Consider the following 71,760-nt stretch of genomic DNA (forward strand, 5'->3'; position numbering starts at 1 on the left):
CCATATGGATGGAAGGCTGTAATCTCCCGGTGCCCTCTTTCTCGTGCGCTCTCTAAGCCCTCGCCCTCTCTCCGTCCATCCCCTTCAGCCGCACCACTTACAACCTGTTTACATCTGCATGCAGCCAGGGGTGGGAACGTGGACGGCTGGAATTCCCCAGCACATATGGACCGTGTGATTAAACGTGTGCAGGTTTAAGCAGAGGGTTTCAATCAAAGGCTGGAGATTACCTGATGCTTTTAAAATGCCGGGAAATTGTGAAAATCCCATTTAAATAGAAAGGTAACTTCTTCCCAAGTGGGTACAAGCTAAAGGAAGTGATTTTCTTTTTTCTTGCAGGGCAAAATAAATGAGATTGAAATGATTTAATTGTCTTATTGTTGCGTCTCAATTGAGGGGCTGCATCCGAGGCTAGGAGGCTACGAAGGAGGCGGTCTTCGAGGACTGTGTAGAACCGCGAGGCCGAACCAAAATTAGACGATCTGGTCCGCAGAGGATTGACCAGCGTCACCAGCTCGTCCTGCTCTAATTGCTGTCACCTAGAAACAAAGTTTGACACAACGAGAATGTTCTAATGCCGTTGGCTGTCGGGTTTAGCTGAAGCCTGACTCTCAAGCATTCGGACGTCTCTTTGCTTGCTGGCGTCATTATCTCCGCCACCAAAGTGCAATGAATCCTGGGATAGGTTGGGCCTCTGTGTCTCGAAGATGAAGGGACAGATTTGATGGCCACATTCGAAGGACCCTTCATAGTGGGGCAGTCCAGTTGACGCAACTGGTGTCAAATGCAGCCTCTGAAGGATGCAGCCGATGAACTGAGACAAGGCCGATATGATTCTGCAAAACACCTAAATATCAGTCCTTGTCTCAGAGTGTTATTTGTATTTACAGCCTGCATTTGTCACGGTGAAGTCAGAAGCACGAGACACATCATGCTGCTGCCGCAACATCTGCCCAACCAGGAATTCTCCACTCGTTCCCCCGATGATCTTCTGCTTCTGCTGTGGAGTGAAAGTGTCGTGACCGTCCACGTACGAGGCCGACACCATTAGGCAGCAGATCCACAGTAAAATGGAGCGAGCCAGTGGTCCGGCTCTGTTCTGCGGTAGCATATAAACATGAGGATTAATCCTTAAGCCCTCCGGCTGAGGTTCACTACCATCATTCAGTCCTTATCGGGCCGCGTGCGGTGCGTGTAGCCAAGAGAGGAGATAACCGCCGGCGTGGCTCAGCGCTCCACAATAAACCTTAATGGCAAGCGTGCGCGCAATCAACTGATCTGTGAAGTGCAATGGATGAATGGATTATACGCGGCTAAGCATTTACACACGTGCCGGCGCAAAAAAAAAGAAACACACAAGCGCTCGTGATTGTTGGATTGAGAATGCAAAACCGCAGGGCTGCCGATGCGAGGTGTGTTACTGTGATTCACCACTGACTCTTTATATAGTGGGTGATAAATTATTACACAGCGAGTTGGAGGGGACGCAGGAGCCCGGTGTTATTCTGATTTATGAGATACGCTACATGGCCAAAACTATGTAGACACACTATTCGTGTTGTGTGTTTTTATGATTTCTTCTTTTTATGATTCCCTCTTGGGCTCATATTTTGAAGAATGCATGTTTATTACATTTTAGCATAAAACGATATTTTGGACGACGCTTAGCCTCCAGCTTTAAGGCAGGAGTTTACAAAAAGGGCAGCGTGACAATTCCTTCCTGCACAAAGCCAGAGCCACAGAGACTGGGCTGCAGTGCAGGTCGTTAACCCCTCCTCCTCCATGTTAGTGGACGGGACACAGACCAAACTCAAAAGTCAAAGTACAATCATTATAGGTAGTTAGGCAGGTTGAGTTTGGTTTTAATTAGTTATCTGATGCTTTAAGAACTGTGTAGATGTCATGATTGACAGCTGAGGCTGGCTCCTGATTGGTCGATGTGTCGGTTGATACCACAGCTCCGTCTCTACCCTACAGGTTTGTCTGTGAGATATTTTGTGCTTATTATGATTATTACTATTATTATTATTATACTGAGCAGAGCTTTGCCTTATTATTCATCGATCCCCTCAGTGACTCACAAAGGAATAAAACATTTTCCCACTTGTCATAATATAATATAATATACTTGTGTCCATTGCAAATTAATTTAACGTCATGTCATGAAGGTGTCTGTATCTTTTATGGGGCTGGATTCTAATGAGATATTATGAGGATGGAAGAATAAGAGAGAGAGAGTAGTCTCTCTCTCACTCTCTCTCTCCCTCCCTCTCTCTCTGTGATGCTGTAATCTCTCTCTCTCTCCCTCTCTCCCTCCATCCCTCCATCCCTCCCTCTCTCTGTGATGCTGTATTCTCTCTCTCTCTCTCTCCTTCCATCTCTCTCTGTGATGCTGTAGCCTCTCTCTCTCTCTCTCCCTCCCTCCCTCTCCCTCTGTGATGCTGTAGCCTATCCCTCTCTCTCTCTCCCTCCCTCCCTCTCTCTCTGTGATGCTGTAGTGCCTCTCTCTCTCTCTCTCCCTCCCTCTCTCCCTCCCTCCCTCTCTCTCTGTGATGCTGTAGTGCCTCTCTCTCTCTCTTACTCTCTCTCTCTCTCTCTCTCCCTCTCCCTCCCTCCCTCTCTCTGTGATGCTGGAGCCTCTCTCTCTCTCTCTCTCTCTCTCTCTCTCTCTCTCTCTCTCTCTCTCTCTCTCTCTCTCCCTCCCTCCCTCTCTCTCTGTGATGCTGTAGTGGCTCTCTCTCTCACTCACTCCCTCCCTCCCTCCCTCCCTCCCTCTCTCTGTGATGCTGGAGCCTCTCTCTCTCTCTCTCTCTCTCTCTCTCTCTCCCTCCCTCCCTCCCTCTCTCTGTGATGCTGTAGTGCCTCTCTCTCTCTCTCTCTCTCTCTCTCTCTCTCTCTCTCTCTCTCTCTCTCTCTCTCTCTCTCTCTCCCTCCCTCCCTCCCTCTCTCTGTGATGCTGTAGTGCCTCTCTCTCTCTCTCTCTCTCTCTCTCTCTCTCTCTCTCTCCCTCCCTCCCTCCCTCTCTCTGTGATGCTGTAGCCTCTCTCTCTCCAGTCTCCAGTAAACAGCAGTCATGGCGACAGTGGTCCAACCGCTCACCCTGGATCGAGGTAAGACGGAGCTTCGCACATTTTCTTCCTGTTTAATTTCCCCGTGCTCGTGATTTAGAAAACTTGGGAACATGCACATCGCTTCTTCCAGGTGTCGGTTCCGCTGCTCGGATCTTTCCCACAACGGTTCGTTATTTCCGAGGCGATCTGAGCCAAATAAAAACCAGTCAGTCGGGTGCGTGCGCGTATTTCTGTTTTTTTGCAGAAGCAGAGAACTGGTTTCCTCTGTAAACCCTGTGGATGCGCGCGTTGAATCAACATCATTCATCCGTTATCTGCTCATCTTTTATTCCCCTTCTTCATTATGTAACCTCCTCGGTGGGATTATTCCATTATAGTGCGTCGCTTCTTTCTCCTCTCACGTGTAAACAAAACGCCCCTGACAGGCATTGGAAATCTACTTTTGGAGACAACTTTCGTGTTTGCATTGGACAGGTGCACGGCACACGGACGTGGACGTGTTGTGGTCTTACCGTTGTGCACATGCAACTTGCAAGAATATGCAATTAAAGGCTGTGGTGATTTCTGCAGATGGCAGCCTGTTGTGTTGTGTTGTGTTGAGCTCACTCTGGTCATTGCAATTGCAGCCCATGTGACTGAAACGCATTATTTGGGTGTCCTCTGACCTCCTGTGCCTCCAGCATGGATCCTCACGTAATTAATAATGTCACCCCTGTGCAAGCAGCTTTAATCCCTCAGTGCATTTCAGAGAAGACAGCACAAATGCTCCTGCAATCTTACAAGTCCCCGAACAACACTGCCAGCAGATTTTCTTTTTTTTTAAATACAAAGCGTCCTATACACACCCATGAGAAGCACTTTAAATCCCCATACTTTCTGGATAAAAGTGTCTATTTTTAGATTAGCAACTGAAAAGATTCCCCAGTCTTAACATGGAGATCAAATGCATATCCGCCGGTGAAACACAATATTGCACAAGCCTTGCATAGGAAATGGATTCTGTCAAATATAAAGAAAAAGGAGAAGGCATCGCTGCTTCCTCTGTGCCAAGTCAGGCTGGCATCGAGCTCCACAAGAAGACACTATAAATACACTGAATCTGGTGGGAGCGTGAATTATGGTGCAGGAGGTAATCTGACAGGTGTCACAATTAGCCACAATTGATCATTTTCCGAAATGAGGAATTAGATTTTTTTTTTGTCCGCTCGCTCAATTGCAATTTGTTCTGCACTAAAGTTTATTGCTCCTGGGCAGTCGAGCTTTACTGATGAACAATCTGTTGCGTGCATTTGCACGAGTTAATATAATGAATACGTTTGCAGCAGGCAAACAGATTAGATCATTTCCCCATCATCCACCAACACAGCAGATGGAATTAAACAAAGGGCCTAAGGTGTTCTGACGATGTTAAATGCTCGACTATGAGAAATGTCCTTGTCTGTCAAAGTTGTATTTGATCGTAGTCGCTGGCTTTGGGTTAGTGACTCAGACGTGACCTCCGCCTGTTTGCAGCAGATCCATATTCACGTGCCGTGGCATGAATTTGACCAGTCAGCGGCTGGCAGCTGTAATGGCCCCGAGGAGTTTAGTAATGATAGTTTCACACAGGAGCCGTTGAGAGGGAGAGGCAGCGTTACAGGATCCCTCTCTCAGCTGCTCCGGGATAATTGCTAATGAAAAGCTAGTTTTTCGTCTCGTGTTGGGAGCGGCTCCGGTGCCTGAGTTTGTCAAACACACACACACACACACACACACACACACACACACACACACACACACACACACACACACACACACACACACACACACACACACACAGGGGAGGAAACAGACAGAGATGTTCATTTTCACAGCTCCCACTTGTCTTGTCGGGTCACAGCAGGATGAATGGATCTGACATCACTGTTTCTTCCTGTTATTGTCAGGGGGGAAATGACGATGATAAGAAAACACCATTGCCAAGGACAATGGATTTGAAACCTCTCTGTATATATGATGAAAGAGCAGTCTGCATTCTGTGTGGATCTGGCAGTCAAACACAAACATGAATGTCCCAGAGATGATGACAACCTCTCTAATGTGAAACAATGAGTGTAAAGGTCGTTGAGATTGTGTCGCAGTTGCAGTTGATCTAATTATTTTGTGAAAAACGTCTTCCCGGGGAATGAGAAAGAAAAGTTGGACACAATTGTGCTAAAAAAGAGTTTGTGTGCAAGTTGTAACAAGTTGTATCTCGCCATGTTAAAGACAATGAAAATAAATGCATGGATTCGTCCTTTGCCGTAGCTAAACCCTTTCTGCCAAATTTCGGGGGAAATCGGTTGTGTAGTTTTTGTGTGATCCTGCTTGGGAATAACACAAGTTTACAAGAGTCCACAGTCATGCTAACAATAGGCTACAGCTTTGTTTTGAGCTAAATGCTAATGCAACATGAATTGTCTAGCATGCGTATGTTTAGCAAGTATAATGCTGGACTTGAACACACATTTATTGTTGGACTTTACATAAATGTCGAAACTATGTCAAATATCCAGGTCATGGCGGCGCTAGACGGAAATTTAAAAGGTCACCAACGTCTCGGGGCTTCGTCCTTTGGGGGAAACCTTCAATGTCCGTGTTAAAATTCATCCAGTGGTTTACCTGTTGAGATGTTTCAGTTTGGATTGAAAGTGGTGCACACGCTTTGCCACCCCATGCAGCCGGTAAGGTTAAAACATCAAACTCCAGCAGTATGATACCTCGGGGTTTCTGTGGCTACAGGTTTGTGCAGTTAAACCCTTTTTTTATACAACTTATATCCTCCTGATTGAATAGACTGCCTAACTGCTGCACCCTATGGTCCCAGTCCTTGTTTTCCACTGGACAGACCTTGCCCCCATCACATGCTCACTCACACCAGCGATTTGACGGATTAGAAGTTTGCTGACAAGCTGACATTACTCATAGCAGGTGGATATTTCACCCCACCTCCATGAAATACAGAAATACAGGTTGCAGACAGATAGTCTTGCAGGGAAACTGTCCACTAATTAGACAGGATGAAGAAGACGTTAAGAGTCAGATGTTTTTCACTCTCGGTTTGCACCACAGGCTCCTGCAGGAGCCATTAGCCCTCAAGGGGTGATTTATTTTCTGTGCTTCAAGGGGAAAGAGGCAGTTGGGCGATTTAGAGCTAATTCTCTTGGCTTGGGGACATGACTTGTTTGGTAAAAAGCCTCTTGTCTAATTTTACTCGTTCATAGTGTGATTATTTCACTTTTTATGGCCGGAGTTAGAGGCAAGGGGCACCAAGGACATCCAGGTCGAAGTGGTGGTGGCAGATGGCAAGGCCCTTTCAGGACAATTTATTCCGACGTGCGTGACATCCACAAAGCGTCTCTCCAGGTACAAAGGTACGAGCCGAGACAGAGAAAGGTCACCCGAGCCTTTACCTTCATCTGCTCAGTTGGAAAGTGACATTTCAATCAATAATCAAAGTCAGAATTTGAAAAGAGGATCTTCAGGCTGCAGAGATTTAATCAAGAAGCGGACGTGTTTGTTTACATCGCTGCAGTTTGGTCAAAATGACACTTTAAAGCACTGAAAAATGAATTAATTTCACTTCTGCCACTGTTATAAATGGACTAATTAAGGCAGAAAGCCGGAGAGCCGCTCGGTGCATCCCTGCAACAATGTTGTGGAGCCTCATCGAGCGCTGAAGCCTTCATTACGTGTCACTGTAGGTTTGCTCAGCCCGGTGCCTCTCCTCTAATCAGCCAATGATGAGGATGACCTTTCCCTGGCAGCCAGTCTGATGTTAGAGAAGCTCGGGGAAATGAGTTTCCAGGGTGTTGTGCCACACAGACAATAACAATTTACAGATTGCCTCTTTTTTGGATTATTTGATTATTCTTGTAAAGCGGATTGGACAACGAGGAACTCTAAAGATCTTTGCTTCGTGCGTGAGATGATGAGAGTGGCTCTGATTAAATTGGGTAATGCATCGTACGTCATCATGATTGCTGAAGCTGCTAACATCAAGTAGGACGTATAATTGATCTCCTGTAAAACCACTGCACACCAGTGACTCAGTGATTGTTTGTGGGAGATCAAACCCTGTTATGGTCCATCTGTATATTTTTGTTCCTTTTCAGAATTTACTTTACTGTCCTTATTTTATTAATGATCCAGATCAGCCGGCAGATTCTATCACTTCCTTGAACCTGGTTTCTCAGGGAGTAATTCATTAATCCAGATTTTTAAAAAGTCATATTTAAGGGACTGAATTCTAAGTGTTTGTAATTTGGTGCAGCCTGATTGGCCTCAGTGGAGGAATGTGCTCTGTTGAGTGCCAGTCTTATTTCTTATCTAAGAAAAGCACACTAAAGCCTCTGCTGAGAGAAACACAAGGGAATTCTTGCTTTCAGTTCATTTTTTTGCATTTCGGTCAGGTGTGTTTATGCCTGAGTCGGTGGGAAAGAATATGTATTTTTAGCTTAAATCTGGTCCAGAGTGTTTCACCCTTTTGTCGAAATTAGAAATTAGTCATTGTCGACCTTTTGTTGTCTCAGAGATTCTCACCACAGTTATGATTAAACCCTTGTTATATTTAAAGCTTGATGTCTGGCCATTGTATTCTTCTTATTCCTCAATACATTGCTAAGTATACTTCAGATTTATATAAATATAGTGTTCATATGCTGAAGGATTGACAGGTTTGTGCTGTTTCCCTGTCGATCGAACCGAACCCTCATCAAACAGGCAGTTTAATCTTTAGTTTGATCCCCTTCTGTTCTTGATTATACTCTTTACATAGTAAAAAAACATAAATAATTGTTAATATATATCCAAGTTGTTCAGCTTCATTAACACAGAACGTTTTGCAAGCTGCCGTGTTTCTGTTTGCCTTCAAATTGATGTCACGGGGTCATATCTTCAGCGTGGGGGAGACAAGCACGTCGTATGTTTGTCATTCAGGTGACGAACGCTGCAGCGAGACTGTCAAGCACAATGGACGTTGATATTAGAACAACAACGAGTAGGAGCTGCCGACGAACCTCATCACTCACGAGCCTCGGGAAACTTTCAATTACTTCTCAGTTTATCTGCAAACACAGTGAAGGCACCTTAAGACCTCCGGAGCTTTCCTCAGGGGACGTGACGACAACACACGCTCAGCATCTTTCCATGTGAAGTGAGAAACAAAAGGAATATTTCATTTTCTTTTCAGGACAATGAAACAGCCTCTTCCCCTCGTATTTAAATTCTGTTTGAGGCAGTGGAATCCATTGAGCTGCTGGTGTGAGAATATACAAGTGAAGGGGAAGTGCCAGCATTAAAATCTGTTGGGCACCGTTAACTGGGAGAAGAGCAGAAAGTTTTTTATGGACTTTAACGCTGCGTTTAACATTGTTTTTTTCTTTCTGAGATTCATTAATGAGCCTCCACAAATACTGAGATTCTATCATCAATAAACTTTGTTGGGAGAAAGTCTTGACAGTCACGTAATTAAAAAACAAAGTTTCATCTAACTAATTAATCACTAATGAGAAAACCCTCACCCTTAACACAGCAGAGGGAAATTAATTGCTGACAGTATCTCTGCCGGTGTCACATTCTGCTAAATATGGCAGCAGAGCATTACACCGTCACCGTATCTTGATGTAAACGCACACTCAGGTTTTCCTGGTTTCGTCGAACCTTCAGACTTTCAGTTTAGTCTGAACCAAAATAACAGAGTAGTTTGTAAGTTTTGGACTTTCAAACTAATCGCAGGAAGTTGAGGCAGCATTAAACAATAAAAGACGTTGCCTCTGACGATATGTTTGAAGAACGAGGACGTTCCTTTGGCGCATTCAAACTTAAGGTTGAACATTAGTGGGTTTAACATAGTTTATAATAGTTTTTTGAGCAGGAAAAAGCAGATTAAATTTGCCGATACAACCCCCCCAACCTATAAGCTAACATTGGAGAACATGTATTTTTATTTTAGAATAGTTTTATTTTTGTAAACGTAGACGCAGCCGATGACAGGACGTACGTACGTCAAACTAAAGTCTTTATTCCGCTCCCTAAATTAAAATGTGAAACCCAAACCAACCAGATTAAATGTAAACAAAGACATCAACCTTCTCCAGATGTGAAAAGGTTTGACTCTTCACAGATGTGTGCAACGCTCCTCTGCTTTTCGTGATATCTCCATCCTGTGGTTTCTGAGCTTCCTCTGGCAGACGATGTGAGAGAAAGATACTTTTCCAACATTGTTTTAAGAAAACCTAAAAATCCCCTCCCCTCTCTCTGTGGAGAACAATCTGTCAAACTACCCGGTGAGATGACCTCATTGTCTGTTGGCTTCAGAGATGTGCGAAATTTGGCACTTGTCCCTTTTCAAATTCGAGCTTATTGGTTGTTGGTATATACCGACTGGATCACCGAGGCAGATGTGAAACCCTGCACAGATGTTGCACACATCTGGAATCCCCCAGGGCACAAAGCTGTGGGTCTCTGGGTCGAGATTAAAGTCAATACAATACAATAAAGCCCCCGAGGGCAAAAGCTAATTTCCCACTGCTGCGTTCTCAGTGAAGGAGTAATTAGGTCAGGAAGTGAAGCTCTGGCACGAGTGTTCAAATATTTCACTCATGAAACGGCTTAGTTTGACTGATGAAAGACTCAATTGCATAACTCAGAGAAAAACAGGTTGGGTCGAAGCGGCGTCCGAACACAGGAGGCGGGTCACACGCAGGCTGTCAGGACAAAAAGGGTCAAGTCTGGAGGGTGGAAAATCAAAAAAGGGGGAAGTTCAAAGAGACATCACAGACGTGTGGAGGAAGATGATGCTTGTGGACGATTAGAAGATGAAGGAGGGTTGATGGGGAGACTGGGAAGATTCCAAATGTGTGGTTAGAGCGGAGTAGGAATCTATCTATCTATCTGTCTATCTGTCTATCTGTCTATCTGTCTGTGTCTGTCTATCTATCTATCTGTCTATCTATCTATCTATCTATTGTTTCGTTAGTTACAGAAAATACTCTGAATGAGAAACAGCCATGATGAAAGGAAAGAGCAGGGATGTGCTTCCTCGGACAAAGTGGAACTGCTGCTGAAAGTGTTTTTCGTTCGACTGATAAGAACCGAGCAGGAAGTGAATTCTGGCGACTGCATCGTCGTTTGTAAACACGTCTGTTTCAGGCTGTTAATTCAAACCTCAGTTAATCTCTAAAACCAGTAACGATATCTCTATACCATTGTTCTGTTATTGTGTTTTTTTTCCTGAGATTTTGCAGGATGTGGCTTCGTGCGTGTTGTTATCACTCAGCTGAGTTTGGTTAATGAAGGGTGGGATCACGTTTCCTGTGTTGCCCTCCAGCTGAAGCTATTCATAGGCCCAGTGCATTTTAACAGGCTCCGCGTGGCGTTATCTTGAACTACGCCTCATTTCCTCTGTCTCTCCTCAGACGAAGGTTTTAATATCAGTGTGCTGCTTCGCTGTGGTTATGTCAGTGCTATCAGAGTGCACCAGGTCATCCAGGCGTCCCCCCCCACCCTCCCCCCCTCCCTCCATCCCTCCATCCCTCCGCTAGACTATTAAGTAATGTAACACGTCATTTATCTGCACATCTGACTCCGGAGTTATTCCCCTGCAGTCGTCTCAGCTGCAGCGTCACGGAACACAATCACCTTTCAGTGCCTCGTCTCCACATGATCGGACACGGCTCAGGCGATGGCCCACTTTCTACGTTAAGCATGCAGATAAATGGGACATTTTCTGGCTCCGCGTTTGCTTAAAAGTCTCGTTTGAGCCGCGGGGTCCAGAGCCAAAGACACGTGGAGAAAATTCCATGCACTATATTATGAGCTGGAAATAATCCTGCAGCCGTGTGACACTTGATCAAAACCTGTTGAGACGATCTGTTGTGTGAATGAGAAACAGCACGACGGCAAAGCAGAGGATCTTCGGCGTCTGAGAGTAGACGTGAGTGGACGCCTGCAATTACACTGTCTTCTAATCCCTGTGCTGTTCACTCTAAAGGAACCTGATATACATATTTTCAGTTATTACAATAGCCGCCAATTTCTGTAACGCTTAGTCGAAACACTCCTTGATGTAAAGCTCCGGACATTCAGGTTTTTAGCCTCGTTCAAACGAAAAAAAGATCGGATCAGGGAAATGGGCAGGCATCACTTCTGATCAGCGAGATGAAAAGAAAAAAAAAAACAGCAAAACGCCTGCAACAGCGATCTTTGAAGTTACGATCCGAGTGCCGAGCAGAAGTCCTTGATGTGGATAAAGAAAATGATGCTAATGAGCATGTGAAGGAAAGAGAAGTCTCTCCTGCGTGGCCCTTGACCTCCACTTAATGAGAAAGAAACGCTCGTAAACCGCCGAGACGCTGCCTGGGAGAGGACCAGCTCATTACCAGCTATTCAGAATCGGTGTTTTTTCATGTTCTGGCACACAAGTACAAAAAAGTACAAATACTGATATCAGCCTTTTAAATCCCCTTATGGTGGATTCCAGATGAAAGTACTTCAGTGAATCAGTGAATAGATAAATGGCATCGCTGGACACAGCTTTCACTGAAGGTCACCTCACCCACATAGAGAAGCGTACTTTGACTTTTAGATCTAAAATTTATTCCTAATTTTAAGTTATTTCATTCATAGACCAAACAAAAACATTTTTTAAAACGCAAACACAAAATCCCAAATCGTGAATGAAGAGGAGCAGAAAGAAGAATCATCTTATTTAATCTGCTCTTTCAAAAGACATCAATTAACAAAGCAAATCAATTTAATTAATTAAGAATTAAAATAGCTGCAGGCCCCTCACATCCACTTACAATTAATTTTTAGACCATTCAAAGTAGCTCACAAAATAAAAACAAAACAGAACAAAACCTAATTAAGACATTTTATTGTATTTCCTCAACAAACTGGCTTTAATAAAATCCTATTAAAATCACAAATGAATCTGTGTACATAGTTTTCAGCTTCATTTGCACCAGAAGTACCTTTTTTGGAGGTTTTCCAATCAGACTTTTGTTGTGCAACAGAACCAAGATTTATCTCGTTACGCTGCAAATTCAAGTTTCAAACCACAGAAGAAACAGCTCCTATGAAAACTGGCTTGTTTTGGGACGGAGAACTTTCTCTTATGTCATTTTTCAACGCTGTAATTAAATAACTAAAATCTGCCAACACAAGTCAGATGGAACCTCATTAAATGCACCAACCTGCACCGGATGCTCTCGTATCCTGATGCTATTCTTCTGCCTGACACATGCATCTTATATTTTCTTTTCAGTATTATCATATCTGTAGCTTTACAGGACCCTGGCTTCAATGTGACTCAGCTGGAATATTAAAGAGTCAGGGGAGATCCACAGTTTTCTGTCTGAACCCGACAGGTATTCAGGGGTTTTGTGTCCGAGCCTCGTATCCACACTTTACGGAGAGATCTTGGACCAGAACACTGCTCAGTGCACTGCCTGTGGGGGACATCGTCTTCCTGCCACAGTCCAAAGACATGCAGGTTTAATTGGAGACTCTAAATTGACTGAGGGTGAGTGGGTTGTTTGTCTCTCGGTCCTGCGATAGATTGGCGAACCTGTCCGGCGTCGACTCGCCCAACACAGCTGGGACCGGCTCCCTCGACCCTTTAAGGATAAGCGCTATAGATCATGGATCCTTGTGACCGTCCTGACATGTGAACGGTTGTTTGATGAATGACTGACGGCCTCACCTGCCAATAAACATCTCACTGGACTTGTTCTTTCGAGCCACGGCCGATATCGATGGGGAATGAACCTGCAGTGTCAATACAGCCCTCGGTACTTGTTTTATTATGGAAGTAGAAACGGCTGCATTGGATTCCTCTCTGCCCATTGTCTTTATGTCGAATCGTAAAAAGAGAGAAGCAATAAAAGTTTACAATCTTTAGTGTTTTTCACATCTTCCTCTTTACGGCCCCGATGCAGTATTCACACGGCTTCTTGTTCTCTCTCGTGTCCCTCAGGTCTCAGAGCTCCTCTGTCTGCTGTCGGCTTTATTGAGTCACTCCATATTCCCAGAATTCAATATCAGTGTGTGTGTGTTTGAGTGTCATGTCTCCGAGTAGAATCTGTGTTTATCGCTGTGTTCTGTGAGCAGAGACACTGGAAGTAGGACGACAGGGTGGAGACTTTCTGTTTAGAGCTAAAAGAACCGGTTTTACATTCACAAAAAAAAACCTGAATAATAGAAAAAAGCATCTTATGACTCATTCAAAACTTCAAATATTCATATGTGTGTGTTTTTACGAGTTTAATACCATATCATTGGAATGAAACATCAGCATTCTGCCAAAACAAACAACATTTCATCCTCCAAACAGTTGATTAATCTGTGAATAATGAACAGGTTTCATCTGTGAAAAATCCCTTCTGTTGTTGCGGTTCATGTTATAACAAAACCAAACTAATCTATTTCAGGCTGAAGGAACAATCACTTCCCTCTCCCTTCATTATTTACCTCTATTCAGCGAGTCAGTTTCAGAGGGCACGAAATTAATCAGGCACGCCGGCGGACGATTTGAGCGCAGGCTAATTAGGGGGGGGGGGGGGGGGGGGGGGGGGAGGGAGGGGGGGTGGGGCTCAAGCGGAACCCCGGAGTCGCAGCCTCTAACTTAAAGCTTACGGTTTAGTGTAAATGCTTTATAATGCCCGCCGGTGCGTTCTCGTGCCGGGGAGTGTTACCTTCCAACAAAACGAGTGGCTGACTTATTCCCTCGCTTCTTTATTGTCATGCACAGAGCTGAGCCAACGAAAAGGATCCCTGGGTTGGATTGGTATTCTCTCTCTCCTCCCCACGTCTGGCCCTGTGTCTAGAGTCTCTTTCCATTATCCCCCCCGTTGACGAGCGGCAGCACGTTTCCTCTGCTGTTAATTGAAAAGGAGCCTTCTGTCCCCTTTTCGGTGCGATGCACGTATTCATGCCCGTGTTCTCTCTGTGCGTCTTCCCCTGCCAGATGTTGCCAGAGCCATCGAGCTGCTGGAGAAGCTGCAGGAGTCGGGGCGACGTCCCCAGGTCACAAGCTCCAGTCCCTGAAGAAGGTGCTTCAGAGCGAGTTCTGCACGGCCATCAGAGAGGTGAGTCACCGCCGTCTTTTTGATTCTCCTTTCTTTCTTTTTTTTGTCCTGTGGGAATTTTGACCTTGTTTTCTATACAGGAATTATATTTGTGTGTGTGTAGTGAAAGTGCAGAACTCACCAGGGACTCTTTTCTCTTGTGCCACCCTGGGAAATTAGTTTAAACTTTGTTTCTAGTTTTGCTGCATCGCATTGGACTTCTGTTCCTCATTTAAAAGCTTTATTTGTAAGGAAACAAACTAGTGGGCACCATGAGAGCGATAGTGTGCTGCATTTATCATGAAATCTAATGAGTGAACAGTTTAATATCAAGATGAAAGTTCTCTAAATGCTGATTTTCAAAAAACTGTAGAGTAGCGTGGGACGGCAGCTGTAAACTTAACAGAAATACAGGTTTAAAAAAATAAATGTAGTTGTTTGGATTGGAGTGCGGTTCGGCTGCAATTTTCAGTGATGATGCAACAAGGAGCGGAGTTTAGTGTAAAACCATTGTAGTTATTGCAAAGGTCAAAGGTCAACTCTCCCTGACGATGCTGTTATAGTTTGGAGGAATCGCAGCATATCCACGACATCAGAGAGCGTTTAAGTCGCTGTTGTGTTACATGAATCAGCAAGTGACCTCCACATGATCAGAATGTCAGCGTTTATTGCTCGGCTTTATTGCTAAACACCGAAACTCGGATGCACGCCGGGTTTTTCCGACTGCACCAGAAACTCATAAAGAGCTTTTTAAAATGATCACGGGCCAGAAAACATTACGAGCATTTCATTAACTTGAAAGTTTGATAAGCTCGTTACACTGAATTCTAATTAAGCAAATCGCTGTTAGAGATTGGTTTTAATCACATTTTACAGGACGGGACAAAGTGCGCATCATAAACGGGAGCCCTTGTTTTTTTCTCCCCCTCGCCGGAACACTTTCATTCACAGGCACATTAACAGCCACCCGCTGATCCATCATCCCGACGCCCATTCATCAGCAGGACAGATTACAACAGAGATCTTACACATTCAGCGTCCTGTCTGTTGAGATATACTTTGGCCCAGTGTTGTGCTTTACTTAAGAAAAACCGGATCGGAGGAGCAACGGGGAAAACGATGACAGATTCCACCACGGCCTCCGCGCTGCAAGTTAATTGTAAACAAAGTGAACATGTAATTTGTCTGAGGAATGAAAGCAGACAATTAGCCGACTTAATCAGTGTGTCACAGAGATGCTGCACTTTACTTTCCAGAGGGAGTCGCGCTGTAGATTAAAGGGAGAGGCTTCACTGCCGCCGTACGTTTTGTGAATGATTGATCATGTCCAGGATCTCTGGTCCAGCTGCTGAAATATCTGGTTCATACAGGAAAACGTTTCTGGAATCTGTAACTTATGTTTTATATATTTATAGAGGGTAAACAAAAGAGCAGAAGGTCTTTAAATCTTTACATTACAGGAAAACCCCTGACATCATGTGACAGAGAGGAAGACAGCACCAGTCTCCTCCTCTCATGAGGTCCAGCTCCGCTCTGGCTGGTCCAGGGAAGGCACATCCTGGCACCCTGTAGGGGAAACTGATCTCAGTGACAACGAGCTGCTGCTGCTGCCCTTCGCCTCGAGGCAGAGCACTTCACCCAGAAAGCTCAGTCACCAGGGAAACCATCAGAAAGGCTGTGGGATTAGTGGGCCGCAGCGAGGCCGAGTACACGGCCGTCAATTATAGTTTTGTGCTCCGCTCTCTGCGGTGCTGAGCCAGCTGCACGAAGGACCGGCTGTAAGTGCTGGCCACTGCAATACTGTAGAATATCACTGTTATTACACTGTGGTGGAATATCACAGCTCTCAACAGCTGCGCCCCGCGATGCTCCGTCTGTGTCGGGAACAAGTACGAGACGGACTCGAGAGTGGAAGGGAGACTCGCGCGGAGAGAGGTTTTTTAATGGCCTGATATGCACAAGGCTTCTTTGGTTCTTTGAGCCGCTGTAGAGAAACAAACAGGTCTACAAACCTGTAACTACCACTTAGGAATCAATAGTTTATATGTATCTTCATTTTACTTCGGACTCTGACCCCTCCGGATACTTTCAGGAGAAGATTGGGACTCAGCCCTCTATTCTTTACTTCTTCCTTTTTAATTAATACTATTTCATTTTGACTTCATGACTCACGTCTCGCTCCTGCGCGTCATCCGTCAGTGTTGAGTTGTTAAAACAGGTTAAACTGTAAATTCACCTGTCAGTTGTTGGTCATTCGGTAAAACTCACTTCTTTGAACTTTCATTTTCTTTCTAGTGCAGATATCTTTGTGTAATCTTCCTCTACGTGATGTAAAACACTTCAGGGCCTGAAAAGACGAACACAGCACAAGAAGCAGGCTGAACGTCCAGCTCCAAACCTGAACCCCCGACTTTTACGTCAATAGAATTCTGCGAACATGAATCAGCCTTGTTAGGGATGACAGGCTGGCTGTCAATATGAAGAATGGACGTCAGGGGGAAAGAGCCTGTTCAGCAGTGCTGGGCTAAATGACAAAGGGACAGAGTTTGATGAGCTGGTTGTATTTCTCCGCCGCGTTCATCAGCGGGGCGAGAGTGGGAGGGTGGGAGAATCCTGCGTGTCCGCGTTAGTCTCACCGCATCAGCCTGAAATAGTTGTCAGGGTCAATCAGCCTTGCAAATGGGAAGGAAAGACACAAGACGAGGCGACTGGAAGGGGCTAACCAGCTGGAAATGATGGAGAGTGGGAATTCGCAGTGTATTGGGTTAGAGAGTCCCGTCTGACACACGCAGGAGGCAGAGAGAGCCGGGGCCGATCGCCGCTCTAACGCTGCAGCTGATGTTACGCTTCGCTGGAGATTTTCAATCAGCATAAAAGACTGTTTTATAAAAAAGCAAAAGCCAAAGCAGGGGCGGAGGATTTGCGTGATTCCGTGCTGATTCCCTCGGACTCCCAAAGTAGGCCTGTGCAACTTCAATATTAAATTCCTGTTTTCCTTTTCACCGTGGTAACACAGTCGGGTCGTCTGGCGGAAAGAAAAAGAAGAAGGGGGAATTTAAAAAAGATGCCTGCAGGTCAAGTGGCCTTTTTTAGAGCAAAGTGCAGCCTCGATGAGAGAAGACCGACAAGAGCTGTGTTTGTTCCCTGTTGTGGCTCCGTTATCCAGGGCAAAGCACTCAGGTTAAACACGAGGAGCGATACTGTGTTCAATGTTGTGTAATACTTCTGAGTCAATAATACTTTGTTGTGCACGAAGAAAATTACATGTTTACCTCGAACCCAACTCAGTGATGAATCTGCCCCTTTGTCCGTATGCACGCCAACATTTAATGGGTTCTTTCTTGGCACGTGCACCTTCAATCCTAATCCTATTGACAAACACGCCAATCTGAATTATTTCCTGGGAAATCCCTGGATCCCCCCCCATCCCATCAATGTGTTCTTTCTTGGCCCAAGTTCCCATTTGTCTGATTGTTGTGTTTTGTATTTTATTTTATTTATAATGAAGTTTATGGTTAAGCTGTAAACTTGAGTTGCCCCCACCTGCCAAGGCCCAACAGTCCCCTTATGGAGCCACGTTAAAATTCACTACATCCAGATTCACACATAAATATCAGTCTCCTTAAAACACAACTTCCTCCGGGAGGTAAATATCAAGCCTCACGTTTCTGTATCATAATGATATTGTATAAATCATTGCATTTAGGTCAATTTCTTATGTTACAGCCACTTCTTTGGTATCTCAAATGTATTTCTCCTTAAAATCCATCTTGATCAGGCTCTATATTCCATTACTAAATGAAACTAAACTGTTCAGGGACGCTCAATCACTCGTAAGACGATGGCCTCCCTATTCCCCTCGATTCTCCCCCATTCATTAAGCCGTCAGCTGCCAAAAACATCCATCACTCACACACACTGAGGATGTTCTTCTTCCCTGGAACGATTGTTTTCCCGACGCAGCGCTGGGCCTTTATTCTCCTTCCATCACCAGACGCCAAATACCAGATGAGCAGTGCAGTTCTATGTGTCACACTCCTGTCATGTCTGGAAATAACAATTACCATTACATTTGCATAACACAGACCAATGCCTGATGGCCCCGTAATTGTTTTTGTGGCCATTGTTTCTACAGATGAAGCATTGTTATAGGTCGCATGTGTGTAAACGTGGAGCCAGTAGCAGAATAAATGGGTGTAATTAGCAGTTGTGGTCATAAAGGGATGACTGAGGGATGACTGAAGCCGCTCTGCAGACACTCAGAGGCAAAGGAAAACTTTTCATTGCATTAAAGTCTTCGGGAATAGGTATCATGTGGGAATTCAGTGTTTCTGTTTGTGTGTGGACGGCAGCTTTCCTTTTATCCACAAGCATCAGGGCTATAAATTTTACAAAGATGCGTTGCAGCCTGCATCGGGGAGCCGCGCTCTCTCCGAGGCTGCTCGTTTTTTATTCTTTGAGATTCATGAGCAAGTAGCGCAACATAAGCTCGGGGATATTTCTTCTTTTATCCACACTGAGATCTCTACGTACAAATATCCCGGGGTCTGGATCCACATCCTTCTGATGATACGGCAGAGGCGAGGTCTTTGTAATGTTGTTCTGGGATTTATGAAAGCTGGAACAGGATTAAAAGTCATTTCTGAGCCGCAACAATTTGATCTGTCATATATGATAGTTCTTTTATTTGGCACAGTATCAATAATCAGATTCAAATTTGACCTGCTGCCAAACGGCCACCGTTTGAAATGAAAAGCATTGGAGGGGCGATGCACAAGCAACTGTGCTCGTAATTTACGTTTTCTATCAAGTCTGTTGCACCAGCTCATCAAAAGCATTTCCTCTGAGACGCTCTGTATTCAGCATGTACATCTCAATCATCAGATATCCGTCCTCCTATTGTATTTCAGCATTGGAAGGGGGGGGTGGTGTTGCATATCTGACATTTTAAATTCTAACAGCTGCAGTACAGATGCTCATGCAGAAAAGTTCTGCTGTGCGTAACGGTGTCTTAACTATACGTCCTCATTCCACACTGTCTCTGTCTTCTTCTTCTTCTTCTCTTTTATTCTTTGAACAAGTTGTAAGTGGTCTTCACAAGACACGTCTTAACTGGAAAGGTCAGCTGTCGGCATTGATTCCGTCTGCCTCGGTGAATTGGCAGAAAACCTTGTTTTTCACCCAACTGGGTGAACAGCAGCGCACCTCTTGGCTCCGGTTCAGGTCCACAGTATTGTATTTCTGCCTGTCACGACTCTCTGTGCTGCTTGTAAAGTCAGGAGCAGAGTGTGTCTCAGTCTCCTGGGCCCAAGACTCTTCTTAGGACATGTGTGCACACCGAGGTGCTGCATGGATGTTCAGCAGAATGAGGTCAGGACCAACACCGTTCAATTTTCACCTCCAACTACATGTGCTGTCGAAATAAGGAAATGAACATATTGTTTACATTTGTAAGCTGAAACCTTTTTGCAGATTTTTTGTGGAAGCACCAACTTAAAATAACTCAAGGAGTGAATCTGATGTGTTTTCCATCAGTTGCTCTGTCAAGGATTTTTATACCCCTCCCCATTTGTTGGTTGGTTGGTTGGTCAGTTGGCTGGTTGGTTGGTTATCTGGTTAGTTGGTTGGTTATCTGGTTAGTTGGTTGGTTATCTGGTTAGTTGGTTGGTTATCTGGTTAGTTGGTTGGTTAGTTGACTGGTTGGTCGAAAGGATTACGCAAAAACTACTGAGCAGATTTCGACGACTGTCAGTGGATGGATGGGACATGAGTTTTTTCTCCGATTTACCATTATTATATATATTATATTAGGGGACTGATATCTATGATTGTGTGAAATTTGGTGCAAAAATCAGGATCTAGCAGATTTTGATGTGGTTTTATTGGGGGATATGTTTTTTTTGTTTGTTTAGTTAATGTTGATTCAGTAAAGAATCAAAAGTTCTTATGTTTCATCAATCGTTTTAGAATGAACGTCACAGATTTGGTGCAGAACTTAAAGGGGATGTTGAGCCTTGGCGGTGGAACTAGTGAATAAATATTATAACCCCCGCCTCTCTTCATTTCTTCCAGGTGTACCAGTACATGCACGAAACAATTACAGTGAATGGCTGTCCAGAGTACCAGGCGAGGGCCACCGCGAAGGTAAGAACTGTCTCACATCAATTATTTAAAATCATTAACAGTGACGAGTGAAAACTGGAACTAATGAGTTGGGAACTATCTGTTAATCACACTTCACCATTATCTCTTCCTCACCTGCTCTGGTGGACAAAGCTGTGTGGAATTAGCTCTGCTCTGCTAATGGCCGTCATTAACAGTGGGTCTGTGCAATTAAACAATAAACAGGCCAATTTCGTAGGAATTGAACTAAAAAGGGAGGAATCTCTTGACTTTGATATTTAATCCCTTTTCACTGCTCTTAACAGGTTTATCAGAATATTGATCTTTTTGCCAAACATTGCCCGCGGGTGTTCTTGTTGTCTGCTGTGTAGAAAACGCTGTGTTACATGTTAACAACACTGACGTTTCCAGGTGTTGAATGTATAGAATTAAAAGCACTAATCTAATTTCCGTGTGCAAAAGAGACGAGCTTGACCCGGCCACTCAAGCAGGACCATTTAATCAGAGCCTCGCCTGCAAGAGACTACTCAGGTCTTTATGAAGGACAACAGTCTTTCATGTGAAGAGGAGGAAGAGGAGGATGTGGATGATGGGATGGGGGGTTGATTGATGAAAGCAACTCTCGAACCCTTTCGTGGCTTCAAATCGTGACCAGCTCTTCTCTCTGCTGCCGGCTCCACTCGCAGTCTTTATGCTGATAACGCAGAACCTGGTGAACTGCAGTTCAAACACCTGGTTGATGAACATACTTGATAAACCTCCTTCCCTGGGGGGGGGGGGGGGGGGGGGGGGGGAACCGCTGGAGACGATCGATACCTGCATCTTTGCTTTAATGGAGCAAAAGTCAGGAGGGATTCGCTAAATTAGCATAAAGATCGGGAGCATGCGAGCCCGGCTGAGTTCAAACCAACACTTTGCAACACCTCTAAAGCTCAATAATAATAAATAATATACATTTCATTTGTTTGATCTTTGTCCTTGCAAGTAATATATATAAAAATGTATATATATATAACTGCCTGTTAAACACGAACTTAACCTCTTTATGTTAAAGTTTGCGTACAACATAGATACATTACGTCTCCTGAGGGGGGGTGTGGACTCATTGTTTCCCATAATGCATCGTGATAAGTAGTTTACAAGTGATGGTTGCTAGCTGAGGAATATAGACCATCATGCATTGCGCTTGTAATTAAAATGGGGCAGTGAAAAGAGGAGCAAGCACAGAATGAACAAACACACCTGCGGACATTGCTACGTGCTTATTACACAAAACTATTAACATCGCTGATGAGCTCAAAATATCACATAAACTCTCTTAAAGCAAACAAGTGCACGTTTTTCACATATATGTTGTTCCTGCACAAAATCTTAGAGGGAAAATCAATTTCATCAAGTAGGCACCATTGTCTAATCTGGGAGGAAGAAAAAAAATCTTTATTTATGACTAAAGTCGTAATTTCCCTTCGCAAAGACACTGTGACTAAGCCTGGAGCAACCATGGAGACATGATTTAAGCAGCTTTAAAACTCTCCACTCTACTTTCTGTCTCTTCGCCCCAAACTTTGAGAAGTTTCTGCCGCTAAATCTGTATTAAAATTGCATATCCACTGGGCAATTAAGCACCCGACTAATGGCCTGAGTTGGCTGAGCCGTGGGGGAGCTCTCTCAACTGAGAGGACCGGGTCTTTTTTTTAAAAGTTTCTACTCTCCTAAGAGATATTCAGTGAAGCCAGGTCACGGTGCCAGTTTGCATTTAATCAGTATCCCACATGTGAAAAGGAAAAGAGCTGCGTACGGTGGCAGTGGTTTTAGAAAATGAAGCCGCAGCAGCACACAATGATGAAATATGTGAAACGTGGGACGACGCCTCTGTTCGTCCGAGCGTTTGGTTCATGAGACGGCAAAACTCTTCCCGATCAGGGTTTGTGTTTCACCTGAACAACTCGATTTCTCTTTGATTGCTCCATTCGTGAAATTAATTCAGCCTCTGAGTCCTGGCCTGAGGCAGATGATCAAATGACTGTGGATATGTGAAGTCATATTTATACTGTGCAGCGTGTCCGACCAGGGGAAGAATCTCGTTGTGAGGTTTTCATTTAAAACGCCCTCCCCCTCTGCCAGCTTGTGTTTCCCATCGCAGAATCCACAGATAAAGTTGTGAAGGTCGATGTGGCGTGAGGCCGGAGGAGGCGACGGCGTGCATGCTGAGGAGCTGCCTCCGAGCCGCACGCTGGGACGAGGAGGGAGGGAAGAGGAGAGGGGACGGAGCGGCGAGGGAAGCAGGAGGAAGAGGCGACACGATGCAAGAAAACAAAGAGTCGGAGAGGAGACACAAACGAGCAGATTTAGCTGAAATGAATGTGGATGTATGAAGATGGAGGAGAGACGCCGCCTGCAGGGAGCATCAAACGCCTGGAAGTGCCGAGTCACTCGACTGCTGCTGGGGAGGTTGGATTCACATCTCCAGCAGAGACTCTCCCCCCCCCCCCCCCTGCTTTTTCATCCTCCCTAACTTTTCTCGATCTTCCTCACATATCATGACACCAAAGCGTCATGTGGCAGAGCGGATCCGTGGACACGCCGGAGCCTCTGTTCGTTTGCCATCGGCTTTCCCCCCAGCCGGGCCGACAAGCTCCTGGCTGCTTTGTTCTGAACGAGGAGCAGGGAGCTCGGTTCTCGGTTCAAAGACGAAACGCAGCCAGAAAACATCAACCAGCCGGTGACGACACAGGAGGGTGAGAGTTGTTCTGGCTGCTCCTCCGGCGTTTCCTGGGATGTGTGGAACTTCTCATGTGAAGTCTGAACACGAAAACCCTCTGTCGTGGTCATCTCTGCTGGAATAAGAGGATGCAGCAGACGTTTACAGTTCCAGTCCTCTAGGACATGACAGCCTTCCAAAAGTAAAGCCAAATCATCTCAGTCGCCCTCTGGTGGTTGCAGTATCGGTCATAAACACAGCCTCCTCCATGTTAGTGAATGGGACCAAACTAAAGAGTGCATGTTCAATAACGTTATCTCAAATATAGGACGTTTCAATTTGTCGCCTTTTAATTCCGTCAAATCCTCTTCACCCGTGGCTTTGTCCTTCTCTGCCACAACTTGTATTTTGTCTATCATAATGGATCACATTATACTCAATACTCTATGTGCGTATAAATGTATTTTTGTCAGTAACTGATGAGATGATGGTGTCTTATCGTTTCTCTTCTCAGGCCACGGTCGCAGCCTTCGCAGCCAGCGAGGGTCACTCCACCCGCGGGTGGTGGAGCTCCCCAAGACGGAGGAGGGGCTGGGCTTCAACGTGATGGGCGGCAAAGAACAGAACTCACCCATCTACATCTCCCGCATCATTCCTGGCGGCGTGGCGGAGCGGCACGGCGGCCTGAAGCGAGGGGACCAGCTCCTGTCCGTCAACGGCGTGGTAAGTGTAGCCAGACGTTTAGATCCAGGCTGCAGGGGAGAGGCCCAAACTAATATTCTTTTTTAACAAATTCTCCTCCCTCTCTCTCAACCCCCCGCAGAGCGTGGAGGGCGAGCACCACGAGAAGGCGGTGGAGCTGCTGAAGGCGGCCAAGGACAAGCGTGAAGCTGGTGGTCCGCTACACGCCCAAAGTGCTGGAGGAGATGGAGGCGCGCTTCGAGAAGCTGCGCACGGCCCGGCGGCGCCAGCAGCAGCAGATCCTCATGCAGCAGCAGCAGCAGCAGAACCTGGCGTCTCAGCAGAAACCACATGTCGTAGGTGAGGCGCTTCATTGCTTTCAGCGTAGAGGGATGAGGAGGGGGGGGATGATGGAGGATGTACAGTACGTTTTACTTTGTGGACGTCATTCTAATGTAAATTCATACAGTTCAGTGCAATATTGTGAGAGGGGATTCTGAGAAACAGGTCAGATATCTGCTTCTTCTCGGAGCAGGAGGAAAACAGTTTTTATAGTTTATAGTTTTGTGAGAACTCTCGATAAGGAACCTAACATCGGGCCGTTAGCTTCTAAAATCCCTGGGAACCTCTGCTCTCGGGGCTTATTGCTTTATTTCATCACACAGTCTCCGTCTGGTGAACGACGGAGGTCAAATCGAGATGAGCACAGATTATCTTTGAGCTTCAGCATGAATTTTATATATATATTTTTTGTTGTTCTGGATTAGAGGTGTTTTGGCTATTTTAGGACTCAGACGTTATAAAACCAAATCAGAGGAGATATTCACATGCAGTATTCTACCTTTTTATCATTTCCCTTATGAGCATGTGTGCTCCGCCTCAGGCTGGAAGACCGGCAGCCAGAAAAATCCTGGAGCAGAATTATTATCATCATCAGGAAAAACCTACTTCTAAGCTCCTGCATTTCTTCCAAGATTCACGAATTCAAATGCTCCAAATCATTAATTATGGAGCATGTTATGACTTTGTTTTTCAAGTGTGTAATTATAAAATACTGTTTGCTTCGAGTTTTTCAGTCCGCTGAAGCCCAGGGAAACATAGATGGGAGATAAGCGGAAGTGAAGCACGACTAATCGGCTCGTGTGCCGTTACACGAGCGTTTACATCCCAGTAAGAAACCTCAGTGGTATACTTAGCAACCTGCAGCAGCTGGTAACCTCTGTGAAAGCATCAGCGCCTCGGCTTTGTTCTGCCAGGGATTCTGTTGTAAGGGCGATAAATTATTAAAACATAAAACCGATTACATCTTGCGGCCGGTGCTTCGCAGGTATGAGGATAAGTAGATACAGCCCGCAGGGTCGATTCCTGGAAGCTGCAGCCCAAACAGATCGTTCTGCACACCTGCCCCAGACTCTTTTTTACACGTTAGACTCCAATTTAGACCAAAGCTCTGCGCTGCCACTCAGACTGAGGGATGACAACCAGCAGCTTTTTCAGGCCGCGAAGTGAAATCAGATCATGCTACTGCCTAATTCTTCCCAGACTTATCAAATTATTACGTCTCCCTGACGTGTTTGGAGGCGGGCGTGTGTCCAAGCTCTCCCTGGCACCGCCCGTTTGATGCTAAATCCCCCCGAGCGTCTCTCTTGTCTTGCACTTGGCACCGAGCGGCTTTGGAAGGTATTTGGGAGCTTGTAACTGTGTGTTGTGGTGGAGCCACGGACCGGGAGCCGAGCAGGGATCGTGTTTTATCAACGCCGACACGCCGATCGCAGAGATTTGCTTCGGCAGTAGAGAGTATTAAGCTTTTCTCTCGCTGTCTCTGTCGGTGTCTTTTCCTCTCACACACACACACACACACACACACACACACACACACACACACACACACACACACACACACACACACACACACACACACATTTTTATAAAAGCTGCTTCTCATGGTCAAATAACATGAGAGAGATTTTTTAAATGACTTTAATATCACCTGGTTAAATATGTGGGATGGATGGATAGATCTGGCTCAGTGTCAGATATATAATAAGTATAGTATGAGCAAAGTACAGTAAAATACACAATGAAACATGTACTAATACAACAATTACTACTACTAATAATAATATTTATATGGACAAATAATATAAGATACATGAAATCTCTCTTTAAGACACATTTTTGCTTCTCTCAAGAATTCACCCTCAATTGTTTCTTATTGTTTAACTTCAATGCTTCATTTTCAACCAGTAAAGCAGCTTATTAGTGTATTTTGAAAGTTGCTATATGAATGACATGTAATAAATCGATAAAGTCTATTATTAATTTGCACGCTGGTGTTAAAAAGTGACTATAAAAGTGTTTGTCTCATTCCCAAACCCTGACAGTTGGCAAACCTGATATCACACACCGAGGTCGCAGGTGTTCTAACGTCAGCGAGCAGAAATAATCGATTCACAAATTCATCATCATCAGAAGAACAGACTGTCGACTATCGCTCAAAGCTTGTTTCTCTTTTTTATCTCTTCTGCACGCAGGTTGTTCCAAAAGAAGAAGAAGGAGTGAACGGACGGGCGGGGGGGGGGGAGCGGAAAGGTGGATCTCAGAGACCATCTGTTTGTGTTGAAGATCCCAAAGGAAAAGCCTCCGAGGAAAACTAACAAGTGAAAGACTCTTTTACTTCCTCTCTTCTCTCTCTCTCTCTCTCTCTCTCTCTCTCTCTCTCTCTCTCTCTCTCTCTCTCTCTCCTCTCTCTCTCTCTCTCTCTCTCTCTCTCTCTCTCTCTCTCCTCTCTCTCTCCTTCTCTCTCTCTCCTCTCTCTCTCTCTCTCTGGCTTCCACCGATAACCGAGTAAAAAGCTGCGACACGCGTCCTGACCCTGGTGCTTCGAGGGAGGCGAGTGCCGAACGTCGTCCGGTTTAACTTTGTATTTCCTTTTATAAGTTTGTCTCCCTCCGATCCGGTTGTGGCTCTGAAGTGAAACTCCCTCTCTTCTTCTCTCCGTGTTTGTCGGTTTGTTTACTTTCTGATCGCTGACAGACGTCCGTTAAAACCGTTTCTCCACATCGATATCATTTGTACAGTTGATGTTTCTATTGATTCTTCAATCGGTGCTTGTGTTCTCTGTATGAATTGACCATTGATAATTGATTATTGATTTCTTTGTCCTGTTTTGGATGAACCTGAAACTTTTCTCTACCTTCCGAACTGTAGCAAGAAAACGGTTTTCTTTTGGGTTTTTTTTTTGTAATCTGCTAGATTTAGCAATAACAGAGATTCTTCAGTTTCACATTTCAACCCTGATTTCAAATCGCCTCATTCGTGCAGACAGCAGATACAGAAGCTGTGTCTCAATTCAGGGGCTGCATTCCTCTGGAGGCTCCTTCAAATGCGTCCTTTCCAGATCCCAGAGAAACAAAGGCTCCAGCGAGCGGACCCTTCCTCGCCCAACGTATCCCAGGATTCATTGCACTTGGGGTATATAAAGACTTAATGGCGCCGCGAGCAAAGAGACGTCCGATCGATGCTTCAACTCAACCGTGCAGCTTAACGGTACACATTTTAAAAACCAAGGGGCATTCAAACGTTTCTCGTCTGTTGCCAGGTAACAGCAATAAGGGGCGGGGACAAGAGCGTCTCATTCCTCATTCCGAGAGACGCAGCTGAATTGAGACAGAGTTACGGGATGGGTGCAAAAAATCCAAAAATGGCGAACTGGGTCTTGTGCACCGAACGGCAGCTTCTGAGTCCAAATCTGTGCCATTTAAAGAGATTATCGATGTACAGGTGGCATAACATGTGCAATAAATATTATTATTATTATTATTATTATTATTAGAGCTACTCCCAGATGAGATTTATCCAGAAAAATACAAATATATGTCTGATCAGAATATTATCCACGTCCTACAAACTGAATCAGCAGTTTTTTCATTAGGATTAAATGATGTTATTTTTCAGATGCTTCTATTCTATAGTTTATGAATTAGAGATTTTAACACAAAGTTTTATCGTTTCCCTTTAGAATATTACGTGTTTAGATTATTATTATTATTAGTTGTATAACAGCACATTAAGTAGTTTCTGTCTGACAATCACAGTGAGCTGAGCGGCGAGACCGTGTCGAACCTTCTTCTTCTCTTTCTCTCGTCTGTACCTGTAAAGAAAATCTGTTTCTCTACCAAAAAGCTCCAGAGTCAAAGTGGTGAATCCACCAGGTCTGTGTTTACTCCTCCGCCGTCTCCATCTTTGGTGCTAAGGTTCTCCTTCTGACTTCACCCTCCCTGTTGATGTCTGTGTTTCTCACACTGCTCGTGTTTTCTTTCTTTTCTGAGACGTTCACTTCACTCACTCACTTCTTCTTCTCTTTTGTTTTGCCCCCTGTCATGCAGACTTACACCCTGAGGCTGTTTCCTCTTTATCACGAATCCAAAACACTAAGCACATCATTTCTTGCCCAGGGGACTTTATGTTTTTTTCCCCCTCAGCAGAATGAAAAGCTGCAGATTATTTCTTTGGTATCATGGATTTATTGATCTAATGTTAAGGATCCATTCTACACTTTTTCCTAAATAACCTGTTAGCGTTAAAGTCGCCTGACACTGAAGCTTTTTTTCGTGTTCGGTGACATTAACTCTGAGTTTTACGGAAATTCTAAAGTTTTTTGTTCAAGCAGAACATCTGAATACGACAGATCCCTTTTTGTATCTTTCAATCACAGGTACTTTTCTTAATTGACTTGCATTTTTGAAGCTGATGGTCCTGTACTTAACGTAAAGATAAAAAATAAATAAAAAAAAGACAACAAAACTGTTGATATGCAATTGTTATACATACTATATTTGTATAAATAAATCTATGTGCTTGTGTACAGTGAACGTGTGTCAGTGCTTCCTTTGAACCAGAGGTGGTCTGCTGAGAATTATCCATGAAGACGTTGGCAGAAAAATACAAAAGTACGTATTTGCAAAGGTTTAATTAGAGTCTTATTCGAGTCTTATGAATGAGCCTTGAAATTCTGATACTTCCCCCTGAAACACCGTTTTAAACTATGTCTCAAGAGGTAGAGCCACTCACCAGAAGGTCGGCGGTTCGATCCCTGTCCCCCCAGTTCTGCGCACGATGACACTGAGCCTCAAATTGCCCCTGACAGCTGTGCCGACAGTGTGTGAGTGACATATAAATACAAACCATTAAGACCGTGCACCTATGACCCAGGGTTTGACAATTAGTCCAGTAAAACATTTACTAGAGGAAAATAATGTTACTACCTTTCACGACAAATAAATCATTTCGACCGCTTTTCATTTTCTTTTTATATTTCTACTATAAAAGAGCGAGACAAGGATGTGAAGGAGGATTTGGCCTCGGTGGAGGAACGAGATCAGAAGATGAAGGAAAAGCTTCGTACCTCCGCCGACTGGCCACTTTTATCACAATATGCAGCAGCCTGCTAACATGACCTCTGTTCATGGGTGTTAGTATAAATGTCTGATTATTTCATAAAGATCTCTGCCCCAAAATCTGCATCAAAGTCTTCCTGACCAACATCGTCTCCTTCCACTACTACATTCATGATGATCTGTTCTATAGTTTTTACGTAAAACCGCTAAATAAAAAACAAAGAGAAACACTGATGAACACATAATTAATAAATATATAAATGATAGCAAAGGCAAAGACCACGTTTATATTTAGTTGTCATTATATTTTTGTCACAATAACAGTGAGTCACTAATGATCATCATCAGCCTCCGAAGGTCAAGTGATTAAAACTCCTCCGTGGCCGTTTGTCAGCTCAGAACAAACCAGTCCCTGAAACTAACAACGAGACTCTTTTAACACTAAACTCTTGATAGGAGTTGTTTTTCTTCAGCAGCAGCCTTTTGTACCCGCTGCAGTAAAACGTCTCCCCCCCCGATAACCTCTCGACGAGCAGAGGCTGACGTGACAAACCTGAGGAGGGAAGGTGGACGTGGCTGCAGGCGACAAATCCCTCACCGGGGGTTTTAATCAGGGCCGAACGCGACACCTCCGCCAGGATCGAGAGCTGAACTGTTCATCCTTCACTCTGACAAAAGGCAAAAAGCTCGGATTCCTTCAACCTGAGGCACAGATGAAGAAATAATACAAATGTTCTCATTTGTTTTCTCTGAGCTGGAGCTGAAGGGGACAGCGAGCAAACTGGGTTCACACCTCTGATGATGACTTTTAATTCAGCCTGAACAAAAACAGAGTTATTCTCCTCGTGATGTTTAAATTTGAATAATGGTTTCAAAACAAATACAGTAAGGAACTGGGTTATTCATAATTGTATTGTTTGATATTGCAAATTACTAATTACTGAGTTATTAAGATTCATTATTCAAGCTCTCACATCTGGTCTGAAGACTTTAATATTACCCCTGACGTAATATACAATATTTCTTAATTTCCTCAGGTGTGTGATCAATAAAGTTTTATCTTATCTTATCTTATCTTAAAATATTCATTTATAATTATATTAAATACAGTTTGTAGGTGTATCTGTTGGGAGAAAGACAATATTCATAATATATAAATTCATTATTACGTTAAGTACAGTTTGTAGGTTTATCTGCGGGAAGAGACTATATTTTTTACTATGTTCATTTATTATTATATTAAATATAGTTTATAGGTTTATCAGTTTGGAGAAAGACAACATTTCATGGTTTATTAAACTATAAGACTTTCACAACGATGGAAGGATTCAAATGTAAAACCAGATCTAGATTCTTACAACTTGGACATTTAACAGTTTTATCTTAAAGTTGCAAGCGTCCCATCGTTTGTCTCAACGTGTCCCTGAGCAAGACGCTGGAGCTTTTACACGACGGCAAGCAAAATAAATCTCTGACTCTACTCAAAGAATCTGCTGATTTCATGGACATGTTCAGGATTGACTGAGGTTTAGATCCACCTGGTTTTATATCATGTTCCTGCAGCTTCTCGCTCCGTCAGCTCCTCCACATCACTCGTGCTGCCTGAGGCCTCAGTCCGAGCTCTCCACAGAGAGACACTCGGTATTCTCCTCAACTCTGAGAACACTGGTGAATCCCTGTGTCTTCAATGGTTCTCCTATGCTACTAGTGATGATTTAAAGAGTCAGAAGCAGAAGATACGTCTCAGGGGTGAGATGATTCAAGTCCAAACATGGAGGCTCAAGGTGACCAGTTAGGAGTTAATGTGGGAAACGGAAGAAACACCTCTGTCTTGTGGTTTAAACTGGTACTACAGTAATGGCTGAGCTGGGCCTCTGACTCCAGGCTGTCACAGAGTTGATCTATTAATGATGTCCACTCTCTTTCCAGATTTAAATACAACAAATATAAAGCTGTTCTCAATGAGTGAGTATGTTTTTATAATATTTATGTATTAATCTATTGTTATTATTATTCTTATTATTCTTATTATATAGCACATTTCGAAATAATTAAATGCAATTGAAAACAAAGGATGTTAAAAACATTTAGGGACTAATGCAGACTAAAGCAATCCATGATAGAAAAAACATCAATAAAAGAAAGTAAAGATACAAAATACATTACATTTTTTTTTATAAATAATGCTTAATAGGTGGATTTCTAATTTTACGTTTTAAAAATATCTATATTTTCAGCTCCTCTCTGATTCTCGGGAAGTAGCTTCACCAAATGTTTTGATTCTGCCAAAAACAGCTAAAAGGAGAAATCCCTGTTTAACTGTTAAAGAATAAACTTTCCCTCTGAAATATGAAATACCATAAGTATTAGTTACTTCTGAGTATTTCAGCGACAGTAAGAAAAAGGTCAACAATCATGTGAAGTACACAGAATAATAAGGAAAAACAGAGGAAAAGTATATTTTAAAACATTTTCACGGGATATAATGTTTTAAAAAACATACATCTGACGAAAAGGAGACGTTATTGTCTTTACAGCACATTAGAGGAAGTGTAACAGAGCACGATGGGAAAGTTAATGTGACTCAGGGAAATATAACCATAAAAACAATAACCGTTAAAGAAACATTTTCTCTCCGCATGTGCTGTGATTTAAGTAAAAATAAAATATTGCCTCTCAACAGAAAAAGCATCCAACCGACATCATGATCAAAGAAAGTACGACACACGTGTTTCTCCCCCCCCCCCCCCCCCTACTGGTCCCACACCGTCACACTATAAGTACAATTAGAGGCCATTTGTTCTCAGCTCCGGTGCTGATGGTGTAATCAGTGTGTTAATGATGACTCACATTTGGCTGCAGAGAACAAACAGGTACACGCCGCGCTGTGCCCCCCCCCCCCCCCCACACTCTCACAATGCAGGGCTGCACAGAGAAGAGAAATGCACACAAAGTAGATTTTTTCATTTGGAAACTCGCTGCAGCATTTTTTTATTTTTGCACACGATTGTAATTTTCTCTGCTGTGGTGCAGAAAAATATGTTTCTTTATTGTGACAAAATGCTTCTTCATCGCTGCAATGACTCAGCAAGCTGTGTGACTGATTGATTACATGTGATTAATGTTATCAGGTGACCTCCATCAGTTTCTAATGTGATCTCCACACCTTATTAGCTGCACGGGGACGATCCAGAGTGTCCAGGATGAGAAGTTTAGTCATTTGCATTGATTATTATGCAAATGCACAGGAATCGTTAAACTTTAAAGATTAATGAAGTTCGCATTAAGTTGTAACTATAATTAATCAGTGTTATAATGATGTTTTGACCATTAGATGATGTGTTATTTTCGTTTGTGAAGCTCATTTTGATGAATGGAGGTTTTTAGGTTTCTTTAAAACAAAGGAAATTGGTATTTGGTATTTTGAACAATTAATGTTTCCTTATTTTAGCTCCTAATTTAAAGTGATAATTAATGAGATGCAGCAGATTCACATGGAAACAGGAGGACAAGAAGAAGAAGACAAAAAGCTCAAATCTTAATACATAACAGTGAAAGATTTAATGTTCACAACAACATGAAAAGTAAGAAACACTGCATAAATACCACTTAATGTTGGGAATAAAGCAACATCACATTAACTTGCCATTATTAAATATGTCTCACTGGGTATAACAGTATAGAATAAATGGGCATTTACATTATTTACAGTCTCATGTACAATATAAAAGCTTCTGTGCCACAGGTCCTCCGCTCCGGCTCCTTCACATTCACACAAAACTCATTCTCATGGCGTTTGTCTGTTATTTGGTGACTGGCACACAGCGACGGCCTGTGGTGACGTATCCCATGTTTCACAGGACGTGGTAAACCGGCCTGGACCCGGGGCTCTCCGGCGTGCAGGGCTGTGAGTCGTGCTGCCGGGGGAGAAGGTGGGCATGTCCCTCAGGGCGGCCGGCCCGCAGCTCGACTCCACAGCGAGAGGCGGTCCACGATGCTGGAGAGACACTGGAGACTGGAGGCTCCGGCGGCTTTATCGCACTCTGACAAGACGAAGGCAGAGTTGGGATCAGTACAGGATTTTCTCAAAAGTTTATATTTTTATATTTTTCTCTCTTAAATCCAGGCAACGTGCACAATAAAGCCATCAAACATGCATTTTTTTCTAATACACAGCATTCCTATCAGGCTACAGAAGCTCTTACCGTTCTTTGCATACGAATAGCCGCTGCTGTAGTTTGCATTCAACTGGTGCCACAATGGACTGTTGCTGTCGGTCTGTACAAGCAAATGAGAAATGCGAGAAAAATTACAAATTCACCCTTGAATCCTTGCAAGTAAAAAGTTACACAGACAGATTTGAAGTGTCGCAGTTGCATAAACATACATGGGACTGGAAGAGGCGGGAAAAACTAAACAACCAGTGCCCTTCACGAAATCCTGGACAGGCTAATAAATCCTGAATTCCAAAGTTATGGGCTTCTTCATTTCACGTACACCTTAAAGCCAAAGTGGCAGCGTTGCACCCCCTCCCCCCCCCCCCCCCCCGAATGGGCTCCGAGCGTGGCGAATCGATTGTATCAGTGGAAGCAACACCAGTTTGTGCAAGATGACACTTTCTCCCAGTAAATCTGCAGAAAATCCTGGCAGCGGCGCAAAACATGCAGTCAGGATGGAATGCAGAAAAGCACCCTCTATTTCCGGCCAGACTTCAGTACGGTGGATTTGGCTCAGTTTATTAGGGCTATAAAGTGTCCGGTTGTGGGAAAGCTATTACTCCATCCAGCATTAACTGATGCACGGTCACCTTCAGACGGCCGCTGAGGGAAAACTCAATCTGAGCTGTGGTGATAAGCATCAGAGCGCAGAGAAACGTGTAATAACGACAGAATAGATGTTTGTATTGAGGAATAATGGGAGATTAGGTCATTTAAGGTCTTTGGACAAAACCAACATATTTGATTGATGGGTTTTTTAGACTGTAAATCCAGGTTTTACTTTGAAATTAAATACTCTACATGGTCAAAAGCAACGGAAACAGAGTAAAAGACTTAAGTTCAAACATTTCGTCAACAGCAAAGGTCTTTTGGGGTAAAGACGAAATCCTGTCTCACATGCAGTTGATCTCTTTTCTCTGATGGACATGGTTTTTGGGTTTGCAGCCACAACAAGACTCAACCAGATGTTTGTTGGATGAAGGGTCTTACCATGCCGTCAGAGCAGCTGGACAGCGGACTGCCAGGCTCCGAGCCGCTCTCTCCAGGCAGACCGTTAGTAGTTTTCCACCTGCTCTGTAGCAGCTCCTGCAGGCTCCGATGTAGTGGATGGCGTTGCGCAGGATCTCCACCTTGGGCAGGCGCTGGCTGGGGTTTTGCCGAGGTGCAGCGGCGCAGCGCCTCGAAAGAGTGGTTGACCTTCTTCAGCCGCCGGCGCTCACGCATGGTGGCGGCCCGCCTGCGGTCCGAGAAGCTGGACTTGCGCTTGCAGGCCTTGCAGGCCCACTGGATGCAGTGTCCCCGGCTGGTGAGGCGAGGCTCCGGGGACCTGACGTGCTCGTCCTCATCTGAGCCGGTGAGCTCCATGCCGGGGCCGAACTACCAGGCTGTCTGGAGAGGAAGCACACACGCTCTGTCGTAGTAGACCTGGATGGTGAGAAGACGTCCATGGCTTGTTGAAGAAAGGAGTTTGATGGATGAGTGATGGGCGCAGAGGAAGGAAGGAGGAGTGGGGTGAGAGAGAGGAGACCTCTGAGTGATATGAGGGGTCTGTTGCCCCGGGGCCCCCCTTATATGCCCCCAGGCCACAGCCAAGGGCCCACAATTGGCCAGATTCTAATTACCATGGCCCATTGGCCCAGCCAGAAGGCAGGCTGGGGTTAGCTCAACTCCCTCCCTGCCCCATCCCAAACCGCTGCCTCTCACCCCCAGTACCCTGCAGAGTTTCCCACATCTGCACTTACTGGTGTTTTCCCACTCACCACCACCCTCTCCTCCCAGCAGCACCTCGTCCTGCAGGGGCCACGGTGAACCAATGCATGGGAATGTCTCAGGACATTCGCGAGCTTCAAACACAAGTGACCTTTTCTTTAAACAGTCATAATAAGTGCTTCATTTCTTTGCCTGATTTATCTGTAACCGGCCTGCGGGCGTCGCGTCAGGGCCGACAGTGGAAGTGACAATTGGCCATGAAGACATAAATATTAAAGAGTGGTGTTTTGTTTGGTCAAACAGTGCAGAACAAGAGGGGGGGCCGCTCACAGTGAGCATGAGGGGCAATTTTTACGGTGGAGACAACAGCGTTGCAGATGCAGCCCAGCTGCAAGGGAAGGTGTAACATTTCAAGCCCAGTGAATTCACATTACAGCGGCAAGGACACCCCCCCCCCCCCCCCCACCCACTCAAACACCTCCAGCTCGTCGCTGAAGGTGCTTGCGTGAATGAGGCCATCCATGTTTGCCAAAGCTCATTAAAACAGCAATTACACAACTGACAACTGCCGCGCAATCCCCTTCCAACGATTCCCCTCCGACGGCCAAATTTTAACCATTAAAGGTTATTGACACAAGTCGAGTGCTTCAATTCAAACAGATGGTCGTTACAGTGCAGTCGTTTTGATCCAGGTGGGGGTCTGAGGGGGGGGGGGGGGGGGGTTTAATGACGTTCAGAGGAATTTAATGTTGTTTAAATACACGGCAAGAATCTCAATGTCTCTCATCTATCTATCTATCTATCTATCTGTCTTCACATCTAAACTTTAAAAGTCTTTATCGAAAAACAAAATAGGTATAGATATGGTAACGGAGAGAAACAAGGCCATTTACAGGAAGTGCAGATACAAGAAAATGTTACTTAAGTAAAAACAACTTGGATCAGATGTGTATTTTTTTACAGTGCACATCAAATTGAGTGATTTCCATTCTTTGCTCTGCTTGTGGAGTTGATCTCCTGCAGCAGGACACAGGTTGTCAGACAGTTTGGGGGGGGGGGGGGGGGGGGGGGGGGGGGGGGGGGGGGGGGAGGGGGGGGGGGGGGGGGGGGGGGGGGTGGGGGGGTGGGGGGGGGGGGGTGGGGGGGGGGGGGGGGGGTGGTTGTGTGCTGACAGCTTCCACGGATATACAATGCGGAATATTTCTCAACAATGTGTCAAACGTTGGCGACCTCCCCCCCCCCACCCCCCTCATCTCTTCTGTGCGCACCTAGAAAACACGCGTCTACCTGCTGCCCCTGAATTGCTCTCGGAGTTTGGATTAGCGCACAGCTGAAGAACACATCGGGATCAAAGGGCTGTTTTGTGGCTGAGAAACACCCGCGATGAGAAGCTCCGCTGTTTTGCGTTTACGCGGCGCAGCCTTTACGCACAAGGCTCCAGGAGCTCATGTGATCCGTGCCGTGCCGTGCCGTGCCGCGCGCTCGGGGCCCGCGGGTCTCCTGGGAACCGGCAGAGTTTGCTTTGGTGTTGTTCTCAAGGGTCAGAGACGGAGTTAAGTGAGGGCAGGAGGTGACGCTTTAATGTCCACGTCCCGCACGTCTTGAAAACCTTAATTTTCAAAGTGCCTCGTGCTTTGACCCAACGCGCTGCTGGTTTTAATGCAACACCAGATCCTGACGCACCGATTCATCACGTGCACTCCTGCACAATAGATTCCTCTAAATAACCCATTGGGGACGAAAGTGATTTTTTATTTGTTTTATTTCTGTGCGTGTTATTGACAAGATTTAGCAGCTAAAATACGACTTTTAAAAGCATAACTTCACTTAACAAGGTTCACTTCATGTTAAATGAAACATGTGGACAACATAAGTTAATAAAAACAAGATTAATTTTGTTCTGTCCTTGGTGTTTTATAAGCTTGTCTTTATGTTTTAGCAAAACTAAATAAATATCTAAAATCTCTATTTCTTCGAGGTTATTTTCCTCCAATTCCCATCCCCAAAGTACTGAAACCAAAAAAAAAAAAGCATTTGAGTGGCAACAGCATTTGTTTGGCACGGAGCAGCGAGAGGCTCACTGTCGGGCCTGCACTGCTCTGAATCCTTATTCTTAGCAGGATATCGGAGGAAGGGTCTGGACAAACCGGAGCGTTCAGCAGCCCCCCGCCTGTAGCAGCTCGCCTTTCATCAGCTCTGACGTTTTTTTGTTTTTTTAAAACACTGCCTTCACAGCCAAATGAGAATTATATGGTGCCATCAACTAACACCAAAATCCCCGTAAAAGTTAGACAAGAGAGAGAGTCAGGGCTCGGAGAGGGAGTTCATGCTCGCAGGCCCGATGGTGTGAAGCCCCGGGCTTTTGCAGCTAATACGACTTTAACACCAGCCCATAGCCTCACGAATCCTTTATATTTCAAACAGGAATAAGCACCAGCACTAAACCACACAGACCTTTGTTTTAAAGACGAATTATGATGGTTTGTTGTTGGGTTCATTTCTGGTAATAATAGCCAGTAATCACCAGAAACAGAGCGGGAACTGGCGGCTGCACTGTGGAGCTGCAAATGAAGCAACAGTGCGATCAGAGTGAGTGAGTGAGGGAGAGAGCAGGGGCCCATTAAAGTCACATTACTGTTTGGAGATATCATGTTTCTGCAGAAAACAGGATATTTGGTCAAAGACGTGAATAGTTGTGTTGAAAGGAGCCGAATAACAGCCTCGGGATCAGTTTGTGTTTTTCAGCTTTTTTACTCAGCTGCAGTGAGGAAGACGCACTTATATGATTTAATCAAATTAAAGAAAACAATGTAAAAGTTTAGAAAAAGAATAAATCCTGCATTCAAGTTTTTACATAAAAACACAGAAGTACTGTTTCAGTATCTAGACTAGTACTTAAACTAGTACTTTTTATTATTGTCCAATTTCAAGAGTTGTATTATCGTGTAATATGTAGTTTGTGTATTTGTGTTACTTTAAGTTGCATGTGCAGTATTTTAAATTAGTAAAGGAGGAGCTGACTTTAACTGCTTTATATGAAAGTTTTATCTGGAATAGAAAACAGAGACTATTAAACACAGTTAAAATAAGTATAAGAGAAATAAATATTGAGGTATAGATGCATATTAAAGATTTACTAATAACGTTATGAGTGGTAGTTTGGTTGCCTCCATGAATCACAACAGAGATGCAAGTAATACATATTTCAGAGGGACATGGTCAGAGCCACAAAAGTGAAAACAAGCAAAACACAAACATAAACGTAATCAGCGAGTGGATAAATAAAAGAAAATGAGGTTAATAAAAAAGGCAATAAATGTAAAATAAAACCCTAAAATTAACAATTTAGAGATCCAGGGAAGTATCAAATGTTATGAAAACACCTTCAAAGTCCTTTTGAGAATTAAACACTAAAAACACCAAAATTGAGATACATTTCAACTTTAAGTAGTTTGAACTCTTTCTCCCTTGTTCTTTCCTCTGAACTAGAAAAACACAAGTAGAGACAATAGTTCTTTAAAGTTTCATCAAAGAAGTGAAGTGCAGTCATATTTGTTCTTGTAGTGCTTGATGGTTACATTGAGGTTTTTAGCTTATGATAAACCTGATAAACGTGTGTGTCACATGTTATTGTGTGCGTGTGTGTGTGTGTGTGTGTGTGTGTGTGGTGTGTGTGTGTTGTGTGTGTGTGTGCAGGCCTGAGAGATGAGGCCAACTCCCAGAGGTCAGCAGGGCTCTGTGTCATCCACAGAGATCTGAGGGAGAGTCCCATCACACCCCAACATCGTAGACAAACGCCCCCCCGCCCCCCCAACCCCCAGCCTGCCTCTCATGTCAAACACACGACAACAAGACCCCATGGATCTCCGTGCCGTTAGCGTCCTGTCACACATTTTAATTCCCTCGCAACCGCGAACGCTCTGCCGTGCAATGACGACAAAGCTAGCGATGATGAAGCAAGACCCTAATGGCTCAAATAACCTTATCATGCCGCTGGGCTTTGCACTCGTGCCTGCCGCCCGCAACTTTCCATGTCCCCAACATGTGATAGGAGCAGGAGAGCGGGGGTGGGGGGGTGGGGGCTCGCCGTGTGTTTGCAGTGGACTCGAGTTACTGTTGTGGGATCAGATCTGCTGGAACAAAGAGGGGCAGCCCGGCGTCAAAACTATTCCACGGCAGTTCAGACTGATTTTATGGGGCCTTTAATGGCCGTGAGTGTTGTGGGGACCTGGACCTGGAGCTCGAGGCCGAGCATCACAACGTTCTCACTCGAGAACAGCGTCTCCTAAATAAAACCATCGCTGTTCACCGGAGTCGTTTTTGTTGGCTCCGTACCAGTTTGGATCTCCGACCATTTTTAAAGGATTTGCGGAGAACAATAGCTCGTCTCCAACACATGTTGCATCACTGTAAAATTTATTTTAACAGCACAACAGCTGTCAGCAAAGAAAACAGGGTCAGCAACGCTTGTAATTGATTCTCCATGTCACGTTCTACACTGGTTAACTGAGGCTAGTGTTGGGAAATCATGGAAGGCGACGTCGTTGACTGAAAAGACCCAATCAGCAAACGGCTGTGAGGGTGTACGTCATCGTTTTCCAAACATCGCAGTTTCAGACTCAACGCAGCCCTGGAGTTTTCAAACTTGTCCGTATTAGCGGCTCTAAGACTCAGGAGTAGTGTGGACGGAAGGCGTATCCGTAGCCGAGTTGAAATGAAAACGTAGTCGTGTGGATGTCGCCTGAATCGCCTGTCTTATACGATACAAACAGTGAGGTGGATGAAAATGAACTTTCCTACATGCCCCTGAAAAATGAGGATAATAGTCGATTGCTGAAATGGAAAAAGTTATTTTCACGCTCAGTTATGTACAAATATTTAAATACAATATGAATTTTTCTGCCTTTTAATACAAAATAAAATTAATCTAAAATGTCTCATTCTTATAAAATATGTACAAAGTTGCTGCTCCTGCCTGAAAAAAAACGAAGACTCCGTCACAAACAGGAGCCAGAACGGCCGACTCGTGGAAACGATAATGGAAGTTGTTAAATTGAAATGTTGGTATAAAGGTCGGCGGCGGCGATGCCTCAGTTTTCCAGGACGCTGGAGCTGATCTTCTCGTCGTGGGAGATGCTGTCCACGATGGAGGACAGACGCAGGAAGGCTGGAGGAACCCGAGGACCCGCCGGTTCCTGTGACACAAAACAAACTGACCTCTAGTCCCCACTTGACCACTGCGTTTCCTGTCGGCCGTAAGAAGAAAGACAGCTTTACCTTCTCTCAGTGCTGTCATTGCCGCGGCGGTGGAATGGTCAGCAGAGGTCAGCCAGGCCTCAGAGGACTTTTTTCCAGAGGTACGGCTGACCGGCGGCCTGAGCAGGAACACATGTCACACATCATCACACATGTTCTCATGCATGCACTTTGCAGAAGAGCACTTCTTCAAGATCACGGGGAAATATGCATAGATATATATATATCAGGGATTTCATTATTGAATATCCTGCTGTTAAAAACCCTGCTGAAATAAGAATATCACAGAATCACTGGAGATAAACAAAACCATAATAGGCACCACAGACCATATTCCAGCTGGGAGTTCATTATAAATCATCTTAATGTTCCTATACAACCATCTGAATATCACCAGTTATACCAAGGGGGGACTTTATGAGCTTACACTGTGTTCTTTAGAGTTAAGTGTTGATCCGTGTTGGGGTTTGTCCTCCTGCTCATCCAGCGTTTGCAGCAGCTCCTGCAGCCGCTCGATGTAGCTGATGGCGCTGCGTAAAATCTCCACCTTGGGCAGCCTCTGGTTGGGGTTGGCCACGGTTTTCCTCTTCAGCGCCTCGAAGGCCTCGTTGATCTTCTTCAGCCTCCTCCTCTCCCTCAGCGTGGCCGCCTTGCGCCGGTCCGGGGGCGCGGACCGCCTCTTGCAGACCTTGCAGGCCCACATGAGGCACTGGCCCTCGCAGTGCGCGCGGAGCCCCGGCGGCGCGAGGACGTGTTCCTCCCCGCTGCTCTCCCCCCCGGTCTCCGACGGAATATTATGGTCCTGGCCCGGAGACAGCGGGCTGTCGTCGCCGTTGTACAAGGGGGACACCCCCGCCATGTCCAGGTGCTGCAGTGGTCCATGATCCCCCTCCTCCAAATAACGCAAATCACTGAAAAGATAAGTGTTGGTCTCAAAAAGGTCCATCATATTGTTGCGCCCCTCTCCCTTGTTTTGACAGAGGGACTGTGGCATTTAAATAGAGCAGCAGGGACACAAGTCACCAGGCTTATATATAGAATGTGAAACTCTATCCAACAGTTTGGCTGCCACGCTGCATCAAGCATCTTCCTTTTCAATGGCTCTTTACTACCCACTGACTTGGTGTGTATGGGAAATAAATATGTGCATTAAGAACTCCAGAGGTCAGGTGCTTTAGAGGTCTGCGTAAAGTCCAGCACATAAACAGGAAGCACTGTCAACAGGAAAACACAGATACCAGATCAGATCAGACCAGATCAGATATGACATGGTTACAGCAGCAGATAGTCAAATGTAATAGAATGAAAAATATATTACAGAGAATGTGTAAATAATATAAACCTTTCACTATTGAAATATTGTTTGTATCGAAATGTACTTGAGTAAAGTTCAGTGACACAGGATGATTGCACAAGGACGTAAGCTGTGTTTGTACATTAGTATAAGGAAATGTTGAAATATATGTATTGACTGTTTTAAGTATATAGGCAGGTGTGGTACACAGTATGAGTTTAAAATGTGCTTTCTATATATGTATATGTGCATAAATGGGTATAAATTCAACTTTGTATACTAAATACCAGTATAAGTGATTATTTCTTAGTAACTAAGTAAGTCTTAGTATTAGTGTAAGGAGATATTGAAATAGACGTATCCATATATACAGTATGTATATATAAACTGTTTATACGTATATAGATACAGCTACAGGTATAGTATCCAAAAGGAATATGAGTATAAAATGTTGTGTTTACATATATATATATAAATGGGTATAAATACACCAAAGTACATTATATCGCAGTATGTTGTAAATATTCTAACCTTAAAAAGATGTATATATAAATATAAATACTGTATATAAGTATATATAAGTGGGTGAATTTCACAATAAGAGGTCCATTGTGTTATAATGTAACTTCTCTCCTGGTCAAGATGTGCAGCAATGAAGTAAAAAGTTTTATACATAAATACAAGCAAGGACAGACAATACAAAAACACAGAACAGATATAGAAACATGCAGGGATTTCTTGAAATACAGACTTTATGGTTTGTACTTGTACTTGTACTGCATTTATATTACAACTTTTACTATATTGTCGTCCATTATCTTTTCATTAACTCCCACTGAGATTATCATGTCCTCCACACACTGGTGCCTGTTTCAGCTGCATGGTTTCCAATTGTAACGTGTAGAAATTCCCATTATAAATAGACTGGAATGTGCAGAGTCAAAACACATGTGTGTATATGATGGTTATAAATAGGAGCACGGCTCATTCATCTCACATTCATAGAGGAGATTCATAAAAGGGCCGTGAGGAGGTGACGTACGTGATGTACGACCCGCTGCATTTCTCCCTGGAACCTGAAAGGTCCACAACTGGAAGCTTCGCAGGCAGGAATGCGAAGGGATTCCTATTTCCGTACGGCGGCGTGACCTTGTGTTTATGAAATGAAACGAGACGGTGGCAGAGAGGCAAACCCGCCGGATGTTTACCAGGTAGAGACCAATCAAAGACTTAGATTATTCTGATTTATAGGAGGCTTCACGGGGAGAGAGAATCACAGCTCGGCTTGTGAGGGGTTTGACTTTTTATCTCCAGAGACGGTGGCTGAGAGAACCCGAGTGGGAAAAACTCTCCACTTCAGCTTCTTACTTCTCATCTGCATCAGAATCTCCACATTCAAATTAACTTATGGCCCCAGAGCCGCCATTACTGACAATCCTGTAAAGTCCCACAACACCAATGCAATCAATTCAGGAGTAATTCAGGAGATTGTTTCCTCATATCTGGCTTTTTTTCTTTCCATGTCAGAAATAATAAATGCAGGTTTTAATTTCCAGGCGTCTGTTGGGACCTACAAGACTAACGGGGGCTGAAATTACGAGGAAAATCATGTCTGTCTGTTTGTGACCAGGATTACACAGAAACTACTGAACTGATTATCACAAAACTTGGTGGGAGGATGCGATAAGAGTCGAGGAAGAACCCATTAAATATTGGTGCAGTCTTGGATTTGGGATTTCCGATCACTTTCATTAACATTACTAACAAGATAGAGCATTTTTTGGCCATTTCACTGATTTCCCCCGTGGAATAATTCATGGATAACTGAAATTGTAAATACGATTCTTTAGTATATAGACAGATAACTGCTGTGTCATGCGTGTTTTTTTGGTTTGGAGTCCAGACAGATTTACACTTCCCGCGCTCAGTCCTGACTCCGCCTCCTCCTTCCCTGAGAGGCCTGAGTCTGAGTCCCATGATCCTCCCTGACAGCTGAGGCGTCAGGTCCTCGTCACTGACGGGGATTTATGTCGGTTCAGGATGCACAGTAGCTCCGTGGGGGGGGGGAGAGAATACACAGTCAGGGCACAGCAGGGACACGACTTCATTTAGAAATGTGTTGGCTTCATTTACAGCTCGGTGAACGAGGCCAATTACGTTTGAAGTCGGGGTTAATTTCATTTTTTTTCCATTTACAGCAGCAATTTCTCTCATGTATTTATCATCAGGTTTGATTCATCTCCATTTCGCCACTTTGCACCGGGACTGTTTGTTTGCATGAAAGTGACGAGAAGTGGCAGCGACAGAAAATGCCGGCGCAGGTTTGTTTTCTGATTTTCATGGCGAGCAGATGGAAAATGTGTCGCACCGCGGCCGACCTGTCAACCTGCAAACCGAAAGCAACACCTTTCACCTGAGGGAACTTTGTGGGGCACAGTCAGGCACACACATGCACGCACACACACAAACAGCCAACAACACAAGAACCCCTTGTAATACTTTCCACAATGGAGCACACACAAGAATGCCTCATATTTCATATTACGATGCTGTATTATGAGTTTAAAGAGCAATGTGTCCAAATTTGAGGTGGCAAACTCCAGATAGAACATAAACTAAAAAAGTTTTGGTGTGTTTCTTCACTTTCTGCACTTTGGAAACACTTAATATTCCAAACAAGTGGGACGTGATCCCAGCAGGGACGGTGGCTGTATCTCCTCCGGTGCCACTCGGGGATTCAAACATTATTATTTTCATACGTGAATAATTGATCATGTGCTGAGGGAGAAGTGGAAAAGAGAAAATGATGTACCAGATAAAAGTGCTACAGATAAGCTGTAGTTTTTATCTTTGGATATTTTTCGAACAAACTGTATTTAACTCAACTTTCTGATGTTGTCATGTGATCTTTCTGCCTCCAGGTGTCAGAACGTTGATCCAGTTAGGACTAGTGCTGACATGTGGGGGGGGGGGGGGGCGGGGGGAGTCACAATTAGAGCTGATAATGAACATGAACTGCAGGACCTCTCCTCTCCTGGCTCTCCTCCCCCACCCGACACCTCCCCCGCGGCCTAACTGGACCTCCTGCCTCCTCAGACTGTTTCAGAGGAAAACCCTGAGCACCGTGACGGACACACCGCATATAACCCAGCTCCACACCTGGGATATGAATTAGCCAATCGGGGGTTAAATACCGTGGCCGTGGGCCCGATGACAATGCCTCACCTGGGATCACGACCCGTCGACCCCCTGGATCACCGCTCTGCTCACCCTGCTGCAAAGAGGCTCTGATGAGTGAGTGGGAAAACAAGAGCTCATATCTCAATAAAGAGAATGATTCTTAGAAGAGATGTTAAAGATTTCATCAGATTTTCATCAGAGATCGATCCAGAGAAACTAAAAGATGGATGGTCCTGCAGTTTATAAAGTGATAAACCATCTATGTGTTAGATAACTGTATTTTATTACTTTAAATTACGTTTTTGTAATAAAACAAAACAGTCAGTGTGTTGTGTCAGTTATCTTGTCGTACTCTTTGCAACACAAACAGAAAACAAGTGCGATGAATGGACGATAAAACAAAACCAGCAGGGGAAGAATTCACCGTTAAAAAAAGTGTGCGGACTTTGGAAAATCAAAATGTCGTACACGACCACCGATTGTCACTCTAATGATTCCTAAATATTTGGGAAGAGTTACTAAGCTCTATGTAGGTTATGTTAATGTTTTCACCAATGCCTGTTTGTTGGTTCGTTAGCAGGATTATGCAAAAACCACAAAGCCAATCTTGGTGGACGGATTGGGGTTTGGAGTTGTGCAGATTCTACTTTAAGACCAAAACAATCATGTGTAAGATTGTTCGGCCTCGTCGGAGATAGAAGGATATTCCAGTTTTTAATGTGTCCTGTTCACGAAGAGCTTCGATGAGAGTTAACCAGATCGGACCATGAGCTGTTAGTCACAGCAGGAAGGTGGAGTGGTGGAAAGATGAAGTCATTTCAGGTGCCATGCAGAGTCAGAGGCTGCAACAGGTGGCGACAATAAGCACAAATTCCTTGTGTGCTGGTGTTTATTAGTCACTTTTATTACCAGCCAGAAATAATTTTACGCCACAGCAGTGCATGCTATTAATAGCATCTTGAAAAAAGTAATCTTCTTTAGCAAAAGAAAGCAATCCGCCCTCTCGCTGTAAACCCATCTACTTTCAGGAGATTGCTTTTCCGTCAGTGCGGCCGGTAATGAGATGTCTCGCCCCAAAACCTTGTGCTGCTACTTCTGTTCATACATTACAAGTCTCTTTCAAACTGCTGCCTCATGTTACGAGCAGAAAATTGATTACTGGTCACGTCATTACCGTTACCTCGCTACGTGCGACGATCATCAGTCTTTCTTTGAGACGCACATTTGGGGTTTTGCCTAAAAATGAACATTTCTTCTAACAAATAAAAACACCAGTGCAGGAGCTGGGAATCATGACAACCTGTCAGGGTGGAACCAAGCGTTTGAAAATCTCACAAAATTCAAGGAGACCACACTCCAAGAAAAAGCTGTAAAAACTTTTATAGGACTTAAAGTGCCACACGCTGAAGCGGCTTTCAGACTTGAGCTGCATGTGAGGAGGCAAATGTCCGAGTCAGTTGCCAGGGACATTCTCCAAAGTCTATCCTGCCAGTGCCCGAAAACTCTGTAGAATGTCTGAGTGACCCAATGTGAGAATACAGCAGGAAAATGTCCGAAGGATTTGCATAAATAGACAAAGATGTCAACTTGGAAAGACAACAAGATTTGAGAGTTTTTGGCGATAAGGGCCGACACTGTACTGAACCTTTCCACACTGGCATTTGTACGTCAGGTCCTTCTCTACACAGACGCTTTCACCTGAATGTTCATGTCTGAAAATGGCTGTGCCGAGCAGCTGTGAAAATGTTGCTGTTGTCGAGTTATTATCTTGATGATGTGTGGTAACAGAACTCCAGGCCTAAAGTCTCCGAATCCCTCAGAGCTGGAGGAGCGCCAGTCGAGGCTAAAGTCAAACAATGGCTCCCGGGCTCTGCCGAGCATCACCGGCCCAAACCGCATGTATGATTGCATCTCCCACCGAAAACACGGCTAATCTTTTCTGGCCTGGCTCCCTCAAAACTCACAGGCGGGGGAATAGCTGTCTCTCCTGAGCTAAGCTAACAGACGGCTCCTCTCACTCGTGCCCCGAGCCGAGGGGTGGGGGGGGGGGGGGGGGGGGTTTGGGTTTCAAAGACAAAAGGGGAGGGGGACACTGATGGCATCTGCCTCCTCTCTGGTGGACGACGCAGGGATTCAGTTCAAAGAGCGAGCGGCTGGGGCGCATCAATTAGCGAGGGACAGAGCTCGCCGGCCAACTCTCGATGACCTCAGAGCGCTTTACATCGCCAGGCCCCGGTGAGAGCGACGCAGCACTGGCCGGGCGACGTCAATAGCCCCTCGCAAATGGACTGGTATTGATGGACAGGCTTAAAGAGTTGTTCCTGCAAATGGATGTGAAGAATAATAAGCGAGCGCTCGGTATCGACAAGAGAGGAAAAAAAAGGGGCCCCGATGAATCCTGAAGGGCGGGGCGGGGGGGGAGGGTGCGCAAAAATGTCCCCCAGCTGTTCACGTCCCCTATTTTGCCGTCCTGAGTTGTACTACACTCTCTGAGAATGGCCGTCTGCAGCTTATCACCTGACAGCTGATGGTGATTTAGTTGCGAGTGATGTGAAGGTCCCTCCTGATTGATTCTGTCCTCATTCTGGGGAGTGATGGATCAGCCGTACGCTGTCCACTGTGTATCTGCCTCCCAGACACGGCCACTGATGGGGACTTAGCGGGGGGGCACCGGCCTTGACCCGGCAGCAGACGACAGGAGACCCTCGTCTGGCCTGGCGAGGTGAGACGTTGACCCCGCCGGCCCCTGTCTGGCCCTCTGCGCTCCGCTCCAGCTCTTATACTTGTACTTTTCTTTTGACTCATCGCAGGATGAACATTAAGTGACTTTTCACGGGGACACAGAGCCGGAGGAAACTGAGTCCGAAATCAATAGACTTGTTTTTTATTTATATTGTGTGTTTTTCTTGCACAGCGTTGCTTTGATGTCGCAGCCTGTAAGCGATATGGTGGAACATCGCTATCATTAATATCACACTGCCTCTGGGAGTCGGGGGGGGGGGGGGGGGGGGATGTGGCCGGCGATAACACGGAGTGAATCCAATCATCAGCGAGTGTGACTGTCGCCATGGCAACGTGGGTGACAATGATCCGCCAATATTAGTTTTTCCTGAAGCGTCTGAGCCGAGAACAAAGCGAGTTTTGTTACATGAATGAGTATTAGACTCTTGAATAACAACAACACCAGATTTCTTTGGAGTGGTGGTAGTGGTAGTGGTAGTGGTAGTGGGGGGGGGGGGGGGGGGGGGGGGGGGGGGGGGGGGGTTAAAGTGCCGGGCTCCAAGAGAAACTAATAGGATATTGATGAATGTCAGTGTTGACGAGGGAGAGAAGGGTCACTGCTGCGCTGTATAATTGGTTATATGGGCTCCTTCGTGAAAACAGAAGATAGTGAAGGGAGAAGCGTTGGCAGGATGCAAACGATAACATGATAGCCATAAAGCCGCGGTGGGTAAAGAACACAGCCATGTCTGGCTCAGGCTTAATGGGGAGACCTTTGTTACCCAAAACCAGGGATTTACCCCGTTGATTCAAAATGAACCTTCTTCCAAATGCGTGTCATCCAAAGTCAACATCGTTTGACAGAGACAAACTTTTTCTACGTCTGTAAGGCTTCTTTCACTGGTTGTCACGTTGTTTTTTCACTGATTGCACAAAATCTACGGCACCGATTTTATTGAAACTTGGTGGAAGTTTGAGGTTTGGTTTCCAAGGAAGAAGCCTTTGACCTTTGGTTTGGATTTGACAAAGGGGAAAGGATCCAGGACATTGTTGGGGGGGCACTTTTCGACATTCTTGTTAATTTCTCAAGTAATAATGCGAGATTAAACTATAATTTTCTAATCCTTTAGTTTGTTCTTTTCAATTCCATCAGAGAATGAATATTTTGCCAGAGTTTACTTCTCCTCTCTCATTCTCCTGGAGCCTCTTAAAGCCTCAGAATTCAACAAATCAGTAGAAAATAACAGGCTTTAGCTCGTTTTCCTCTTATCACTGAACTCTGTCACCGGATATTGAGTTGCATCTCCTTTTGAAACCATATCTCAAGCCCCATAATGATAATAATAATCCCCCTTTTTTAGATTGGAGACAGATAAAATTATAGGAGTCATTCAGAAGTGAAGGATGAATAAATACAACGCAGTAAATCTACAAAGTGCAAATACAAGGCATCTTATCAATCAACTTAACAATAGCAAATATTTGGTACATCACATGCACATTCCTTAACAATTAGCCAACCCGTTACACGCAGACGAGAATATTTATGACTCGGCTGAAAGAAATAAAACAAGATGAGATTTACAATTGATCCGTATAATGTTGACGAATGGGCAGAAGGTTGTGTCCGTCCAGACGTGTGTGGCCCACAAAATGTAAGAGAATCCTGAGATTCCCACTTTTGACACCCGCGTGAATTATTCTCAACAGGTTGCTCTCCACACCCAAAACCCTGAGGACTAGCATTACTGTCCAAACACAGGAGAGGGTAACTGAGCATCGCTGATTGTGTGTCTGCTGTTGCCCAAGTTAAGTGTGTGTGAGTGTGTGCGTCTGTGTGTGTGTGTGTCTGTCTGTGTGCATCCTCCCTCTTCCAGCATGCGGTGAAAGCATGTTATAATGTTATAGTGTTGTCGGTGCATCACGAGCCTCAGGAAACAACCAACTAAAACCAGACCAGTGTGTGAGAGTGAGGATCAACTCTCCTATCTGAGGTGTCACTCACATGCACGTGCATATGCATCCATGTGTGCACATGCATACACAAACACAAGCCGTACAGCACGGCCTGGTGCCGGGCCTTTCGCCGGCCCTGAAGGTCATCGCCACCTGTTTGATACAATAAAAAATCTCGTGTTACTGTTGTGGAAGTTATTGGAGGTTGGGTTTCTTTGTGCGTGTGTGCAGGTGCATGCAGGGAAATGGTCAGACGGGTGAAGTATCGCCGATAGGGAAGCATCCGTCTGCACTCTGCGGCTATTGTCTTACACCCAGGAAGGGATTTATTGAGACAATGGGGATGTCTGTGCAGAAAAAGGAAGAATATAATGAGTTAATGAGGAATATAATGAGTCAATCCACTGGAGGAATTAATTCTAAATCCAAACTAAAGGCGAGGACCGGCCGACCCGCTCTGTTCACAGAGAAAAGGTTGAACGCTGCGAGAGGAGAATATCTTTTTACAGAGAAAGTCCCTGGCTGAGCTTTTGGAGGATGGTTTCTCCTAATGACTTAATCCAAGTTCAGTCTCAGTGGCCTCAGCCCTTTGTGTGTGTGTGTGTGTCTCTGTGTAATCCTCGCTGTGAGATGGGAGCCCAGAGCTGACCTCACTGTTTGGTTTCACAGGGTCTCCGGGGGCCCGCGGAGGTTCTGGGGCTGGTCCTTACAGCAGAGGGGTCTGAAACGCTGACATGCAGGCCCGGGTCCGCAGGGACCGCCAGTCCCGGCTCTTGTTACCGCCGGGGTTAGTCACGCTCTGTGAGATTTATGTGTGGAACAGTAGAGAGGGTTTGGGTTGCACGATACCACCAAAGTGTCGCGATATTAATCCTCTGCAGAAATGAACTTGTAATTCCAAGGATAAATATAGTTTTGTACGTTGAAAGAATCAAAAGTTTTGTCTTGAAAAGCAAATCTATCTCACTATCACTGAATTTAAAAAACATTATCAATAAAGTACTGAAGCTTGTTATTTAATTCATTCAGTCCCTGCTTCACTTTTCCATCTTCAAATAGTCTAAATTAAATTATGCAAAGAAAGTACGGTTCAATTATACCTCTGCACTTTAATTAACATCATGTCAGACTTCTGCCCCAAACGGCCTTTTGGTGGTAGAGGAAAAAAAAGAAAGCAAACAAGTTGAATTATTCTCCTGTGGTTTGCAGCAGAGGACAAAATATATCAAATGCAATGCATGTTTCTAGTCTCAAGGACCACTTTCAAAACATGGTCCCCATGAGTGCTATACTGGTTTAAGTATAAAGTAACATACAGTGTAAATACTTGAGTAGTTACCAGTAGAGTCAAACACAACACGGATACTTGACGGAAGGAAAATATTATTTTAAGGAGTCGACCAACATTTCAAACGAGAACACTTTGCTTCATGCTTCTGTTTATTTCCGGTGATGTCAGCGTCGTCTCCTTGACTTTGTAGTAAATTCAGATTCTACATCACAGGCTGAACAAACCCTGTCGTGTTTTCTAAGCACTGACACAAATGGCATTGGCAGGAAAATACGCTGAAATAACTCAGACGTCAACACGTTGTCAAACACCATAAATTCCTGTGTTGAATTTTGCGGGAATCGAATCACCGACACTTCTCCACTTTAAGAGAAGTTCGGATTCGGGATCTTTAATCCCGAATCCGAACTTTCTCTAGATTTCGCTCCAATCTGCGATTCAGATGTTGCTCATCAGAGGCTTATGTGCGGATTACGACAACGAAACAACAACAAAACAAAAACACGTGACAACACATCTTCACGAGGAGACCACACAGAGAGACAACGGGATGTGGTCGTTTTTAAAAGCAAGCACTTGTCCTGGCTGACATTTGGACAGGCCGCTGGTTATTGTGTTGTTTCACACTGTTTAGCGTTGATGGGGTGGGGCTGCTCCTGGTGTGGATGGAGCCAGGCAGGACCACCTCTCTGCTGGCTGACCCTGGCTGCTCGGGGGGGCATGGGGACAGGTGGACCAGGACCCCCCATACTTAACAATGGACCTCCAGTAGAGAATACTTAGTCCTGTCTCCCCAGGTTTATTATTATTATGTATGCAATGAATGGGTTTTAAGAGGATATCGTACTTTTAAATGCACTTTTTCTTATATTGTATTGCAAAGTTCAAGGAAGATTTCCATGTACAAAACCAGTTTTTATTCCAGAGATTAAACATTGTCTGGTAGCTGCATTTCTCTGCTGAAGTATTGGCTGAACGAAAGCTGTGTTATTACACCTCGCTCTCTCTGTAGGCGGTTTTAGCATCCCCGTGCTACATAGCAGAGACATAAGGGTTTGCACACACGCCCCTGCATGGATGCAGACCACAAACAGGCAGCACAAACAATGCAGAGTCTGCCTCGTGTTTTATCTCCTTGCCACCCACAGTTTTACGCCAGCGGGGAGCTGAAACCTTGCGCTACCTCGGGTTCATCCGTAAGCCCCCGGGCTAATCACCGTACCCCGGCCCATCACAGAGCATGGCTCCAGGCCATTAGAACTAAACCACCCCTCTGGCTCCCAGTCAAAATTATTAAAACACAAACTGAAACCTTAAACTGCTAATAGTCATGATGTCGGTTTCCCACCAGTCCAGTTCCGCCGGCGGCTGGAAACCAAGCCAGCTTTCGTCTGTGTGTTTCCCCCTTTGGAGACTTGCAGACATTGTTTTAAGAGCGAGCAGCGCTGGTGTCTGAGAGCCTCTTGCTCGTTTGGACATTCTTTGAGAGTGAGGAGCTCCTTTGGGGCCGATGTTTGAGTTTTGAGTCATTTCTTCACGCTTCTCGAATGGAAAGAAGACGCTCAGGGATGATGAACAATAGGAGGGAATGGAGTCATCTTGGACCAGTGATTCACCCTCTCCCCCCCACCCCCCACCCCACTCGCGCTGCGTTTCTTTTGGCACTTCGACACAGCAGTGACCAGGACTGACCCGCTTGACCCGGTCTCAACAGCGCTTGACGAAGGAATGCACATCTTTACTCTCTACATTAGGAGACTATTAGCGCCCTGAATTCATCACAGCAGGCGTGATGTCGTCCTGCAAACAAGAAAATTCCCCTCTGATTCCCGAGCTGTTTTGAATTCTGCTCCCACCCACCCCCCCCCTGCGCTGGATCGAGGCAGATGAAAGGCTACATCAGCCGTTGTTGGTTGTGTTTGTCGGACATGTTTTCCTTGATTCCCTCTCCCCGTGTGGTCTCCTCCAGGCTGCTTTGAAAAACAGCCGACTGAGCCCAGGGAGAGGTGGCAACCAGGAGGGAGGAACTCAACATGGCAGCTCAGTCTGTACATGTCAGGAGGCTGATCTCACCGGGAGCGAGCAGAACACGAAGAACAATTGTGAGTCAGTGTCTCTGCTGCACAAACCCACCGTCGACTGAGACACGCAACACGCTGAGTCACACATTCTCATAGAAACATGTCGAGCTCGGGTTCTCAGCACAGGACGAGTGAGTGGATTCTTAACTAATGGATGAAAATTTGCTCAAATCGAAACTTACACTGAATTATATCTGACTGAAAAGACTGAAAATCACTTTGTTCCACATCTTTTCTTGAAGTTTTCAACATGACCCCCGGAGTTATGAAGGTCAGTGTTGTGGCCATGTGACAAAAAGATGTTTTCATTTCACAAATTTTTCTGAAGCAGCTGCTGCACAGTGATTTTAGCTGAAACACACCAACCCCAATTTTCTCTTTCTCTATCAAAAGTAACTCAAGGCATTATTTCATATTTATTTTATGTTCCATTTTAAATGCATTATTAACCAGTTACCAGTAAAAAAAATTCAACTTTTTATCCTTATTCCATTTAAATATTCATCCTTAACATGTATAATGCATCGTTTACTATTTACTGTATCCTGTAAATAACTCTCAAACATACCACCCGGTAACTACTTACATAAATGTTTAACTTGTACAGTGTAAACATACAGAGCAGCTGATTTGATGGTGTATTCATCTCCCATTCATCACTCTTTATACTGTCTATTGTGTATTTTTTGCACTATTCTTAACTTAATGTTTGCTGTATGTTTGTATACTATGTAAGTACATTGAGATCAGAGTGTGTACTCACAGAAAAGCTGATTCTAATATTTTAAAAATGCTTCTCATTCTCTAATATTCAGCAGTGAGAAGTGTTAGGAGCACTCGAGTTGAGAACCTGGGTGAACTCCCTCAACATTTGTCATCCAGACCTTTGTTGCATGTCAACAAAGGTCCTCACCTGGGAAGTGGCTGATTGGAGTTGGATGGAGGAGGTCTGGCATGGTGGGTACAAAGGGAGGAGCTGCAGGACAACCTGGGTAAACACAACAGGGTCATCCAGGGTTCGAACCCCAGCAAACTAACATAACGTCTTGTCTCTGTCTTTTCTTTAATCTATCTAAGCCTCAGAAATCTGCAAAATCAGTTCATCCAGCTCCACCACCTCATTTAATACTGTCAAGCTTTTCCATTTCAGTGATACAGTCTTACCCTGCAGAGCTGACGAGTGTATCTGCATATCATAAGCGTGCATATGTTACCGACACCACCGCGCCAGGTACGAGCTCTCCAAGCAGACGACCCTCGGACAGAATGTGAAGAATGTCCGAACCCATCTCCCCTTGCAGCGAGCGCAAAGATGATTTGCACCCATGACGCCGCAGCTTTATATCACTCGCGAGGAAGAAGAAGCCCTGACTCCACTCCGCCGTGCCCCTGGAGTTAAAGTTACATGATGAATGACAGCGCAATCAGATCAACTTTCCACTGCAGCAAGACACTGCCGCCCCGGAGACAAGCGCAGGAGGAAGAATTGTTTGGCCGCGAGGCCGAGAGGACATCCAGATAAAGAGGAGGCGGTCGTGTGGGTGCGAAACTTTACGGCAGATAACAACTGATACGACACTTTCCCTTTGAATGGCCGCGCTTTATCTCCGCAGGAATGAATAGATCTTCACGACCTAATTATCCTGAGAATATGAAGAAGTGCGAGGAAGGAGGGGTTGGGATGGTGGGTTGGAGGGCGATGGGGTTAGAGGGGATCAGGGTGTCACTGCTCCGCCGAGCCTCCATTGAGTACTTGATGGATGCTCTGTAACCAATGGAGATCGAGTGCCCCCATAGCCGGGGCGAGCACACAATCTTCTCAGCAGATTAACTCGCATTGATTTATAGAGATTTACCTCAGGAAAGAAAACAGCTGGCAAAAGGACAAATACCAGAACTGGCAAGGCATAAATTCAGCCGGAGAAAAGCCAGCTCATTTGTTAAAAAGATGATTCTTATCAGCGTAGAGGAGATGGAGGATAACATTACTGAGGAGGCCGTTTCAATGACGTAGAAACCTTCAGGATTAGGAGACGAGGAAAACGGTTCTGTTCGTGAAAATCACCTCAAGATATGATATGTAAAAACTGTTCAGCCGACAGTTTTACTCAAGGTAACGCAACGTTTCATTTTGTTTGCTTTTTACTTGCGTCATATTCGCTTTACCTGTGGCTTTGTCCGTCTCTGCTGTAACTTCGGGGGCAAATGACATATGATGACGGAAAAACACTCTGTTAACCAGTTAGCTAAATAACAATATGATGAAAGAAAAACCCACTGCTAGCTAGTTAGCTAAACTATGTATATGGAAGATAAAACACTGCTAGCCAGTTAGCTAACTGATGTATATGGAAGGAATACAACACTGCTAACCAGCTAGCAAGTTAGCTAAAACAACATCTGACAAAGGAAAACATGCTAGCCAGTTAGCTAGTTAGCTACATGATGTATAAGGAAGTTAAAAACCACTGCTAGCCAGTTTTCCTTGTTGGCGATCTATATTGCAGACAGCCACCAGGGGGCGATCCAGATGTTGAGGCTTCACTTTTAATATTTTAATATTTAAAATGATTGATCAGTGTCCCTTTAAGTGTGATTGGGGGCATTTAGAGCCAGAATGTTAGAATCGGGTTTATTCTTATCATGTGTGAAATTCTACCGATTTCACGACTTTATCAGGGACGTTAATAAAGCTGCCAGAGAGTCTGTGAAGGCTGAATCATTCAGACGGTGAGACGGAGCTTTTAAGTAAAGATTATCTGACAAGTGGAAATAATGTCGGAGTCAGTCTGAGCTGTTGAGGAAAGAAACCTTTGCTTTGTTCAGCCAAACGATCTCTTCTTTCTCGCTCGGGCTTGCCCCCCCCCACCCACCCCTGCGCTCACCCCCCACTTAACACCCGTCCATTAAAGTGAAATATCAGATGTGGTCGAACATGAACATTAACACAGCTCCCATGACATCAGCTCCGTGTTTTGGCCAAAAAACCCCAGAATCTCTGGCACGAAAAAACCTTCGACTCGGCGAGCGTCTTATTTCTGTGGGTTTTTTACACAAAGTAACGTAACAACACAACACGTCCTGTTTCTGTGGCTCTGCAGCTTTTCAGAGAACTGACTTTGACTGAAGTAACGTGCTCCCACACGTGAAACTACATGAAGGACAGACTGTAAACGATGCCAAAAGCTCCATTAACATCAGAAACTGGCAGTTTAATGCTTTTGCAGCAAACAGGTTTTTCAGCAGGAATTACTCACCATCACTCTCCTGTACTTTTTCTCCTTTTAATTACAATGTTTTTGCCTTTCCTGTAATTTTCTATCATCCTGAAATCCTGAAGCTGTAGTTATAAATGACTTTGCACCTTGTTTTGTTATTCTTTCCCCTCATTTTACTAAATAAATGATACGACGACATGTTAAATCAGGTCAATAATACACGTTGTATCAAATCCCACTTGTGTTTTTGTTTTCCTGATCTCCAGACAAGTCGGGGCAAGTCCAGTCACGTCTCCTGCCACTTCAGGGGACTCGCAGAGGGTCAAGTTACAGCTGCTCACACACGTAAGATCATGTATCATCAGTCTAACGTCGTATTAAACACAGGAATCTCCACGTTGAAACATCGGTGTTAGCTTCTTGTTTAAATTAATTGTCTCATCAAGTCAAATCAGAGGATTTCATTTATTCAAAATCCTTATTCCTCGATATAAAGTATTATATTTACTGTCAGCCATTTATTCGATTTTTGCATTTGTTCTCAATATGGTGCTTTAAAAACCTGTGTGCTCATCAGTACCTTTTTTTTTTTAAATGGTTCCTCCCCCAAGCGCAATGAATCCTGGTCTAGGAAGGATCCACCTGTTGGAGCCTTTGTTTCTCTGGGATGGAACGACGCATTTGTCTGTTGCATTTTAATTAAATGTGGCAAATGTCTGGCCTCCGAAGGATTCAGCCCCTGAATTGAGTCACAGTCTGTTTCAGTCATGTTACGTCTCATGACGTCGTCTTATTTAAAATCGTGCAGCACACTGAGTCTCCAGTGGTTCACAGGGTCAAGTGGAGAAAAACAAACACTTAGAAAAACTTAACTTAAAATAAACGTAATAAATCCTTCACATTTACGACTGCATTGGATTCTTCTAACCTTTTACTGCCTGTACTCGTGCACTGTAGTTATAGACTGTGTTCTGGCCCGGAGCCGCAGATCACACGTCTGCAGGGACGTGGTATTTGTTCAGCAGCAGCTCACACAGTAGTTTCCTCCTGTGGATGCGGCCGAGTATTAGATGCAGCTGCAGTTGCGTTTAGGTGAGAGTCAGTGGACCTTGTGTGTAATAATGTTACACGGATACCGCTCAGCAGATGTGCACCTCTCTGACACACACACACACACACACACACACACACACACACACACACACACACACACACACACACACTCAGTACATACACATGTGCATCGGGCGAGAAAAGAGTCCTTGCGCCCCTCCTTCCCTCTGAATATCCTTCCACACCTTGTTGATGGGACCGGAACTTTCCTGTGTTTCGCCGGGGTGGGCCCTGCTTGACTCATGGGGCTGAATGAGAGGGGTCGCGACCCGCGCCGTGAACTGCTTCCTGTTTCTGTCGGAGGGGTCTTCCGAGGCCTGCGGTGATCACAGGAGAGGCTGGCGGGCAGTATCCGGTTCGAGGCGATGCTTCCACACTAAAAGAAGAAAACATACATCAACGGAGCAGTAGCTGGAACAGGAAAGAGGGGAGATAGTGAAATGCTATTATTTACTGCTCTGGGCAGATCTATGCTCGACTCTGTCAGATGTGGAGGACGAAGAGAGGGAGAGACGGTGCTGGTCTGCGGCTCCGTGCAGCTGGACTCATAAATTAGAAGAATGGCTCCCAATCTTTATTTGCCTCGTGATCCCATAAACAGTAATTCATTACAACTTTGTCGTTTGGCCATTATTTCTGGAGGTTATCATAAAACTCACTCAGGTAATTGCTGAGATCTGGGAGCATGTCATAATGCTATAGCCAGGGGGCGATATGGAGCAAGAAACACTTGACTAACAAACCACCCGTTTTCCCCCCTGTCCATTTTCTGTTTGGTTTGTTTGTCTGTGACCAGGATTACACAAAAACTACAGAATAGATTTCCACGAAACTTGGTGGAAGGATGGAACATGGGCCAAAAAAGAACCCATTCAATTTTGGCACGGTTTTTGACAAGTCACGATTTTTGGGCGAATCATGTTCACGGTTGAGGATATGACACAATTACAAATGAAACATCTGTTACATTGACTAAAATGGGGGATTTATTTGGGTTTGAGGCCTAAATATACGAGGTGCATTATTTAAACGTTGTCAGTCTTGTCAGGAACAGCATTTTATTCTTTAAGTTAAAACAAGGCGTTTTTCAAATGCACAAATTTGCCCAATGTGCCTTAAAATACATGTTTAACTTGTTTGAGGTGTTAGAATTTGTGTTGGCGTCGAGAAAAGTGTCATTAATCCACCAAATCACTGTGTTTAAGCCCACAATGGTTCACTTTGCAGCAGTTTGCAGCATTTTACAGATTGGATCTTTAAATACGCCGTGCGTATGAGGTTTATCTCTTATCTCACAAACACTTTTATGCGATTAGCTTTTCCTCCTGCGTCGATGGCTCCTCTGACCTCCTCCTGCCCCGCTGACAACTGTCACGGGCTGATTTAGGATTATTTTTAAATCAGGAGCTGTCGAGGTTTGACAGGACGAGGATGGGGTATCTGTGTCCCTGGAGGCCTTGTAAATCTGGACAGTTTACTGCGGAGAGGGGGAAGAAATGGCCCCTGCGCTCTCCTCGTCCGAGCCCGGCGTAATCCCACCACTTCCTCTCCTCCGCTCTGCTGCCCGGGCCCACGCCGTAATGCATTTTCTGTAACTAACAGCCGTTGTTTCCCGATTGTCACGCTCCCATCCCTTTCTCTTGGAATGTGTGTATATACTTGTATGTGTGTGTGTGGAGCAGTAGGCAGGCGTGTTAGGGTTTAGAGCTCTCTGCCGACTGGGGAGTGGTGGAAACCCAAAGACAGACTGGTAGGAGAAGGTCTGGAATTGCAGTTAATATTAACGCCACCTTCCTCCTCCTCCTCCTCCTCCTCCTCCTCCTCCTCCTCCTCCTCCTCCCCCTCCTCCTCCTGCCCTGTGCCTGAGCCCTGGCAGCCAGACAGGGCGCTGCAACCTGGGCCTCCAGCTTCCGTCACGCTTGCCCCGTCTCTCTCTAGAAACAAGAACACATGGGTGTCAGGTCCTCTCGTGCTGCCAGTGTCCAGCCCCTTTCAACAGCTTTTACTACGTTTAATTACCCACGTCCCCCCCCCCCCCCCCTATATCCCCATATGGGGGGCATGACAGGCCCAAACACACACACACACACACTCGGCTCAGGATGGCACACCGAGTGCGTTTTGGCAGCAGTCGGAGGGCAATCAATTCAGGCTCCTCTCTCTCGCAGTAACATTCTTCACGACACTTCCTGACAGGTCCGAGTCGAGCGGCTCATGAGCTCTGCAGCACTTAGTGAAGCTGACGGAGCAGGAGGTCACATCCCTCAAAGGAGAGCAACAGGTTTGTGGGAGATTCGCCAACGTAAGCCCCCGAAAGTGATGAGAGCATCGACGATAAAATCCACCTGCCCCCTGTGGCAGGGTTTTAGCACAGGCTTTAACCCGAGTGATAAAATATTACTTTTCATTAAACGTCGCTCAGATAAAAATCGAAATCAAATGTGATTTTTGTTTAAAAACTGTGAGATAAAGATGTTTTATCACATGTGAGAAGCAGTCATGTGGTGAAACATCGACTCAGTTCAGCTGATTTTGCCAAGTTTGTATTTGGAAGTGTTTCAGTGGAGCGATTATAGATTATTCGTTCCACTGTTAAGTTTTATAGCTGCACAAAACCTCCATCTGTCCACAACTCTTCCTCTTCTCTGGACACATTAGGTTGCTCCTTATAAATAGAATCAAGAAGGATTTTAGTTTAAAGCCTCTTTATGTGCTGTTGTTGTTGTTGTTGTTTTAAGGTCACCCTCAAATTTATTATTTTTGTTTATAAAAACTGCAACAATTATGATGGAATTAGGTGGAAAGGTTCAAAAACACAGATCACATTACATCTCTAACTCCTCCTTTAAAGCTGGTATATTATTATTGTTGATATTCTAGGTCCATTGAACGAAGAGGAACATGTGGACGATGGGGCTCATTCTCTCGTCTCCTCACAGGTAAGTTGACCTGTTGCTTTAATAAAGACGCTCAAGGAAACAACAACAAAATGTGGCAGGAATGAAAGATAACCTCTTTACTTCAAAGCCGCCTGGAACCTCATCTCCGAGCGTCGTGAACCCTAATAATCTGCTCGGCCCTCGCCACGCGGGAGGTGAGGCGCTCTCGTATGAACTGTGTGTTTTCACTAAAATAGATCCTGACCCCCGAGGAGGAGGGGGATCAGCGCAGGTCGTCGGCAGGTTGTCGCAGAGGAATCAGAGCGTCGCTGCCGGGGCTGAAGGGTAAAAGGTGGGAGGGTGTGTGAGGTAGCCTATGACCCCGCGATTTGGCTCGGACGTAACACCCGGGCTCTCGGGGGGGGGGGGGCACCCCTGCGTGACCCGGCTCACTCGGTGTGCAGGGCCACGTCCAGGGCCGCGGACGCCCAGCCTGCACAAAGATGGAGGACGAAAATGAGGAGTCGAGGGTATAGAGGCAGATTTAAAAAGGGAGGTGAAGGTTCTGCGAGGTTCCACTGGGACTAATTCTGCTTTAGTTCAAGTTTAGGTTAAATGTGTTGGGAGTGAGTCAACGCTGGGTACTGCAGAGGGTGTGACTAACGCAGCGGGTCAGCGACGGCCTTCTCTGGCGGCTTTCAGACCAGAAACCCAGAGCAGAGAGCGGAGCCTCCTCATGCAGAGTGAAGCAGATGAGATGAATCCATCATCAGCTCCATTTTCTCCTCAACGGGGACCAGGGCTACTTTAAGAGAGCGGGGCGGGGGTGAAGCTAAAGTGGAACGCTGTGGAATAAACACAAAAGGCTCCACTTGATAGCTGTCATCAGGTGGAAGCTCATTCGAGATCATCGTCCTTTTTTACAGCCAACTATAAAAACTCTTTACGCACGTAGCAGTTCACACAAAGCTGCTTTCTGCAGGAAATAAGGAACAATAACCATCGTCGTTAAAACTGAAACCATCAACTGACAAATATTGAATCACTGTTTCTCAACACTGATGATTCTGCAAAGAGAGAAAATGATCCGTGAAACATTTAATCCTCAGAGACGAATCCAAATCCAGCATCTGTACACACACACACACACACTGCAATCAATACAAAATGTATGTGACAGTGCACGCACATCCACAAGTATTATAAAGACTCCTGTATATCTTTAGTGAACTTTATTTTGCCTTGCAGTTACAGCTACGCCCCATTAGAGGGCGGCACTCCTACTTCGTACATCCTTGCAAATGTTCGACTTTAGACAATTTTTTGTTTATTTCAAAAGAAATAGTTCAACATTTTTGGCAAATCATTTCTTACGTCTGTATATGTTAAATGTGTAGCTCGAGGTGTTAGCTTAGCATCAAGACTGGTAACAATGGGCAAACAGCTAACTGAGCTCTGTCCAGAGGTAATAAAATCCATTCAAGAGGCCAGAAAATACCACGCTGGAAAACATCCATCACAAGTTCCCAGAAAGTCAGGTCGAGTTACTTGTTTTGTCTGAGTGAAGAGTCCCAAACCCAAATTATTACCCACAATTCATTTACAACGAGAAAACAGGAAAGAAAAACACATTTAAGAAGCTGGAAGGAGAAAATGTTTGGGGATTTTGTGTAGAAATAATGAAAATTGGTTCATGAAATAGCATCATTGTTATTTTGGATTGTTTATTCATCAAATATTTGTTCAAAAGTCAATAAAAGCTGATTAATGATGAGGTTAATTGAGGTCACATGTGTAGAAAAAACATGTTTATTTCCTCAAATCTAACTATTGCAAAAAGCATCATTTCAGTCTCGGTATCAAAACTCTGCATTGACACGTCAGCGTTGGATAAAGTCGTCCCTCGTCTCCACTGACTCACTCGTCCACTCGCTCACAGTCGCATGCTCTCAGGGGTCACCTCCCTCAAGGACAGTGCCTCAGATCAGCAGTGCAGCTCCTCATTATCACCCGCCGTCGTTACCACAAACAGCAGCGTGTCGCTTGGTTAAGCTGCATTTCCTGTCCACTGAAGCCAACATTTGTTGTCCCTGCCTGCTACTGTCCCCTGATCCTCAGCCAATTGTTGTTTACTCACACGGGGCAATGAGGCCTGACGAGGAGGGGGACGCTGCAGGGAGGGGGGGGGGGGGGGAGGAGGAGGAGAGCAGTGGTCAGCATGAAGTCGATGAAGAGACCTCCATCTTTATTTTTGTCTTATTAATAATATTTAAACTTGTGCTTGAAGTTTATTTTATACATGTGGGTGAATTGTTCATATGCTCTCATGTGTTAATTGCAGTGTGTGTGTGTGTGTGTGTGTGTGTGTGTGAGTATGAAGGCGTCGTGTGTAGAGGTGGGGATGAAGTGCAAGTGATGACAAAATGCATCCTGGCCTCACACCTCAGTGTTATTTTATGCTTTGGAGACTCAGAGAGTCAGACGTGTTAACAGAGGAAAGGCAGGTGTTAGGTTCAGCAGTGTGTGTGTGTGTGTGTGTGTGTGTGTGTGTGTGTGTGTGCAGAATAACCCCTCATTATTTATGATTATTTATTTTAGAAGCTCGCACAACAAAAGTCTGTTTTCCTCTGGAGTGGCATTAAATGTTGGGTATTTACTTTTCTCATCTTATCCACCACGAAAAGAGTTTTACAGTAGTAGACAGGACACATTCACTCATTCACACAAACAGTACAGTGCTATACTTCATAAGGTGACTTGAGGGGCAGGGGATCGAACCAACAACCTTCTGTCGTCCTTTCTTAAAAGGTCAAAGGTCAAACAGTGCGTTGAATGGATCTATACCTGATTTTCACAACATTTAACATCATCATTTAACACTAACATCTGTGTTTGTTCAGCCTTGTATAAAAGCTGCCTGATTAAAAACATAAATTCATCATTTATTCAGAAACACAGGTTGCAAACTCCAAGGTTTTCTGTCACAGTGTGGTTGGATTTATTGAATAAAGAAGCAGGTTTTCCTCCTAAAACCGTTTATTCTTCGTTTCCATCTCACTTAGGCCGAGATGCACACATCACTCTGAGAAAATAGAGATTGAGACAAATTCTGTCGTCGCAGAAACCTCGGAAACACAGATTTGTCACAGTTTTCTGCTCCTTCTGCTCCTGCTCCCTGCAGCTCGCCACATTATCCTTATTATTCTCATCCCTGCTGCCGGTCCTCACTCACAGCCACTTGCACAGGGGCCGACTGTCGGCCCTGCGAGGTGAGGCAGTAGGCAGGGGCAGAAAATAAACAGCAGTAAACAACAGTAGCAGTGGGGAGTGGGCTTCCCTGCTGTGTTGATTATTGGAGAGCTGTAAACAGGCCTGATTCCTCCTCCTCCTCCCATCAACCCCACCACCGACCCCTCGGGAGCTCAGCGAGCGGGAACGGCTGCTGCTGGCTGCCCGCAGAGAGGCCAACAACATCTGGGCCTCAGCTCAGCCCGGCTCACCTCATCACGCTCCTGTGGAGTGCTGTGTGTGTTTGTGTTTGTGTGTGTGTGTTTGTCCATCAGCTCTGGAAGGGAAAACAAGACAAGGGCAACGAGGAATCAGCAGAAAATGAGGGAAACATGCTGCAATCTGATGAAAGACTGTGAAGCTGGACGTGATTTACAGACAAGAGGACGTGTGCTGGTTCAGAGTTGAGGAGATAAGTGGGAATTGTCTGTTTAAGATGTTTTGGTTTTTTAGTCAGGTTGAAATGGAGAAATCCGACTTTTAGTTTGGATGATTTTTATTAATAAAGTCAACAATACTCAGTGCATCTGTGGTTCTGTATCTATGTTGTTTGCAGAGCTTTTAACACAAATTCAAATTGGGTTATTTGAATATTAATTACTTATCCAAACAAGTAATTTAAATTTTTTCAAATTGTAACCTGGTGTCTATGAATCATATTTAGTTTGAGCTCTGAGACCATGACACTCATTCTGAAATGGCAGCAAGCCAGTAGAGCACGTTTTCTAATGGGTGCTGGTGAAGGGAGTCACATGTTGTTTCTATAGTCTTAGAGCGCCACCTGCTGTTAGAATGTGGTAATAAATAGTTCTTATCAGAGTGACTTGACTGTAAAGTTGCTTGAGAAAGTAAAACGTGTTTGTTGTTTGTCTCACTAAACATTCAGAGTCATAAATGCTGTGAATAATAACTTCTAACGGCTGCAGGCACATTAGAAATATGATAATATTGAAAAGATTAACTGTGCTTTTCATACTTTAATTCAAAATATCTGCAGTACACAGGAGCTTTAACTCTATAAACATGTCCTTGACTTTGGAAAATAACACAACTGCTAAATTATTCAAAGACAAATATTACAATAACTCAGCAAAAGATTTTTTAAGATTGCCTTTGAGCATAAAGCAGCATATTTAGTATTGAGGCAAATGCTCAGACTGTATTTTTTTGTTAGACGTACCAGTCTCCTGAATTTTTTTCCCATTTCATGTTCTTCAACTACGGCAATTAATTTCTTGTCCTGGTTCAGAGCCTGGGACAAGAAACTAACTCAGAATAAGTTTGCTTGTATCTTGAATCTAAGAGAAATAATCAAATCGTAGTTTAGTCCTTAAGGATTGAACATAGCCCGACAGTAACTGAGTCACGATGAAGTAATATTTGTACTATGCAATTTTATATTAAGGCCTCTGTTCCTTTGACTACACATAACACCATACCAATGCGATTCATGATAAATGCACTTCCTTTGTGCTAAATGATCAAGAAATTAGAACGTTCTCCTTAGATGGCATATATCCACTAATCAATCTGCACCACATTGCACACTCATACACATCAGTTCCCTAAAAGTCTGAATTGTATCATCTAGATACACATTTCTGTGAAATCCATCAGAAATAGTTAAATATGTAACAAAACTTCCTGGATCTGCATCCTAACCAATATTTAATGGATCTACTCTACCAAGTTTCATGGTAATCCGTCAAGTAAATATATCAGACAAATGGAGATGAAAACATAACCTCTTAGGCTGAGGTCATTACTACAGTGAGCCAGTTGAATCTGGCAAATTCCTAATATTCAGACATCCCTGCCTGTTGAAACTGAAGTGAGGGGAAGAGCAACTCGCACATAAATATTAATTAAAAGGACAAATTAAATTATTTGTTCTTCCCAATTTATTATGAAAATGTACAGGGCATTTAACGGTAGGACTTCTGGTAGCGGGCACGAGCTCCGGGTCCACCGAACTTCTTGGACTCGCAGCGACGGGGGTCGGCCACCAGCAGGGTCCTATCGTACTGGATCAGGATGTCCTTGATCTCCTTCTTGGAGGCTTCATCGACATCTGGTGGAACATGAGATCACTGGTTATTAAAAAAAACTCTTAAGCACATGAGTGGTTCCCTGCTCCTCCCATTTGTTGTTAATGGTTTCAAAAAATGTCGCCCCAACTATGGTGTGGGAGCAGCAAGGCATGATGGGACTGTTTTGAACATGTATAGATCATTGGCCTCGGCCCCTCACTTTAATATCTCTCATACATCAGGCCTACGCATCAACATTTCACTGCATAACATCGTAAAAACAAATCTGACACCTTACAAGCTGAGCTCCATTTACATGCATGTTCCTAATATGTGTCTTAGGTACCTCTCAATAACTTCTGTAACTTTAACTCTTGTTCACATATTTGCAGAAAGTAATATGTGATCAGCCGATGCTTCAACTTCAAATGTAAATCTTTTAAATTAGTCAGGTCCGGTCGGTTTTGAGGAGCTGACCTCAGATATGAACAAGAACCAGTCACTGCAGCAGCATTTAGTTTATACACGATCAGTGATTGTACCATTGTAATACTTACACTTCTGGTAGTATGCGACCAGGGACTTGGAGATGGCCTGGCGGATAGCTGAAAAACAACAATTTATACCGTGATTGATAACTCATAATCACAAATCTCACACACACTAGTGAGTGTTGAATATAAAGAAGAACTACATTGAGAGCGAGTAAAGGTCTGCTTACCATAGATCTGTGCCACATGTCCACCACCCTTCACTCGGACTCTGATGTCAACTCCAGCAAAACGCTCCTTACCGAGCAGCAGCACGGGTTCCAGAAGCTGAGAGAACAAACAGACGTTAACTTTATGCTCAGCAGAACATCAGAATTATATATCTATTGAACAATATTAAGAATAGAGCCAAGTGAATTATTGGTTGGCCGATATGAGAACTTAGAAAGTGCATGAAATTATTTGTCTTAATTCAGGTTCAATGCGTTAGGTTAAACTTGTGTTAACCTATTATAGTTATGTATAACAGACATTAAAACGAAAGTAGATACGTTTATAAGTATCACAGACACTAAGCATGTGACCTGTAACATCACACAATATTATCAATAATAAAACACAATCGATCCACTCATCAATGAAGAGAAAAAACACTTGGACACTTCTTTTTAAATACACAGTATTACACCAGGCCTGCCTCCATCAGCCCCCCCCCCCCACCCCGAGGTCCCTGCCTCTCTCCACCCGGGTGTTGGCCTCTCCTCCCCGGACTCACCTTGTACTGGAGGGTCGCAGGCTCCACAGTCTCCAGGGGTCTGCCGTTCACCTTGATCAGGCCATTCCCCCTCTTGCAGTGGGCGACGGCTGTGGCGGTTTTCTACGAGACAAACATCTGCATCAGATTCCAACCAAACTATAAAGTGCATCACGTATCTGTGAGTGACTTCACCTCTCACACACACACACACATGTGGAACACACTCGTTTTAATGAATGAGACTCATCCTGTACATGATATCTGACCGTTTCTGACCACGTGACGTTTAAGTTTAATAAATGTGTATATTTAAATCGCGTGAGTTGACGTGTGAGCTAACTTTCAAACGCTGTCACCCCCCCCCCCCCCTGTACACCGAACCACTGCTAGCAACCGGGCTAGCTAGCTAAGCTAAACGACGTCGCTACACTCGCTACACGCACACAGGAGCGTTACGGTCACACACAACAGCATCAGAGACACACGCAAAGCTTCAGTACGTTAATAAAGCGACACAAACACGCGTAGAATAAATCTACAGCGTTTCATCGGTGTGAAACAGCGTCACGCCACATTTTCGCGTTAGCCACTGGAGCTAACGAGCGCCAGCAACACAGCGTCGCCGCGGCACCACACGTGGAATAACTTCGGTGTTTTTACTCACTTTGCGTCCGAAGACCTGGACCGACTGCAGAGGACCTTTGGCGGGCATCTTTCTGCAACACACGGAGTAACACGGTTACTTCAGAAACCTCAGTATTTAGTATTATTTGCAGTATTCGAGCGGAACAGGATGAAGTACTCACCGTCTTCAGCTGGGGTGCCGTACGGAGAGACCGGACGGGGTTTCACACGCCGAAGATCAGGGGCTGCTTCGCGACACTGGAGACGCGCTTTGCGGCAGCGTTTTACGACGGTTGCTCCATTTTACATGAAGAAGTACTTCACAGACCAATCAACACTTCCCAGGCTGATTTTAATCAATACTATATAATATATATACTTTAATATACAATAAGATGCTTTGATTAAAACTAATAAAGATTTAGAATGTGAAATTTCCCCAAAATTACATTAAAGCCACATTTAGTATCAGTAGCTTTCCATGCACCTGTAAGTTTTTGTAGTAATTTTGCCCTTTTTTAACTGTAAATGCTGCTCATCATACTACAACAATCCATTTTTTCACTATATTGGTTTGCACTACTCTCACTACACTTATCCACCATGTACTTTTTGACCACATAGAATGTTGTACTGTGGCCGAGAGAACTCAACGCACTGCAAATTGAGAAAACACGTGCAAATACAAGAAACACGTGCAAACAGGTTCATCAGGTTGACGACACGCGTTCCCTGCAAAAAGTCACAACACATCCAAATACAGATTAGATCTGCCAATTGCGAAAAATGAGCAGGGGACCTACAAAAGTGAAGAACCCGGGTGTGGTTCCATCACCACTGACGAGTAGCAGACTTCAGTTGCTTCACAAAGCATTGAACTGATGTGTAACACAAACATGTGCTCTAACAGTGACGCCTTCAGAGCTTTGTTTAAGGCAAATATTTCCATGTATCAGAGAAGCAAAGGCAATAGCATTGCACTTAGTGGGGGTCATATTACTGGGTTGTACTGATGGGACAAAGCACTTGTTCACTGTTATTAATTACTCCTGTTTATATCCTGTTTCTGATCTGCAGATATCATTACATCACTAAATCAGTGCCTTTTGGATGAAGCTGTAGGCTGCAAACACAAATGACCCAGTGTCGTGCGAGGATGACTCAACTGTTTCCCTGACGGATGAGAGAGAGAGCTGTGGGAATGAATCTCCTCGGACATTTCAATATGCAGTAAAAGGAAAAGCAATTAATAAAGGCTGAATCCCATTTGTGTTTGATGGATCAGTGATCCTTGGGAATCCAAATGAAACAGCATCACTGTAATTAGTCATATCTGTGCTTTTCCCAAATGTCTGCTGTAGCATCAACTCATTTTACACATCATATAATACCCCACATCGAAGTAAAGGAAAGTGGGAAACAAGTCATAAAAACCTGATTAAAACATCATCACATAAACCTCACAATAGAAAAATGTGATTTAAAACAGATTCTTATTCTATCTACCAAACAAACTTGTGAATATAGGCAAAATATAGGCAAAATATGAAAATGTGGACCCATCTGGAGATATGGTGAAAGGGTTTTCTCTATGTGCCGCAGGGAAAGATAGATTTCATGTTCAGAGGAGGAAAGAAATATGTATAAACAACCAAAACCAGAAGAAGCAGCAGCTCTGTTCTGCTGCCAGTTGAAGGGAAGGGTCAAAATACAGTAGCTGTATTCTTTTTTCGGTTCTCTCACACTGTCAAAAACCAGAACCAGCTTATAAACAGATTATGATTTGACATGTAAGACTGCACTGCCTCCTCCTCATCCACTTTGATGAATCCCTACACAGCAGCACCCTCTGGTGTTGATAAAAGCTGAGGATGTCTCTGCAGAGCATGCATTGGTTCGATGTTAACATAACTCACTGCAGCTTGGGTTAATCAGGCCTCACTTTGCAGGCTGTGGTGAGTGGAACCACAGAGATCGTTTAGTTCAGCGCTGCTTGGGGGGGCTGAGGAGCCGAGGGTCCGGGTGTGGGAATGGGACTAGACATGGGAAAAAGGAAGTGTGGGATCTTTTTGGCCGCTGAAATGAAACCAATGTCCTACGCAAGAGACAAGCTTTGATTTGGCCACAATGTTGGGACATGCAACCAAACTAAATCCTCTACTTGAGGGAGGAAACTAGCGTCAATCGGTCGCCTCTCTGCTCATGATTCACCCTGGATGTGCTGTTGACAAAAACAACTGTAGCCTTTGTGGTGATGGACTCAACCGGATTGAGGCGTGGGTGAAAAATTGTACCAGGCACCTTCTCTGTCTTCTTGTCAAGACTCTCGAGTGCACACATCCTGCAGTCCGACACAAAAGTGTTCGCATGGCGACGCAGTCTTACCCTGAAAGGAGGGAAGAAGCAGAGCCGTGCGGAGAAGGACTGAAGACGGATAGCATCTTGGGAATCTGTATACAGTGATGTGAGTCATGTGCCGTGTGCAGTGCCTACCTATGCCTGACATTTACTGCAGCGAGAATGGTGTTTACGGTGTCGGCCACGGGTGAGCGGGCCCCTGGCTTCTTTTATTGTCAGAGGGGAAAGTGAATTCCCATCAGGAGCTGCCTGCTGATGAGGCCTTCTCCATGGAGGCAGGGGAATTTAAATATTGTCTTATGCACGGAGCGTCGTCTGTGTCAGAGCAGTAAAGGTCATATACCCAACTTCCTCCGGTTTGGTGGATGGGACATGGTCCAAACTTTAAAAATGACACGTTACATATAGTTTTCTCAAATATGGTTTCTGTCACACTGATGTTCACGTTAGTTATTTGATGCAATAGAAGCAGAACATCATGATTGACAGCTGAGACTGACTTGTGATTGGTGTGTGTATCAATGCTGTGGCTCCACACCACGATCACTACTGCACAGACTTTGGCTCCAAATTATGGATAATGGATATATGTACCTGTATCCAGGAGGAAGTTGAGACACGTCGTTTCAGCTCTGCTGCAAGTCTCATTTCGGTTCGGCCTTCGCGGACTACATGGCCCTTGAGGGACGCGGTCTTCATCTTCAGGTGGTAATTCTCTGTTTCACATATTGCATAGTGCAGCTTTCAGAGTTGAGTCTCTAATCTCCCGTGGCTGCTTTTCTTCTGAATTAAAGTGGGAGCAGAGAAATAAAAGGTGTCAGTGTTTATATGAATGAAGATGTACTGTAGACTGTGTAGCTTTCCTGCTCTTATAGTGACAAATGGAATCTGCTCCATTGAAAAGTCATTATGAAGAAACTGATCTGAACGCTCTCCCTTTTCGTTGCCGCTTCCCTTTCACTTTTTGGTTTCAGTTTTAGGGCTGCAGACCAGTGTGAGTCAGGCAGACAGAGGAAGCTCTGTGTGGGGACCCCAGGCTGCATGATAAGCGTTCAGATAAACCCATGTTTGTGTTATGGGTCAGTAGGGGCCCGCCCTCCGCAGCGTCTGCATAGGAAACATGTTAAGGCTGCGGAATCGTCCCTGATTTCCTGCTCACTAAAGCATACAGTCCCTTTGTGTTGCTAACTGTCAGCTCCATCTTACAGTGTCCAGGCCGCTCAGCCATTTGAAGTTAAACACTCACATTACTGCTTTGTGTAGAGCTAGTTCAAGGCAAACCTCACGCAGATGCATTATATCTCATTCTGTTTACATGTGACAGATAAAATCGAGACCATCGCAGATTCCCATCTCATTTTGGATCTCGCTTTTTTGAAAAAACGCAGAGCTCCATTTCTTTAGAAGAGGTGCAGAGCTTGCAGAAGGAGGAGAGTCTGTAGTCATCCAGGAAAGAGCTGGCAATAAATAAAGGCCGCACCATATATGTGCAGTTCCTCTCCTCGGCCTTATGGAAACACATCACCTGGAGGCACGACCCCTTTGACCTTGTCCTGTCACAGCACCCTGAGCATGAGACAACGCGCTCAGATTTACAGGGGAGGAGATGCGGCTCCCGGGCCGGCCGCAGCGTCTCATTTGACCATAATAGGGCCTTGTGGTGGTTTGAAAAAGTGTTGTCGGTAATTGAAGTTTCCCTGAGCAGAAGGAGAAGATCGGCTCAAACCGGGGGGGGGGAAGGCGGAGAGGCACCGGGAGGAGGTGCGGGGAGGTTTTTGTGAGGTACACAGAGGCACGGTCGTCATGGCAACGTGGGAAAGCCGCAGTTCATCAGGCAGAAGAGTGTCTTCCCTGAAAAGCAGCGATGAGTCTGCAAGTCAGGAGAGATATGATGAGCAGGTCTTACCTTTTATATCCTTGTGCGAGGAACCAGAAATAGCTTGTTGCTCATCGGTTTCTACAGTGAACCGAGATTCTCAAAACATAGATTATCTGCAGGTTTGTTTTTATTTGATCGTTCTTGCTTTCTGACACATTCAGACGGAGAAACAACAATCCTGAGGTGCTGTCACAAAAAGGGGATTCTCATTAATCTGGCATAAAGTCATAGTTGGATTTAAGAGGAACCAAAATGGCTGCCACCGCCCCCCTTTTCTGTGCCAGTTGCCGTGTCATGGCAGCAGTAAATATTGACGTCTGCCGGACTGGTTGACAGCTCATGGCACTAAAATGTA

The 71,760-nt window shown here is 44.7% G+C and overlaps 4 protein-coding genes and 1 long non-coding RNA gene across 5 annotated transcripts; 1 reads left to right on the forward strand and 4 right to left on the reverse strand.

Annotated features, from left to right (window-relative positions):
* Positions 1-14,059: 14,059 nt before the first annotated feature.
* lin7a (lin-7 homolog A (C. elegans)) lies at positions 14,060-27,341 on the forward strand. Its single transcript, XM_034578736.1, is given in 7 exon segments — positions 14,060-14,179; positions 20,231-20,302; positions 23,497-23,530; positions 23,533-23,705; positions 23,806-23,862; positions 23,864-24,023; positions 26,198-27,341. Coding segments are annotated over 6 exon segments (573 nt in total). The 5' UTR covers positions 14,060-14,179; positions 20,231-20,242; the 3' UTR covers positions 26,287-27,341.
* Positions 26,891-28,531, reverse strand: LOC117757520. Its single transcript, XR_004613140.1, has 2 exons — positions 28,016-28,531; positions 26,891-27,984 (listed from the first exon to the last, which is right to left on the reverse strand). It is a non-coding gene; the product is annotated as an uncharacterized LOC117757520 (long non-coding RNA).
* A 4,385-nt stretch (positions 28,532-32,916) lies between these two features.
* Positions 32,917-34,727, reverse strand: myf5 (myogenic factor 5). Its single transcript, XM_034578340.1, is given in 8 exon segments — positions 32,917-32,978; positions 32,981-33,043; positions 33,046-33,105; positions 33,268-33,340; positions 34,270-34,376; positions 34,379-34,433; positions 34,435-34,709; positions 34,712-34,727. Coding segments are annotated over 8 exon segments (711 nt in total).
* Positions 34,728-39,943: 5,216 nt separating this feature from the next.
* Positions 39,944-41,219, reverse strand: myf6 (myogenic factor 6). The gene is given in 5 exon segments (XM_034578339.1): positions 39,944-40,155; positions 40,157-40,184; positions 40,267-40,339; positions 40,341-40,364; positions 40,673-41,219. Coding segments are annotated over 5 exon segments (723 nt in total). The 5' UTR covers positions 41,195-41,219; the 3' UTR covers positions 39,944-40,079.
* A 23,930-nt stretch (positions 41,220-65,149) lies between these two features.
* rps16 (ribosomal protein S16) lies at positions 65,150-67,445 on the reverse strand. The gene is made up of 6 exons (XM_034578014.1): positions 67,351-67,445; positions 67,209-67,260; positions 66,563-66,664; positions 66,018-66,114; positions 65,854-65,901; positions 65,150-65,337 (listed from the first exon to the last, which is right to left on the reverse strand). The coding sequence occupies exons 2-6, from the start codon at positions 67,254-67,256 to the stop codon at positions 65,192-65,194; spliced, it is 441 nt and encodes a 146-aa protein (XP_034433905.1). The 5' UTR covers positions 67,257-67,260; positions 67,351-67,445; the 3' UTR covers positions 65,150-65,191.
* Between the last annotated feature and the right edge of the window lie 4,315 nt (positions 67,446-71,760).

This window comes from Hippoglossus hippoglossus, chromosome 23 (assembly GCF_009819705.1).
Source record: "Hippoglossus hippoglossus isolate fHipHip1 chromosome 23, fHipHip1.pri, whole genome shotgun sequence".
Taxonomy (NCBI): Eukaryota; Metazoa; Chordata; class Actinopteri; order Pleuronectiformes; family Pleuronectidae; genus Hippoglossus; species Hippoglossus hippoglossus.

Excerpts from the sequence above, each read along its gene's own strand:
- rps16 (XM_034578014.1), bottom strand. The coding sequence starts at position 67,256 with ATGCCCGCCAAAGGTCCTCTGCAGTCGGTCCAGGTCTTCGGACGCAAA. Across the intron at positions 65,902-66,017 it reads ACATGTGGCACAGATCTATG|CTATCCGCCAGGCCATCTCC; the intron begins GTAAGCAGACCT and ends GTTGTTTTTCAG. Across the intron at positions 65,338-65,853 it reads GGTCGCATACTACCAGAAGT|ATGTCGATGAAGCCTCCAAG; the intron begins GTAAGTATTACA and ends ATGTTCCACCAG.